Raw genomic sequence first — 72,089 nt, 5'->3', positions numbered from 1 at the left:
CCACCATATGAGAACACAGCAAGAAGGCAATGTATGTAAGTCAAGAAGAAAATCCTAAAAGAACCTGTTCACATTGACTCCTAGATCTTAAACTTCCCATCCTTCAAAAACTATGAGAAGCAGTTTCTGTTTAAACCACCCAGTGTATGTTCTATTTTTTTATTAAATAATAAGAAAACTGAGACATTTTACATATTATAGTTTTAATTCTGCTATGGAATTTACAATCTTTTTTAGAAATTAAGTAAACATTCATCACTTTTTTATAACACTTTTTTATGCCTGCTTAGAAAGAACTAAAAAGGAAACACCTCAAATTCTTGTTTTCAAGAAATATAGAACTTAGAGAAAAATTGTGTGTGAATGTGAATAGCTAAGGAACATAAGTAATTTAATAGGCATACAAAGGGTATATGTGTGTTTTTGCATGTGTATATACATTTATATATGTATATCTTGTGGTATGCATGCATGCATACAAATACTAAGTAATGGAAGTAATAGCATCAGTTGGGGACAATCCAGCTTCCTGGAAGACATTTGGCTAAAGGCTGTATATCTCTAAGGAGATGATTTAACCTTTTTGGACCTCACTGACCACATCTGTGAATGAGGAGTTTAGTTTACATTTCTGCCTGTTTTCAGTTACCGTGGGTTATGAAGTCATTATTTTTAGTGCAACTATGCTAAAGAAAAACTCATGGATTGGCAAGGAATAAGGATATCTCTTTACTGGAACACTAACACAATATTCACAAGTTAGATATTTACTCCACAGTTTACAAGACAGGTCACAGTGGAGAAACAGGGAAATAGGCAAAAGGGCCTGTAAGTATGCATTTGTGAACTGGACAGATTGATAAAAATGAGCCATCTAATTTAGGGTTTTCATATTTACACAATTATGTGAATATAAACTGACACTTATAGGCTTCTATCACATGCCAAACATTCTTATATATTCTGTCACTGAACTTTCATTAAAATTGCCAAGACTAGGTACAACTATTATCATTTTATAGAAGAAGGTGAGGTTGAAAGAATTTAACATGATTAAAAGAGCCTAACTGGCATTTAAGGACAAACAGTACTAGTTCTGATGCATGTTATTTTCTACTAGTAATAACACAGAGCTCGACACTTCAGAGAGCTTACTAGAGCCCTTTTCTAAGGATCTTCTTGCAGGTATTCATTTAGTTCTTCAACAATGCTATGAAATAGGCACACTTTTTATCTTTGTATAATAAATGAGCAGTCAGAAGAACAGAAAAATTAAGTGACATCTAAATAATTACACAGATACAAACTGTTTAAACTGTTTAACAGTTTAAACTGTTATGGATGCTCCTTTACATAATGCTACATAATTAACAAGTAGAATTGCATGCATAGAATAGCCAATGCTATCACATCTGGCACTTCTTTTACTATTAGTTAAGGCAGTGAGACAGAGTGAAATGAGACTACATCACTGAAGCTTTCTTCAATAATGGTGATCAAGCTCAAAACTGGATGGCACACAGCAAAGCAGCACACTAAGTGAGCTATTTCACAAGCCTGCTTTTGGTATTCTTTGAACAATAAACTAGATAAAAATAAAAGATGCATAGAAATTACTTTCATCACATTGCAGATATATTGCTTGTCTACATACAGTCAAGGCAATTAATTAATTATAAAAGACATGAAATATATATTTAACCAGGCTGATGTAATTAGCAATAAAAATAGCCAAAATTTTATTTGAAATTACTGTACAGCTCAAGATTATACCTGATTTAAAAAATTCACCTGCAATGAGCTTGTAATATAAAGTAGGCATTTCTGAAAAAAAAAAAGAACACTTTATAGGCATTATTGCTTAATTTGATATATGTCAAAGAAAATTCTATATTTTACAAAAATGGAAAGAAAGTCCTTGAAATATTCTTAGATAAAAAAAAACGATTCTAGTTCTGTTTATAGAAATAGTATTCACTAACAGTGGAAATATGGGATTTCTATCTTAATAAAATAAGCAAAAAGCAATATATGTGTAACTCCATCCCTAGAGACATTTTCTCTTCATTCAAACTCATAAAGTAGAAAAATTATTTACTTTCCACATCTTAGACCATGTCTGAATAAGCATATTCTCTGTGTCATTCATTAAAGACATTACTGTATTTTACTATTATGTCATGGTGACTAATATTTATAAACTTACTCAGGAATGTAATAAATTACCCAGATGTAATAACTTCTATTAATTATTGAGTTACTAATAAATTCCTTGAAAATATTTTTATTCAAATTTTGCAATTTGGAAATGTGTCTATTGCTATGTTTATATCCCAATGTTTTCTGATATTTTTCCATTGAAGGAAATGATATGTATTTGTGTCATGTTATGTGATAACCACAGTTACATGTCAATATTGAGCACTAGAGATCCAACTAGTGAAAGTGAAGATAATTAAATTTTAGTTATTTTAGGTAAAAAGTATCAAATGCAACTACTGGAAAGATCTTGGACTGCCTAGCAACTTTCTTATTTTGTTTAAAAATATATATATTTCATATGAGATAATGTAAAACAAAAGTGCTCCTTGTGAGAATGGAGGTGTGTGTATGAGGGGAGTGAGTCAGAAGGCCTCTGTACATGTTGTATCAGGAATCAAACCAAGAACCTTAAAAATACAAATACTCGGGAGTCGGGCTGTAGCGCAGCGGGTTAAGTGCAGGTGGCGCAAAGCACAAGGACCGGCATAAGGATCCCGGTTCAAACCCCGGCTCCCCACCTGCAGGGGAGTTGCTTCACAGGCGGTGAAGCAGGTCTGCAGGTGTCTATCTTTCTCTCCTCCTCTCTGTCTTCCCCTCCTCTCTCCATTTCACTCTGTCCTATCCAACGACGACAACAACAATAATAACTACAACAATAAAACAACAAGGGCAACAAAAGGGAATAAATAAATAAAATAAAATAAAAAAAAATACAAATACTCCCCAATAAAGTCCCCAAACCTAGATATAGTCCAGGTCCCCTGAGATAGAGCATAGGTTCACCTGTGCCTATAAACTAGGGGGAAAATATATACCTGAAAGCAGAAGTACACAAGAGCATGCAGGGAATATCCCTCAACACTTCATCTGTACTATTCCAGTCTCTAGGTCCATGATTGTTCAACAATTTGTTTGGCTTTGTATGTTAACTCTCTTTTCAGCCACCTGGTTCCGGATGCCAGCAAGATGCTGACCAGACTTCCCTGGAGAGATGACCCCATCAATGTGTACTGGAGCTCCGCTTCCTCAGAGCCCCACCCTACTAAGGAAAGAGAGAGGCAGACTGGGAGTATGGATCGACCAGTCAATGCCCATGTTCAGTGGGGAAGCAATTACAGAAGCCAGACCTTCCACCCTCTGCAACCACAATGACCCTGGATCCATACTCCCAGAGAGATAGAGAATGGGAAGGCTATCAGGGGAGGGGATGGGATATGGAGGTCGGGTTATGGGAATTGTGCGGAATTGTACCCCTCTTATTCTGTGGTTTTGTTAATGTCTCCTTTCTTAAATAAAAAAAAAATGCAAATACTGTGCTCTTCCAGTTGAGCTAATTCTCAAGCCAAGTTTTCTTTATTTTACTTTATTTTTGTTTGCAACTCATTTTATGATGTTGGAAGGTAATAGTTTACAATACAGTTGCTTACAACCTCACTTCTAACTTAGGCCTTTTTAAATTATCGTGCACCCGAGCTCTAGTTCCCTCTCCACCACCCCCACCCACCTTCATAGGTGTCTTTGTTTTGGTGCACTACACCACAGCCCAATTGTGTTTTCCTTGATGGTCCCTATTTCTCAAGTCCCACCTCTAAGTGACATCATCTGATAATAAAACTCTCTTTGGTTTATTTCACTTAACACAATTCTTTTAAAATCTATCAAAGATAAAGGAGAAGATGGCATCATTTTAATAGCTGATAGATACGCATATACAATTTGTGATATATAAAACATATATATATATATATATATATATATATATAACATATAATAAAATAGTATCTAATTAGACTTAGATACCCTCCTCACCTACTTCCTATTACAGTTCTCTTACTCACTCCAAAGCTAACCTTATCAAAGCAAGGACTGCAAACGCTGAATAACGGCAAGAGACTGGCATACTTTAATGATGACTCTTTAGTCACTATCAGGCCACCCCATCAGCTGGGGCCCTATTCAGAGAGTCCTGAGATTCCCAAACAGACATGATGGGCCTAGAACTCAAATAAATTCCTCTTTCCATTGTTACCAGTAATCTCTATCAGGAACAACACAATAGACCCCTTTGTGGGCCCCTAATAGGTCCTTGACCTCAAGTTGGATCAACAACGGTAGAGAAAGGGAGAATGGACAACATACTCTATACTACACCTGAGGAAGATGGGTTGATATTGGGGCAGCTTGGAATGTTTCTACTCATGATCTACAGGGATGCAGAGGTCACATAGGCTCCTAAACTGAATATGGGCCCTAGACCAAATCAAATAGATGAGGTTTACAGTCAACAATATTTATACCCCTTTCCCATATTAGCAAGCTACTCTCTTCCCTGATCCAGCTTTCTGGTCCTTTTTCCTTCCATGACATCATCTTCCCAGACAATAACTTGGATCCATCTGCATATCAGACTTCAGGCTTGGGGCTGGGGGGGGGGTGGCAAACAAACAAACAAAACCAACTAGTATAGTCACAGGCCCTTTGGAATATCACTAAAATAGGCCTACTAGCTATCTACAAAATGGAGATGCCCCTCCAACTCTTCATCTGCACTAGCCTTTAGGTTCATGATTAGTCAACAATTTGTTTGGCCTTATATGTTAACTCTCTTTTCAGTCACCAGGTTGCAGATGCTAGCAAGATGTAGACCAGACTTTTCTGGACAGACAACCCCACCAATGTGTCCTGGAGCTCCACTTCCCCAGAGCCTCTCCCCACTAGGGAAAGAGAGAAAGACAGGCTGATGGATCAGCCTGTCAATGTCCATGTTAAGCAGGGAAGCAATTACAGAAGCCAAACCTTCCACCTTCTGCATCCCACAATGACCTTGGGTCCATACTCCCAGATGGTTAAAGAATAGAAAAGCGATCAGGGGAGGGGATAGGATACAGAGATCTGGTGGTGGAAATTGTGTGGAGTTGTACCCCTCTTATCCTATGGATTTGTCAATGCTTCTTTTTTATAAATAAATTTAAAAACATATATCTGTATATATACATATATACATATAAGTATATATATATATATATATATATATATATATATATATATAATTTCATCACTTTCTTAGTCACTTATTTGCTTTTGTACAACTGAGTTGTTACCACATTTTGGTTGTCCTTCAACCTATTACCTAGTCCAGACTTCTGCCTCAGAGTGTGTGAGTTTGTTAAAAAAAAAAAAAAAAAAAAGATAATCTGGGGTCTTGAAGTAAGCAGGTCTTGTGGTTTTAATTAAAGGTAATGTACCTAGTACCAAAACAATAAGCATATATGGCCTTAAAAGTCATTAGACATTGGTAAAAATCTGTAGAATTTCATATAGAAAATATCAGAAAGTCTGAGACCAGGAAATTGCAACACAAAACCTTGTCAAATTTGTTTACATTTTCAATGAACTAGCTCTTAGCTTCATTGATCAACCTTTTATTTTAATTTTTTAGTTTGTTTTTGATGCTATTTCCAGTATCATTTTATTTTACTCCTTCTACTTGCCTTGGGAATCTTTTGTAATTCCTTTTTCAAAACTTCTCTGTGTTCTATCAAGTTTCTTATTTGAATTATTTGTTTCCATATAGCTATAAAATTCCCTTTCTACTACTCTAGCTGAGTCCCAAATATTCTATTAGCTTGTGTCTTCATTTTATAAAACTTTTTTATTTATGATTAATAATGAATTATAAAGTTGTAGGATTACAGGAATAGTTCCACACTGCACTAAAGATCTGTGTCCCCAAGCTTCCACCTCCCAACTCTTAACAGATAATCATAATATTTCTAATAAAATCTGGTGTTTTTTTGTTGTTGTTGTTGTTTTTTCCTCTTTTTCTTCCTTTGTAAGTTCATGTATTTTAGTTCTCCAGGTGGCCTATGTAAGTGAAGCCATCTGGTCCTTGTATTTTATTTCCTGTTGGTATGCTTCTAGTTCTGCTCTGGGATCCCTTCTGTTACATTGTTTGACGTTGTAGTCTATTTACATGGTCATTCTGTTACATTGGTTTGGTCTCACTCCCCCTGCCTCTGGGAGATTTTGGTTTAGTCCTTGCCTTTTCAGTTTCTTGCTTCTCCCAGCCCCCTATCCTACATACTTCCTTGGTTCCTGACTCTTTGGCTGAGGGAGAGAGAAGCAAAACAGAATTGGGTTGTGATTATATTAGATTAGGTTTTTGAACTGTTCACTCATGAATAAAGAAATACTGCTTCTCCACTCAGCCATGTGTCCCTGATTGTCTGTCTCCTGCCACGAAGCTAGCCCGGCATAATGGCTCCCTGAACTTTGATGACAATTTCTTGACTTATTTTGTTAAGCAAAATAAGTCACCTCCAGTTCCATCCATTTTGTTCCAAAAGACACAATATCATCTTTTTGATCACAGAGTAATATTCCAGAATGCCATACGCCATCCCCTCCATTGAAAGCTTTCCTATTCTTTATCCCTGTGGGATTATAGACCAAAGATCACTATGGGACTCAGAAAGTGGGAGGTCTGGCTTCTGTAATTGCTTCTCTGCTGGACATGTGGACATTCAAAGGTTGATCCATACCCCCACCCTGTCTTTACCTATCCTTAGTGGATTAAGGCTCTAGGAAGTGGGATTCCAGGACATATTGGTGATGCTGACTGCCCAGGGAAGGGAGGTGTGGCTACCATTTTTTTCCCCTTTATTTTGTTCCATTTTTATTTGTTAGGACAGAAAGAAATTGAGAGGGAAGAGAGAAAGATAAACACTTGCAGACCTGCTTCACCACTTGTAAATGATCCCCTGCAGGTGAGAAGCGAGGGGGCCCTTGAACTCAGATCTTTGCACATCGTACTATGTGTGTGACCGCTTGGCCCACATGAGCTGTACCAGTTCTTTATGAATCAGATCCATCGCTTATCAGATGTGTGATGTGCAAAGATCCTCTGATTATCCTTGTGTAGTTTTCTTTCAATGTGTAGAAGCTTTTTCATTTGATATAGTACATTTATTTACTCTTGTTTTTATTTCCCATGCCAATTTTTAGAAGATGGATAAACATACAAACCATACTTTTAAAAAATTTTTATTTATTCATTTTCCCTTTTGTTTCCCTTGTTGTCTTACAAACCATTCTTGAAGGAATAAATCTCTAATGTAAGGGGTCTAGTCCAGTTAAAATACAATTCTAGACAACAAAAATTCTGTAATAGACTCTGAATAAAAGAAAATAATAAAAATTTAATCCAAAATCATAACAGGGATTTGGAATATGATTTCCCTCATCCAATAGAAAAATCCTAAAAGAATATGAGCAAAAACACCATGAATACTATATAATTATAAGATATATGTAAATTCTATGTGAAACCTATGTAATTATTTATATATTTTATTTGAAATATTAAATTAGTAATATATGTATAGTGCTAGAATAAATTTCTTGGCTTGCATATGCATAGAAAATAGTAATTTATTAAAATGCTAAATTTCTAGGGCTTTAATAAATATGAAATAGATATTACTTTAATCAAGTTTAATAAACAGCTCTATGCAAACACATCTATTTTTAACTTCAAAACATCTACCACTGACTTATAAGTAAAGATATGGCTCATTGTAGTATCATATATTTTTACTATGAAAGTCAGAATGCAATTCAGCTGTTGACTCTCAAGTGATTTAATGTGGATTATGGAATGAATGAACAGCTTTGTGGAGTAAGTTTATGAAATAATTTTAACTGCCTCATAATAGAAATTCTGACAGCTGGTACTTATGTAGCATCTTTAAGAATGGTTTCATAAATGAAAATATATATGAATTTAAATATTTTACTGGAGCCACATATTCAGATATTAATACATTATGAAAACTGAGTATTAGCTGACTTCATCAATAAAAAAGATAAAAGATGTTAAAATTGTTTAAACAGGCTTAATCACTAACAAAAAGTTCATATATTAGAAAAGGATTAAAAATGAAATTTCAAACTTCTTTTTTGTAAATTTTGCCTCCAGGGTTATTGCTGGGGCTCAGTGCCTGAACTATGAATCCACTGCTCCTAGAGGCTATTTTTTTTCCCTTTTGTTGCCCTTATTATGGTTGTTGTTTTTATTACTGTTGTTGTTATTGCTGTTGTTGGATAGGACAGAGAGAAATAGAGAGAGTAGGGGAAGACAGAGAGTGGGAGAAAAAGACAGACACCTGCAGATCTGCTTTAAGCCAACCCCCTGCTGGTGGGGAGCCAGGGTCTCAAAACGGGATCCTTATGCCCATCTTTGTGCTTTGAGCCATGTGTGGTTAACCTGCTGCACCACTGCCCAGCTCCTGAAATTTCAAACTTCTATCAAGTATTACAGCATTGTAAAGTTTTACATTTCAGTATTTTTTGTTTCATGAAGCAATTTATCTCGAAATATACTCAGTTTTCTTTACTTTTATTAATAGATCACCTTTTAGGAATAATATTCATTTACCATATTGTTATCACAAGTGTACAATTTTGCACCGTCTCATGATAAATCCATCAGTTTATTTTTCCATTTTTATATACTGTATCCTCAAACTCCTTTTTAGTCCCTTCTCACCATTCTCCTTTAGGAGTCTTGCATCAGAAATAGATCATCTTTAAGTTTTACCCTATATATTCTGTTTTGTTTCTTAAATCTCACCTGTAAGTGAATATGAATATACATTTCTGTATAGAATATTTAAAAATAACAATATGTTAGGGACTAGAATATATCTCACCAGGCACAGCAAGTGCTTTACTAAGCATTAAAGTAACTTTTAAAACATCTACACCCAACACAACATCAGAAGAAACTACACAGACGGTAGCATATTGCTATGGTGTCTCTCCCTGATCCCATCTTTATCTGAAATAGAAAAAAACGGAAGAGTAAGTATAGGAAAACTGAAATAATTTATGTACAAAATCCCATCAGAGCATGTGTGTGTGTGTGTGTGTGTGTGTGTGTGTGTACGCACACACACACATGCACAGGCACACGTGCATGTACTAATATGCTGAAGACATCTAATTTCTATATTCAGTTTCATTCATTCATTTAGCCATTACACAAGTATTTGCTGACTGTATAGTAAGCTAAAATTATAATTCAAATAATTTGGAAAGGTTCAAATGACATCTGTTGAAAAGTTGGTGGAGTGGCTTGGTGGTGGAGGACTTGGTTGAGCACACTTTACAGTGAGCAAGGATAGAAGGATCGGGATTCAAGTCCTTACTCCATACCTTCAGGGAGTGAAGCAGGTGGTGAAACAGAGCTGCAGGTGTCTCTCTGTCTCTCTCCCTCTCTATCACCCTATACCCTCTTGATTCCTGTCTCTATGCTATAAATAAATAGACATTTAATAAAAATAAGTTGCTAACAATAAAAATTCATATTTGACATACTTAGTAGGAAATTCATTTGTTTCGTTTTTTTGGGAGATTTATATTATCTTCCAATTCAAATTTTACTGCCATTAATTAAAAGGCAACTTAAGAGCAGCTTAAATTATTTTTTAATTAAAAAAAGAAGTGATAGGATGAAGATAAGAGGACTCTGCACTCCAGCTCCAACAATACCCAGAGAGAGAGTAGGAAAAGGAGAGAGACATATGGAGGTAGTTATGATGCTATGAGTGGCTTATAGGGACAGATGGAGATAGTTGTGATGTTATGATTGGCTTAGAGAGAAAGAGAGGATTGAATCAAAAAAGAGGGGGCAACTATGTATAAATGTGGACAGACAGTTGTAGAGAAGATGGTTGGCCCATGTCTACATATAGAGGAACTGTGGTGGATTGCAGTGGGAAAAGTGAAGACTCAGAACTATGGTGGTGAGAATGGTCTGGATTCAAACCCCTGTTGACATGCAATTCTGTAATATAAAAATATTTTTAAAATAAATAAATAAAGGAAAAAATAAAATTCTGTCAATGCATGTTCAAGATTCAAAAATTTAAAGAGAATGTATTTGAAAAATAAAACATTTATTTAAAATCTCTAAGTTATTTGCAAAGTAAATAAGCAAAATTTTTCCAAAGTTTCAAGGCTTACATGTATTTTATATTATATTTAATTTTTCAAAATAGAAAATTTGTTTTCCCTTTCACTCACATTGCTCCAAATTCTACATTTACTTCAAAATATAGTTAATGAGATATCTACTTAAAATTATGACTATTCAACCCATATCAATCTCTGTTTTCCAGAATTCTTAGATCAGTTATATTGCCATATATATGATTTCCAATATCTTTAACTGGCAATGTAATCTTGATTTTCTTATAAAATATATTCTCATTAACGTTAGCTTGCTGTTTGAACTTTTATGCATTCCTTGTATAGATAATTGGTGCCTAATTTACTGTGCTGAAATTAACTTTATTAGCTAATATCCCAAGTGAGATTGAATATGATATAATTGAAAAAAATCTATGTAGAATAAAAAGTGGTTTATGACAAATATTAAAATCACTGCCTTTTCATGCCTATGTAGTATATATAATCTTTGTAAAAAACATACAAATAAATAAATATTTATACAATAATGCCCTAATTACATGTACTACATTCTGGTATATTGATTCTCTTGTATTCATTAACAATGTATTTTAATCAATATACGTTAAGTCAACCTCATGACTCACTAATGAATTTATCAGAATCAAAATCTTCAACACTGTAAGAAATAAGATTACAGTTACTTCTTTAATTGTTTAAGCATATAATTTGGAACTATTTTTCATTTTTTTCAAAGAATATTCTATGAAGCAGCTGAGAATATGACTTAGTGGTAGTGTGCAGGAATTGCATACAGCCTCAAGTTCAATTCCTGGCACCACATATGCCAAAATGATGTTCTGGTTTTTCTTTGTCTCACCCAATATATATATATATATATATAGTTTTATAGGACCTTGGGAAGAACTTACCAGATACAATGTATGCCTCATCATCATACTCAAGGTGCAGGGGTGAAACTCTGGTATCACATGGAAGCACAAGTAGTCCACTGAGGTAACTCCAGGAATTGTGGTATAGTGCTATGGTATTTAATCTCAGTTTTTTCTTTCTTTCCTTCTTCTTCTTGTTCTTTTTTCTCTCCCTTCACTCTTTGTTTAAATGAAAAAAAATGGGTTCAGGATGTCTCAGTGACATTACACACAACACAATATAAAAAAAAGATTTTATATAACTCCAACTAAGATGCATGTGTGATAAGAATAAATCATTTCAAAAATGAAACAAATTATCCTCATAGGGGCACACCCAGTTGAGTACACCCATTACTATGCACAAGGACCCAGGTTTGAGTCCCTGCTTTCCACCCACAGGAAAAAGACTTCATGAGCAGTGAAGCAGGCCTTCAGCTTTCTATCTTTCTTTTTCCCTTCTCTATGTACCACTCCCTTCTCAGTTTCTCACTGCTCTACTAACGAAAATAGAAAGAAAAGAAAAAAGGAAAGAGAGAGAGATAGACACCTGAAGACCTGATAGACCTGAAAACAGGTTTCACCACCTGTGAATGGACTCTCCTGCAGTTGAGGAGCTGGGGGCTGGAACAGGGATCCTTAAGCTGGTCCTTGTCCTTTGTGCCACATGTGCTTAACCCGCTGTGCTAATGCCTGACTTCCCTGTTTGATTTTATTGCCACTAGATTTATTGTTGAACACTCAGAAGGCACTGCTTCTGGCAAGCTTTCTTTCTCTCTTTCTTTTCCTTTCTTTCTGTTCTTTTATTTTATTTTCCCTTTTATTGCCCTTGTTGTCTTTATTGTAGTAGTAGTTATTATTGTTGTTGTTATTGATGTTGTCGTTGTTAGGACAGAGAGCAATGCTTCACCACCTGTGAAGAGACTCATCTGTGGGTGTGGAGCCAGGGGCTCAAAGAGGGATCCTTATGCTGGTCCCTGTGCTTCACTGCCACGTGCGCTTAACCCACTGTGCTACCACCCAACTCCCTTTTCTGTTCTTTCTTACTTTTCTTTCTTTCTTTCCTGTCTCCTTTCCTTTCTCCTTTCTTTCCTTCCTTCCTTCCTTCCTTCCTTCCTTCCTCCCTCCCTCCCTCCCTCCCTCCCTCCCTTCTTTCTTTCTTTCTTTCTTTCTTTCTTTCTTTCTTTCTTTCTTTCTTCATAACTTCCTTCCTTTCTTTTTCTTCATTTCTACATTTCTATTTAATTAGAAAGTACAGAGAGAAATTGAGGAGGGAGGGGGAGGTAGAGAGTAGAAGAGGAAAATTGATACCTACCTACAGACCTGCTTCACTGCTCTTGAAACTTCTCCCCTGTAAGCAGGAGAGGGGTGCTCAAATCTGGGTCCTTACACATGTTAACTAGGCCACCACCTGCTTCCCCCTACCCTGGAAAATTATTAAAAAAAAATATTCACTGAAGGAAACATTCACAGAGAGACACAAATATATTTGAAAACATGGCGATGATTGGGAAAATAGCTTATGTGGATAGTGTATCTGCTTTGCCATGAGCTCAACCCCACTTCACTGGAGGGAGATTTATGGTTGTGGTGCATTTCCTTCCCTGTCTTTCTTTTTTTCTATTTGAAATAGTAGCCTAGAACTATGAAGTGTTGGTAACAAGACAAAGCAAAACAAAAATCAACAAACCAAAAATGGGGAGACTTAATTAGAGAATAAGACAAACTCAAGATATTGGCATTGTCAATAATGGTAGAGAAAAGATTTAAGGGTTTCGAGAAACTGGAAAAGCAAGACAAAAGATTTGGATGTTATATTCCAGGTTAAAAAAAATCTAAGTAATATACTAATGAGATTTAGAATAGGGTTGCATTACTGGTTCACCAGCCTAGAGTGAAGATAAAGAAAGGCCAGAGATAATGAAGAGGGTAAGATGCTGTAATTTGAAGGTTTACACTGATAGCTAATATCAGCCATAATAATAAAAGCAACTGAAATTAACTGGGAAAATAAATATGTATAATCTGCTGAAGTCACAGAGATAAAAGTAAATAGTGTGAGGTTGAATGGTGACGATGAAAATTGGAGGAAGGGTATCGATACAAACTGTATGGCAGTCAAATGAAAATATAAGGGAAGGGGGTGGGGCAGTAGTGCAGTGGATTAAAATTACATGGCATAAAGTGCAAGGACCAGGAAAAAGATTCAGGTTCGAGCCCCCAGCTCCCTACCAGCAGGGAGGTTCGCTTTGCAAGTGAAGCAGGTCTGCAGGTGTTTATCTTTCTCTCCCTCTCCCTGTCTTCCCCTCCTCTCTTGATTTCTCTCTGTCCTGTCCAGCAACAAAGGCAGCAATAATAACAACAACAATTAACAGCAAAAACGACAAAAGGAAAAGATGACCTCCAGGAGCAGTGGATTTGTAGTGCAGGCTCTCAGTCCCAGTGATAACCCAGGAAGCAAAAAAAAAAAAAAAAAAAAGAACAGAAAATATAACGGAAGCTTGAGACTGATTCAGATTCAGAAGTTATGCTGAGAAAAAAAGGTCACATTGTCTTATTTCCTGCTTTCAGATGAGTAGAGGAAAACTAATTCTGTCAAATCCTACTAGTGCATAATGAGCAATCACCAAGCACACACATATAATGAGGATTCTTTACATCTATGAGTTTGTGTGTGGTGTATGAAAATTATAAATCATGAGCTTTATATCTGTTTTGTCTCAGCAGAAAAATTAATTTCCCTTATATTTTAGATAAACTCACTAATGTACAAGTTACAAACACATATGTAGTTCAGTTGGAGAGAGAAAATAATTATGCATTCAGAATTTTAATTAATGCATTCAAAGGAAAAACGTTAGAAAAATTCTACCAAATTGGGGCCAGGTGGCTGCGCATTCAATAGAGCACACAAATTACCAATTTCAAGAAGTACCTTGGTTTAAAAAGTCCCCACTTGGGGTGGGGAGGGGTCGTGCGATAGTGCAGCGGGTTAAATGCACCTGGAACAAAACGCAAGGATCTGAGTTGGACCCCCTGGCTCCCCACCTGCAGGGCCCCTGGTAGTTTCACAAGCGGTGAAGCAGGTCTTCAGGTGTTTATCTCTCTCTCTCTCCCTTTCTGTCTTCCCCTCCTCTCTCAATTTCTCTCTGTCCTATCCAACAACGACGACAACAATAATAATAACTGTGCAATAACAAAAAAAAGTCCCCACTCCCCACCTGCCATGGGACCCTTAAGGAGTGGTGAAGCAAGGCTTCTGGTGTCTCTCTCTCACCCTCTTTTTTTTTTTTCTTTTTTAATTTTTTTATTTAAGAAAGGATTAATTAACAAAACCATAGGGTAGGAGGAGTACAACTCCACACAATTCCCACCGCCCAATCTCCATATCCCACCCCCTCCCCCGATAGCTTTCCCATTCTCTATCCCTCTGGGAGCATGGACCCAGGGTCATTGTGGGTTGCAGAAGGTAGAAGGTCTGGCTTCTGTAATTGCTTCCCCGCTGAACATGGGCGTTGACTGGTCGGTCCATACTCCCAGTCTGCCTCTCTCTTTCCCTAGTAGGGTGGGTCTCTGGGGAAGCTGAGCTCTCTCACCCTCTTTAAGTTACCCTCTCCTCTCAATTTCTCTCTGTCCTATCATATAATAAAATAGAAAAAATAAAATAAAAAGGGAAATGGCTGCCAGGATGAGTGGATTATAATGTTGGCACTAAGCCCTGATAATCCTGGTAGTGATTAAAAAAAATACCAGATATTGATACAGACTATATTATGGTGTGGGAATACAGGATAAGGTTGTCTTTAATATTTTAGTGTATTTAGAGGCCTGCGTGGTGGTGCACCTGTTTAAGCACACATGTTACTAAGCGCAAGGACCCTGCCAGTATCCTGGTTTGAGTCCCCCCTCCACTCCACTTCCTACCTGCAGCTGGGACTCTTCACAAGTGACAAAACAGGTCTGCAGGTGTCTATCTTTCTCTCTCCCTCTCTTATCTCCCCCTTCTCTCTCAGTTTTTCTTTATCCTAGCCAATAATATAATGGGAAAAATAAAAAGGAAAAAAAAATGGCTACCAGGAACAATGGATTCTTAGTGCAAGCACTGGTTTCAGTGATAATGCTGGGATGGGTAGTGTATATGAACCTAACTCTAATCAAGATATTATTACTTTCATAATAAGAAATGAGTATCAAACAAATTAGAATTGAAATGTGGATTAAAATTAGGATTGCATAATTAATTTTATATTTTCAAGTTTTTAACCTCAAAGACATTCTCTTACACAGATTCAAATTCATCCTTAGCATAGAACTATTGATAATAAAACTATTTCTGGGTTAGGTGAGGGGCTGGGTGGTGGTACCTGGTTGAGGTTACTGGTTAGAATGCACAAAGACCCATTTTCAAGCCCCCAAGCCTGCAAAGGTGAAGCTTCATAAAATGCTGCAGGTATCTCTCTTTTTCTCTTTCCCTATCCTCTATTACCTTTCAATTTCTATCTGCCTTATCAAATAAATAAATGCAATTTTAAAATAAATAAATAGAGAAAACTGTATTCAAAAAAATTTCTAGTTTAACACAATTACTTCAAAAACAGACAGGGGTCCAGGCTTTGGTGCACTTGATTAATCACATTCATTGCAGTGCACAAGAGCCCCAGTGATGATAACCCTGGAGGCAAAAAAAAAAAAAAAGGAAAAGAAAATATGAGAAGCTTGAGACTTGAGATTGATTCAGATTCAGAAGTCATGCTGAGAAAGGAAGGGACTTGAAACTGGCTCCTTGTGCACTGTGACATTTGTGCTTAGCCAGGTTTCTCTCTCTCCCTCTCTATTTCCCCCTCCCCTCTTAATTTCTCTCTGTCTCTATACAGTGACAAATTTGAAAACAATGATAAGGTAATGAAATAAGGTAAAATAAAAGCAGGCAGAGCTTCACACTTTAGATTACTGTGACCAGTGTTCAACTTATTAGAAATGAGGAGTGAGTTTCTGTTCAGTTCCAGATGCAGCAATGTCAGGTTTTGATTATTAGTCAGCAAGCAGGATGGTTGGTTTGAGGGTGGATAAAAAATCTACTAAAAGGAGGTATAAGCATTCTTGCTCTTAAAAACCACTTAGCATGATTCATGATGAAGACAAGCCAGCATGATCTGATACTGAGGTTGGGAGTTCTCTTTTAAACTTGCTTAGCAGAGCCCATACTACAACTAGGATACATAGGCTTGGATATGGCCCAACAATGAGGTCCAGACTAAATAATGATTCAGAGAAATCTGACTAAAGTTGATTCAAACAGAGTTTTTGTATATTGTAGCTGTGATGCTAGTTTACAAAACAACTTAACTTACAAATATTTGCACACTGTATGGCTGGCAACAACTTTAATGGTAATAAATGAGCTTGTATTATTCTTAACCTAGTTTGATGTTTAGTAATGTCTTTTATTGCTTACATCATTTTATCACTACTTTACGACTTAATGTAGGACATAATATAAAAAGTCTTTGTATTGTATTTTGCTGTTAACAAGTTGCTAAACATGTCTCCCATACTATACTTCTATGCTCAGTGTTTGTTGGGAAAATCATAGTAATTTGCTCTTAACAAGTTATAAAATTTATGTTCTTCACGGTCAATTTGAGGTAAGAATGTTAAATAATGTAAGCCTTATCTAAAAACCTAATTAGAATTAACACTTCAAATTATTTCTTGTTTTTGTTAAAAGTACTAAGTCATTTTCTAGAAATGTTTTTTTACTGACACCTAATGATTTATTTGGTACAACAGCACAACTGTAGCGTAATAGCTACAGGTAGTAAATCATTTAGGAAATTACACGAAACTATTTTCAAGTGGCTGCTTTTCTAGGTGTCGTAAAAATACAAAACAAGAAAAATTCCACAAGTAAACCTTAGACTAAACTTCCTAAATTTACATCATCTTAATGGGGATATACATCATAGTTATACTGAAAGACTTAATAGCAAAAATGAAATAAACCAGAAACAATTCAGGAGCTTATTCCAATGATGTGGTATGGTATGTGTTTACATTGCTTTTCATGTTAAAAGATGATATAGGAGGGAAAGGCACAATACAAGGTGAAACTTGGACTAGAGATGGTCAGTTGCAGCAAGGGTAAGAATGTTTGAGTGGGAACTGGGAACCAAATATATGATGATGGGAGACAACCTAAATGGGTGGTGGGACTGTTGTACAGTCACTTATCACAGAAGAATAAGAAATTGTACCAGGTGACAGAGATCATCTCGTGAATCATTATTTCTTTATTAAAATAAAGGCAAAACAATAAAAGATTATTACTGAATGACTTGGGTTTGAGCCTGACCTCAATCACACAGAGGAATCTTCCAGGCTGTGGTATTTTCCCACTCTCCATGTGAGTGTGTGTGTGCATGCAGGCATACATGTGTGTGTTTTATGAGAGCACTGTTTAACACTTAGTTATGATGGTATGGAGGATTAAACCTGAGTCTTTGAAGCTTCTGGCATGAAAGTCTTTTTGCATAGCCACTATATTACCTATCTTGGCCCACTGTCCCTCTCCCCCTTTATTTCTTTCCATATGAAAAAAGTTGTCTCTGATCCGTGAAGTCACAAGGACAAAACAAACAAAGGCAGAGCTTATTACTTTGTAAGACAATGTTAAGATTTTTTTGTCCTATTCTTCAGTATAGCTACAATCTTACTTTAATTTAAAATGTTACATTACGTAATTACAGGTCTTATCAAAAATGAAAATAGTAGATATTAGCACAGCATAACCAACACTGATTGTAGTGTACTTGTGAATTACTAAAGCACTCAGAAATCACCTAATTTTCAGTTTAATGATTTATTTCATTTTGCTCAAGAGCCTCCCATAAAAGCAAAAACCTAATGTGTAGTTATATCTTTAGTGTCCATTCAAGTTGTGAAATTTTCTTCTTTTTTTAATGTTTTATTTTTATTTATTTTATTTTATTTTTGAGAGAGATGCAAAGAGAGACACAGAGAGAAACACCAAAGCACTCCACAGCTCTGGTTTATGGTGGTGATGGTGGTGGGGGGACTGAACCTAGGACTTCGGAGCCTCAGGCTTGAGAGACTATCTGCATAACCATTATGCTATCTACTCCCCTTCTTTTTTATTTATTTTTTTATTTAAGAAATGATAAATTAATAAAACCATAGGATAGGAGGGGCACAACTCCACACAATTCCCACCACCCAATCTCCATAACCCATCCCCTCCCCTGATAGCTTTCCCATTCTCTATCCCTCTGGGAGTATGGATCCAGGGTCATTGTGGGGTGCAGTAAGTGGAAGGTCTGGCTTCTGTAATTGCTTCACTGCTGAAAATGGGCATTGACTGGTTGATCCATACAAAGCCAAACAAATTGTTGAGCAATCAAGGACCCAAAGGTTAGAATAGTGGAGAGGAAGTGTTGTGAGGGGTATTACTGCAAACTGTAGTGTACTTCTGCTTTCAGGTATATATTTTGCACTAGCTATGGATACATATGAACATATGCTCTCTCTCACAGAACCTGGTTTTTATCTAGCTTTTGGGACTTTGTTAGAAAGTGAACCACCGGGGATGGAATTAGAGAATGCTATGAAAGAAAAGGTCTCACCCAAGTAGTGAAGCTAAAGGGTTGTCATTCCACACCCGAAGTCTCTGAACACAGTCTGAGCTGAAGCATGTTGAGGTGGCAATCGTTGCGTTGATTAGGTTGTGATCTGCAGATGCAATATTATTTGATATGGATTGGGAGAGGCATGCGGGAAAGTGGGTCCTATCCTAAGGTTCCAGGACTGGGAGAAATATAGGCTCTATAGTGGAGATGTGAGGTTCCTGCTGTCTTAGGGTTCCAAAAGACAATCGATAGTTAATATTATCATCACATTATTTGGTAATTGGGTTAACTTTGAAAAGTCCTTTTGTTAGGGTTTGCTGTATAGTACCCAGTATCTTGTATATAGCTGTGCCACTGGTTGCTTCTGATCTACTTGGTCTAGGCTTTTGAGAGAGTCCTCATATCAAATATACAGCCTATATATTAAAAAGAGTCAGCCTGTGTTTTAAAAACTTCGAGACATAAAATTAATTTCCCCCCTCTCATATTAATTAACTACTGATTTATATGTCTACATTTTGCTAGGAGCGTACATAAAAACTATTCCCACCACCAAAAGACTGTGTACCATCCCACGCACCTACCCCCACAGCCCACCTGCCCAGGAAGCCACATGTCTACCCCTCACCACAGGGTTTTTACTTTGGTGCCCTACTTTCAATTTAGTCATATCCTGCTTTTAGTTTCCCTTTGAGATCTTCTTACTCAACTTCTGTTGACGAGTGGGATCATTCCATACTCATCTTTATCTTTCTGACTTAGCTCACTTAACATAATTCCCTCTAGCTCTGTCCAAGATGGGTCAGAGAAGGTGGGTTCATTGTTCTTGATAGCTGCATAGTATTTCATTGTGTATATACCACAGCTTTCTCAGCCACTCCTCGTTGTTGGGCACCTGGATTGCTTCCAGGTTTTAGCTATTGTGAATTGTGCTGCTATGACCATAGGAGTACACACCTCTTTTTGGTTGGGTGTTATGGAGTCCTTGGGGTATAACCCCAGGAGAGGAATTACTGGATAATAAGGAATTACTGGATAATATGGAATTATTGAGGTGATATCTCAATGTTGTCTTAACTTGCATTTCTCTGACAATCAGTGACCTGGAGCAATTTTTCATATGTTTGTTATCCTTTTGGATATCCTCTGTAGTGAATGTTTTGTTCATATCCTCTGCCCATTTGTGGATGGGGTCATTTGATTTTTTGGTGCTAAGTTTGCTGAGCTCTTTGTATATTTTGGTTAGTAGTCCCTTGTGTGATATGTGGCATGTGAAGGTCTTCTCCCATTCTGTGAGGGGTCTCTTTGTTTAATGGTTTCTTTGGATGTGCAAAAGCTTTTTAATTTGATGTAGTCCACTGGTTTGTTTTTGCTTTAGTCTTCCTTGCAATTGGGTTTATTTCATCAAAGATGTCCTTGAGGTATAGGTGGGAAAGTGTTTTACCAATGTTTTCCTCTAAGTCTTTGATTGTTTCTGGTCTAACATCTAGGACTTTGATCCATTTGGAGTTGATTTTTGTTTCTGGTGAGATAAAGTGGTTCAATTTCATTCTTCTGCATGTTTCAACCCAGTTTTCCCAGCACCATTTATTGAAGAGAGTCTCCTTCTTCCATTTAATGCTTTGGCCCCCTTATCAAAGATTACATGTTCATAGGTGTGGGGATTTATTTCTGGGCTTTCAATTCTGTTCCACTGGTCTGTGTGCCTATATTTGTTCCAGTACCATGCTGTTTTGATGATGATGACTTTATATTATTGTTTGAGATCTGGGAGTGTGATGCCTCCATTTCTGTTTCTTTTCTTCAAAATGGTTTAGGCAATTCTAGGTGTTTTCTGGTTTCAGATAAATGAATGTGATTTTTGTTCTATTCTCTTAAAGAAGCTTTGTGTAACGTTGATGGGTATTACATTAAATTTGTTTATGGCTCTGGGGAGAATATTTATTTTGATGATATTTGTTCTTCCAACCTGTGAGCATGGGATGTCTTTCCCTTTCTTGGTATCAGTTTTTATTTCCTTGAGTAGCAACTCATAGTTTTCAGTATACAATTCTTTCACTTCTTTGGTCAACTTTATTCCTAGGTATTTGATTGATTTTGCTGAAACAGTGAATGGGAGTGATTTCTGGATGTCTTCCTCTTCAGATTGAGTGTTTGCATAAAGAAATGCCACTGATTTTTGTACGTTGATTTTGTAGCCTGACTCCTTGCTGTACTGCCTATTAACTTCCAGTAGTTTTCTGCTGGATTCTTTAGGTTTTTCTATGTATACTATCATATCATCTGCAAACAGTGAGAGCTTAACTTCTTCCCTTCATTTGATTTTATTTCTCTTGTCTTATAGCTATGGCAAGAACTTCCAATACTATGTTGAATAGTAATGGTGACAGTGGACAGCCCTGTCTAGTCCCTGATCTGAGGTGGAATGCTTTCAGCTTTTGTCCATTGAGTATGATGTTGGCTGTAGGTTTGCTATATATAGACTCCACTATCTTGAGGAATTTCCCATCTATTCCCATTTTTTGTAGAGTATTGAGCATGAATGGGTGTTGGATTTTGTCATAGGCTTTCTCTGCATCTATTGAGATAATCATGTGGTTTTTGGTTTTGATTTTATTGATGTGGTGAATGACATTGATTGACTTACGGATGTTGAAACAGCCTTGCATTCCTGAGATGAATCCCACTTGGTCGTGATGAACAGTTTTTTTGATGTGCTGCTGTATCCGGTTGGCCAAGATCTTGTTTAATATTTTGGCATCTATGCTCATCAGCGATATTGGTCTGTAGTTTTCCTTTTTTGTTATGTCCCTATCAGCTTTTGGTATCAGGGTGATGTTGGCTTCATAGAAGGTGGAAGGGGGCATTCCTGTTTCTTCAATCTTATGGAAAATCTTAATAAGTATGGGTACTAACTGTTTCCTGAAAGTTTTGTAGAATTCGTTTGTGAAGCCATCAGGTCCAGGACTTTTGTTGTTGGGGAGATTCTTAATAATGGTTTCAATTTCTTTGTCTGTGATTGGTGCACTTAAGTTTTGTAGTTCTTCTTGGTTCAGTTCTTCTTGGTTCAGTTTTTAGGAATTTTTCCTTTTCTTCCAGATTTTCTAGTTTCATGGTGTATAGTTTTCATAGAAATTTTTCATGATTTCTGGATTTTTGTGGTGTCAGTTGTAATATCTCCTCCATCGTTTACAATTCTATTAATTTGAGTCTTCTCTCTCTTTTTTTTTTTTTTTTTTTTGGTGAGTCTGGTTAGGGGGTTGTCAATTTTGTTTGATCTTTCAAAGAACCAACATTTGGCTTCATTGATCTTTTGTATGGTTCTCTTATTTTCTATCTTGTTTATTTTTGCTCTAATTTTAGTGATTTCTGTCCTTCTGGTTGCTTTAGTGTTCCTTTGTTCCTCTTCCTCTAAGTCCTTGAGGTGTGCAGTAAGGTCGTTCATTTGAGCTTTTTCTTGGTGTTTAATAGGTGATTGAATGGCTATGAGTTTCCCTCTCAATACTGTTTTAGCTATGTCCCAAATATTTTGATAGGTTTTGTCTTCATTTTCATTTGTTTCCAGGAACATTTGAATTTCTTGCTTGAGTGACTCTCTGACCCAGTGATTCTTAAGGAGTGTTGTTTTGTTTCCAAATTATGTGTCTTTTAATAATTTTATGTTTGTTGTTAAATGTTAGCTTTGCTCCACTCTGGTCTGAGAAGATACTTGGGATGATTTCAATGTTCTTGAATTTATGGATGCTGTCTTTGTGGCCTAACTTGTGGTCTATTCTTGAGTATGTGTTATGTGGATTTGAAAAGAAGGTGTATTCAAATTTTTGGGGTGAAGGACTCTGAAAATGTCCAAGAGGTATAGTCTGTCCATCTCTGCAATTAATTCTATTGTATCTTTGTTGATTCTCTGCTTTGTCGATCTGTCTAAGTGTGAGAGTGGGGTGTTAAAGTCTCCCACTATTATTGTTTGCTGTTGATGTATTTTTGAAGTTCATTCAGTAGGTGCTTGATGTATTTAGATGGCCTCTCATTGGGTGCATAGATGTTAATAATTGTTAAGTCTACTTGGCTGATTGATCCTCTAATCATTATGTAATATCCTTGCCTATCTTTTATTACTTTATTTAATTTAAAATTTATTGTGTCTGAGATGAGAATGGCTGTTCCTGCCCTTTTTTGTGGTCTGTATGATAGTTTTCCATCCTTTCACTTTAAGTCTATGTTTATATTGTTGTATCAGATGGGATTCTTGCAAGCAGCCTATGATTGGGTTATGTTTTCTGATCCATCCCCCCACTCTGTACCTTTTGATGGGTGAGTTTAAACCTTGACATTTATTGATATTATGGATTTAATGTATTGTAGTGCCATTGGTCAACAAGTTTTATTTGCTCTGATATATTGCTAGTATTATAGTGATGTTCTTGTTTAGAAGAGGTCTTTTAGAACCTCTTTCAGGGCCAGCTTGGTGATGGTTGCTTCCTTTAACTGTTGTTTGTCTAAGAAGGTTTTGATCCCTCCATCTAGTTTGAATGAAAGCCTAGCCGGATATATTATCCTTGGCTGAAACCCTTTTTCATTCAGGGCTTGATAGATATCTTGCCATTGTGTTCTGGCTTTTAGAGTTTGAGTGGAGAAGTCTACTGATAGTCTTATGGGTTTTCCCCTGTATGTGACTTTTTGTTTTTCTCTTCCAACCTTTAGGATCCTTTCTTTATCCTTACTTCTTCTCATTGCCACTATGATGCAGAGAGAGACAGAGAGAAACAACAAAACACTGCACAGCTCTGGCTTATGGTGTGCGGGGGTGGGATGGGGGGTGGGGGGGAGGATTGAACCTGGGACTTCAGAGCCTCAGGCATGGGAGTCTCTTTGCATAATCATTATGCTATTTACTCCCCTTCTTTTGTTTTGTTTTGTTTTGTTTTGCTATTATTTAGCATTTAGGTGTTAATAGTCAATTATTAAGCAATTTAGTATACCCTTTCTCATTTTCTGAAACCAAGGGTCTAAGAATGAGGATTACATTTAAAACAGGCTAAATTTAAGCTTACACAGCAAGTGTTTCTTATACTTATTTTATCTCACTTCTACCTCTATAACAAAGGAACAAAAAACAAGTGAGTTCTTCTCACTTTTTTTGTTACAATGGATCAAAAACCAATAATTTGTGCTCATATTTAACTTATCCTTTGGGAATTTAAAGAGAATGTTGAAGCAGTAAGAACATAAAAAGGCTGTTTTAACAAGTGACTTTTTAATGTAACAACATATTTATTTATATGTAAATTAGTATCAGGAAGTTAAATAAATAAAATAATCTGAAGAGATGTGTGGAATGACAACCCATGTGATCTAATAATTTAAAAATAGAATTGTGCTCAGCTTCATTACTCAGGTGAGACCTTTCCTTTTATAGTACACTCTAATTTCATCTCAGGTGGTTCACTTTCTAACAAAGTCCCATAACCTAGATATACACCAGTTTCTGTGAGAGAGAGCTTATGTTCACATGTATCCATAAACTACTGCAAAATATATACCTGAAAGCAGAAGTACACTAGAGTTTGCAGTGAGTATCTCCCTAACACTTCCTCTCCACTATTCCAAGCTTTGGATCCATGATTGCTCAACAATTTGTTTGGCTTAGTTTGTTAACTCTCTTTTCAATCACCAGGTTCCAGATGCCACCAGGATGCTGGCCAGGCTTCCCTGGATTGAAGACCCCACCAATGTGTCCTGGAGCTCAGCTTCCCCAGAGACCCACCCTACTAGGGAAAGAGAGAGGCAGACTGGGAGTATGGACCGACCAGTCAACGCCCATGTTCAGCGGGGAAGCAATTACAGAAGCCAGACCTTCTACCTTCTGCAACCCTCAACGACCCTGGGTCCATACTCCCAGAGGGATAGAAAATGGGAAAGCTATCAGGGGAGGGAGTGTTATATGGAGATTGGGTGGTGGGAATTGTGTGGAGTTGTACCCCTTCTGCCTTATTTTTGTTCATTAATCCTTTCTTAAATAAAAAATTAAAAAAAAAATTTACAAATAAAAAAAAATGCTGCTGTAAAAATCAAAATACGCATAGCTTTTCAAATGTTTTCATACCCTTTTACCTAAGGATTTTATGTCCATTTTTACTTGTGAGTAATCTCCATACTGCCTTTTCATAATGCTAAAGCAATTTACCTTCCCAAAAATAATATAGAAAAAATTACTTTTTGCTCTTCCATGCCAATACTTTTTATTTTATTTTATATAATTATAAATAATTTAATAAAAATTTACAGGATTGTAAGATTGCAGGCTATAGGTCTAAACCATACCCATGAGCTAAGTTCTGGCCCCATCCCTTCCTAATGATAACGGTAGATCTCACAAAAATTGTTGAAAAATGTACAGTTATAATTTGTGTTAAAGTTATCAGTGTTAGGGGAATGTTACAGATAAGACCAGTGGGGCTTGTCATGAAACGTTAAAATCCAATGAGGCACCTAGATCTTTGATTCACTCCAAGGACTGCAAAATAAAATTTTAATTCTAGTGAGATATTGCTTCATTTAGTTTTATCACATTAAGATTTCTGAAATAGCATGATAGTTACAACTGGTGAATTGTTATCTTACCTTCAAATCTAGTTCAATTTTATTTGGCTCATAGGTTTTTCTTTTTTTTTGAAATTTTGAAATACACTATCTTATCTGCCTAGTTCTAATTCAATTACACTCATCAGTTAATCATCTTTATCCAAAACAGGAATGCAATACATTCATAAATTTTTGAATTGCTTTGTGTTTTACTTTGACTATAATCTAAACAATTAATACTTGTCCAAAAATACTACATGTGGAGTCCAATCAATACTTTATTCTGAAAATGTGTCATCATGCAGGCATTTAACTGATTGTACATATATTACTTAATGCTACAAACTTTCTATCTCCCTCCTTCTTCATGGTCTATTAGGCAATGTCTAGACAAGTAGGTAATTTTGTCAGTTACCTCTGGATACTTGAACTGTAAAATAATAATCTTCACAGGAGGATAAAAAGTTTTATTTCTAAAGGAAAATTTTCCAGTGAAGCTAAACTAATCCTGTGTGGTGGTTGGTTCTTAGCAGTAATTTCCTGAATTTGATGTTTCTCTTCACATGAACGGACTTTACTCTGTGCATGTTTTAGTGAACTTCACATAGTCAAAGGCTGTACTTAATGGCTAGTCATCAAGCAGAACCATAAATCTTTGTGTGTGTGTGTGTGTGTGTGTATCTGTTAGAGGTAGAGTAGAGGAAATAGAACAGGGTAGGCTTGTGTGGCAGGAAACAGACTAGTATAAATATACATTGCCATGTGGTTAACAGAGTTTATAAGAATGAGAACAAAATAACTTTAGTATTTGCCTCTAAGACCTATAAAATCGCAGGGATCTCGAGCATACAGAATAGAGAAACATATGGTCCAACAGGCACTCAAAAGTCACAAGCTTCTGTTTCTTCCATAATTTTAAAATACCTTGATCTAATAATTTAAAAATAGAATTGTGCTCAGCTTCACTTTCAATATTATTTAAATGAATTTTTCCTGATTTTTATGGACTATTCTACTTCAAATCCATTCTCATCATATTCTTTTTTGTTACCTTAAAAATCATTTTGTTGGGTGAAATAATGATTTACATGACAGGTGTTGATACATTGGTGGGCTCATATCTCCCAGTGATAGTTATCTGCACACCTTTCCCATCAGGAGCCCATGTTCCTCTTTATCATATTCACTAGACACCTGATGTCATCTCTCTATTCCCCTATGCCTAGAGCTCATTACTTTGCAGCAGTATATCCTACCCAGTTTCACCCTTGTTTTCCCTTTCTTCATATATATAATTTTAATTTATGAAAAAGAAACACTGACAAAAACCACAGGATAAGAGAGGTACAACTCCACACAATTCCCACCACCAGAACTCCATATCCCATCCCCTTCCCTTATAGCTTTCCTATTCTTTATCCTTCTGGGAGTATGGACCAAAGGACATTATGGGGTGCAGAAGATGGAAGGTCTGGCCTCTGTAATTGCTTCCCCGCTGAACATGGGTGTTGACAGGTCAATCCATACTCCCAGCCTGTCTCCCTCTTTCCCTGGTGGAGCAAAGATCTGAGAAAGTGGGGCTCCAGGACACATTGGTGGGGTCCTCTGCCCAGGGAAGTCCAGTTGGCATCATGGTAGCATCCGGAACCTGGTGGCTGAAAGAAAAGTTAACATGTAAAGCCAAAAAAATTGTTGACTAACCATGAACCCAAAGGCTGGAATAGTGCAGATGAAGAGTTGGGGGTCTCCATTTTGTAGAAAGTTAGTAGGCCTATTTTATTTACATTCTAAAGGGCTCATGGCTATATTAGTGTTTTTTTTTTGTTGTTGTTTGTTTTTTTCTGAGCCTGACATCTGATATGCAGGAGGATCCAAGTTATTGTCTGGGGAGATGATGTCATGGCTGCATAAAGGACCAGAAAACTGTATCAGGGAAGAGAGTAACTCCCAAATATGGGAAAGGTGTATAAATGTTGTTGACTATAAACTGCAATGATTTGATATGATCTGGGGCCCATATTCAGCTTAGGACCCTATGTGACCTCTGCATCCCTGTAAATCTGAGCTCACATTCTGTGATCATGAGTAGGAATGTTCCAAGCTGCCCCAGTAACAGGACCCATCTTCCTCTGGTGTAGTATAGAGTATGTTGTCCATTCTTCCTTTGGAGGATAGAACCTTCTCTACCATTGTTGATCCAAGTTGAGGGCAAGGTACTATGGGGGCCAGGAAGTGATCTATTGTGTTTTTCCTGATAGAGATGACAAATAACAATGGAGAGAAAGATTATTTGAGGCCTAGGCCCATCATGTCTGTTTGGGAATCTTAAGACTCCCTGACTAGGGCCCCAGCTGATGGGGTGGCCTGATAGTGACTAAAGAGTCATCGTTAAAGTATGCTAGTCTCTTGCTATTATTTAGCTTTTGTAGTCCTTGCATTCAGAAGGTTAACTTTAGAGTGAGTGAGGGAAGTATAATAGGAAGTAGGTGAGGTGGGTATCTAAGTCTAAGTAGATACTATTTCATTATGAATTTTATGGTATCTTTTTAGGTCTTTCTACTTGCTTGCTGCATATACTTACTCACTGTAGACTACTGTGCACTTTTGCTTTCAGGTATATATTCTGCCCTAATTTATGGATACATGTGAACATATGTCCTATCTCATGGGAACGGGTCTAACTCTAGGTTTTGGGACTTTGTTAGGAAGTGAATCACCTGAAATAGAAAGTCAGGCATGGAATGTCAACCCTTCAGCCTCATTACTTAGGTGAGACCTTTCCTTTCATAGGATTTTCTTTTGCTTCTTAAGTATCAATTTTAAATGAGATAATCCAGTATCCATCCATTTCACTCTGGGTTATCTGTTATCTTTTTTTCCTGATAATATGATTATATAAACACTCTGCTGAAAACATCATTTGCCTACTCCAAAGCAGATAGGTCAACCTCTTGACTTCTTTTGCACACCACTAGACCTAGTGATTTAACAACTATAAATAAATACAGTTTATGCAGTATTTTAGTAGTGAAGATTGTTTGCTACTAGAGAGTCACTTCAATAAATGTTATGCATTATTTATGTTGATAATTACTCCTTTTGCTGTCATTGTATAAGTTTCACCTCAATTAACTATATAATATTTGATTTTACATTTAAAATAATTCCAACTCTAGCTGTGGAGAAGGCATAACGTTTTATGCAACAGACTCTCATGCCTGATGCTCTGAGGTCCTGGGTTCAATCCCTGGCACCAGAATTGGTTAAAAAAAGACAAGAAAAAAACAAGTATTTAAGTTTTTACTTCTCTATAATTGATTGAAATTGTTGGTGGTCTCCAAAATATTACTTCAAGTACATCTCTATGAATTTATTTTTATCAGTTTCTCACAGAAGTATATCCTAATTGCCTATATTTTGGGGAAGATTAATAAAGAATGAGGAAAATAATAAGATACCCATATATAGGGACACAATTTTAAATCTCATATCCTATGAAAAAGAAGTCCTTTCTTTATAGAAACAATAGGTTGAAGATGATGAGTTACTACAGTGAATGTTGACATTTATTTCATGATAACCATCGCAATTTATTTCCGTCCTAGAAATTGTACCCTAAGAAGCATCTTAAATATAAAGAAAGTGTAATATGTCTTACTGATTTTTTCTTTTTACTGATAACACTCAATCTCATGCAAATCTTTATCTAAACAACAAAAAAAAGACAATATCTTACTTTTGTGTGTGTGTGTTCTTTCCTGTACAACAGTCCTTTTCAAGTAGATGCTTAATTCATGTTGTCACATAGCATTCTTATACATTCCTTCTAATCCTCTTCAATATCCTCTTTTTCTGGTTTGGCTCTCTTATCATCTAAATAAATGAACTTTCCAGATCTAAACTGTAAGGTCCTGGGGCCATAGCTTCCAAATTACTTGTCACATCCTGTCACACATAGTTTGCATACTTGCCAACAATACATACCTCTATGCAATGTGTTTATATTACTAATTAAACTATCCCTGCTTGGGGCATAGTGACTATATACTAATTATGAAAGTAATGTATTCTCTATATTAAACAGGCATAGCACAAATTCACTTATTGTTTGATATTTCATCAATTAGATATGTCATGTTTGACTACGAAAATGGGGGGGGGTTAAGATAAAATTCCCCAAATCATTGAGACAAAAACAATACCAAATTGAATGATATGGATTTATATATTTACTCTACCATTTGTGCTATAAAACACTGGATTAATGAATTATTTAAATAAGAAATGGGAAATTTAAATAATTCTAACAAGGAGATGTAAAATTTTGAGGCATGGAAGATGTGAAAATAGTAGGAATTAAATGGAATAATTTAAAAAGTTAACTGAAGGAAAAATTAGAGAAGACAAAGTAGGAAATTAAGGAGGAGCATAAAAATATTATATAACAGAGACATTATAAAATCAGAAATCTGAGGGTGGAATTCTATATCAGAAAGTGTGGAGAAAGGAGCCCTGTACAGTATCAGTGAGAATGTAAATTGTTATAGTCACTGTGAAACTCTGTATGGATTTTCCACAAAAGATAAAAATAGGGAGTCGGGCTGTAGCACAGCGGGTTAAGCGCAGGTGACACAAAGCACAAGGACCGACATAAGGATCCCGGTTCAAACCCCGGCTCCCCACCTGCAGGGGAGTCGCTTCACAGGCGGTGAAGCAGGTCTGCAGGTGTCTATCTTTCTCTCCTCCTCTCTGTCTTCCCCTCCTCTCCTCTCTCCATTTCTCTCTGTCCTATCCAACAACAACAACAACAACAATAATAACTACAACAATAAAACAACAAGGGCAACAAAAGGGAATAAATATAAAAATAAATAAATAAAAATAAAAAAATTAATAAAAAAAAACCAAAAAAAAAAAGATAAAAATATAGTAATATGACCCACCAATTTGATTTAAGTTTATATATTTACTGGAAACAAGATTACTATCTTGACAAAATATCTGCATCCTCATGTTCACTGTAGCATTATTTATAAAAGCCAAAAAATCCTGGAAACAACTTAAGTTCCTATAAATATGAATGAATAAAAAATGTGGTCATACACAAATGTTGGTGTGCTTCTAGTTCTGCTTCTGGGATCTAGTTCTGCTTCTGTTACATTGCTTGACATTGTGGTCTTTTTACATGATCTTTCTGTTACATTGGTTTGGTCTCACTTCCCCCCACCTCCGGGAGATTTGGTTTAGGCCTTGCTAGTTTTGCTTCTCCCTTCTCCCCGCCCCCTATCTTATGAACTTCCTGATTCCTGCCGCTGCCGCCAGAGGAGGAGGATGCAGGACAGAATTTGTGGTAATTAGATTACATTAGTTTTTGAATCATTGCTCCTGAATAAAGAAATACTGCTTCTCTGCTCAACCGTGTGTCTGCAAGTCTCTGTCTACCACTGCGAAGCTAGCCCGGCCTACTGGCACCCGAACTCTAATAACACACAAATACAATACAGTTAATAATCTGAAAAATCTGTACATGTTTTAAAATTATAAATTAGGAGGAAACCTATATACTTTGTAAATAAATTTATATTATCTTTATATCTGAACAAAGTGTCTTTATTCAATTCTTTCCTATGGAAGTTACAAAAGCAATAAATATAGCCATGGAAGTCTCATAAACTTATATAACACTCTCCAAAGAATTATCCAATTAGAAAAGATTTATTGTGTCATAAATTAGTTATGGTTATCTGATGTAAAGATTCTCCCAATTTTATATGACTTGATTCTCTTTTGAACAAAGTTAAAGAGTTAACACCAACATAGTTGCTCTCTATATCAAAGGACTTCTTCCAAATATTACCACCTGATACAACTGCATAAGTAGTACTTATGTTTTAACTCAGCCTTGATATTAGCTTACCTAGGCATTTGGGTATTCTCTTAATGTAAATCTCTGGTTGGCCTTTTATAAATCTTTGTTTGTAAAATGTGTATAATGTGAGTTAGATAAATCCCCAGAGAAGAGTCAGGGGTCATGATTTATATTCTAAACAAAATGAAGTAAATACTTGTTATTCATAAGCCTTGGGTACAGTTGTAAAAATAGTAGCTGCTCTTAAGGAATATGTTAGATGGGAAAAATAAGGCTGAGCATCTTGTATTTAGGTTTGTCAGTAAACATGTGACAGGTTTTTATTAATTTAAGTCATTTGCCCAAGTGTACCACATTGTTTGTTACTAACTTTGACTTCCATGAGGAAATAATATTCAATAATGCAAGCCATTTTAATTAAATGAAATGTAAATTGTGTTAGTACACTAAACATCATATACATGTATATACAATTAGAAGACAGTATTTATGCAGTAACTCAAGAATTCCTCTGAGATACAAGCTTAGGAACAATTATTTGGTTGGAAAAGGAATGAAGTTGGAATATTCACAAAAATAACAAATATTTTACATTTTATGTTGTTTGATGTGTCTGGTAGTAACTTTCATAATCTCCTTCAATAGTAACTAATTATTAAAGTCCAAACTTAAAAGAGTGGAAGGAGGAAAAAAGTAAGAAGACAGGTTCTTGTTAGGGCAGAGAGTCCCAAACCTCTGAACTGAGATTGAGTGAAGTGCTGTGGTCTTAATAGGCACCATTTGGGTCAGGCTTGGGTGGAGGTTCAGCCCTACACATAATGCAATTATGAACTGTGAACTCTTCCTTTGAAGAAATTTGTGAATGGCTTAAATGTACCTAATCCAAATCCAGTCAGACTAGAAGTTTTAGGTGAACTTACTATTTTAATACCTCAGGGAATGAAGCATAAGATTAAAGATAATAGTAAGTACAGAAGTCTGAAAACAAGAGAAGGGGAAGTCTACCACCAGGGCATAAGGACATAACATATGTCCTGCTGAAAATTATTCACCATTGTGGAGGAATTCTTTGTTGTTATGAGTCTACTTAACTCACTCTGTACCAGTGGATTAAACATTTTGGGATCAACTTGTTCACTTACTACTGGGCCAATAATGAGGTGCAAAGACTCTAGATGGTGCATGTGAGCAATCTGATAGAAGACTACCTACATCCAGGAACCAAGGGGTTTGAGCTAACCGCTTAGACTGATTTTGACGTGCCAAATGCAGTTTATAGATATCAAAGTTGAAGACAAGCTTTGAAGAGAAGATCCCAGTTTTCTTTGTGGATTATTTGGAAATATCTTTGCCATTGTAGGAATGATTGTGGTATGTTTTTCTTGTGCATGATAGAAAGGAAAGGCAAGAAAGTTTCATACTGGTAGTAGTTTTTAAAAGACTCTTAGATGAAGAATTCTGGATGTGTGGCTATGGAGTGATAGCAGACTTACTTCACTCTTCCCAACCAACTAGGAAATGCAACAAAAATTACCTGAAAACTCAACAAAGTACAACCAGGATTTCTTCAGAAACTAGTGAGGTCTGGCATTAAATTGGGAGTTACCTAGTAAAGCAAATGCTGGTGGCAGGAAAATAGATCTGGATGCTTAGCCTATGAACTGAGCAACGACAGTGTACTGAACTGCCCACTAGTGTTTAAGGAAAAAAGTCTGGTTGCAAGTAAAGCCTTCTAAGAGTCTCACTCTCCCACATCTAGCTAGAAATATAAATAAAAGCCAACTTCCACAGGCATGGCTAGAATTAATAGCTGAAGCAAGGTATTCCTAGGGACTGAGTTAAAGAACAATAAGTTTTTTAAAAATCAACTAAAAACTCACCAATTTACAGCTTCTTAAGTAACTCACTTAACCATAAGAGTCTGACTAGACTGAGCAAGAATTTCTCAAAACTTAAGAACCTGTGCTCAGTGGCAGCAAGCACTATTTTGATAAATACAAAACAGAGTAAATAGTCAGAAGAAGGAAGGTAAGGAATTTCTGAGACCAGAATCTTGCTTTTCTTTTTTTAAAAGTTAGGGAGAAAGGAATTTTCCAAGGTTGCTATCTCCCACAGAAACTAGATCAATAGCAAGGAAATCTATCTTTGTTTTGATCTATCTTTTGGTAGTTCAAAGACAGGAAATCAACCTGGTAACACAAGTTAAATCCTCCCCCACCACACACAACCACCACCACCAGCACCACCACCACCACCACTACCACCAAAATATATAAAAAGAGAAATACAAACCTAAGCCACACATAATATGAGTTTCCCAAATTCTATTATTTTTTCTAGATTTTTACTTATCTCATCATTTGGGGTTTCTGCCATTGATATCTATGAATTTCTCAGATTCCATATTGTGTTCAAAAAACTAAATTTAACATTCCTGAACTCTAATAATTTTACTAGAGAATTACAAAGTACAGGGGAAAAGCTCCACCAGAACTGCAGGGCATAAAGGGCACTTTGAATGTAATTCAGGCTGAGGTAAGATGACCTGGAAGTACAATAAATCAGGTGGAGGAGAGAATATCAATACTAGAAGACACAATCACCATACTCTGTGAATTTAAAGCTCTTAGAGAGGAAAGGTTTAGGAAAAATGAAGCACTTCTCTATAAAATGACAGACTCCATTAGGAAGATAAACAACAGGGAGTTGGGCAGTAGCACAACAGTTAAGCTCAGGTGGTGTAAAGCACAAGGACTGGAGTAAGGATCTTGATTCAACCCCCTGGCTTCCCACCTGCAGGGGAGTTGCTTCACAGGCAATGAAGCAGGTCTGCAGATGTCTACCTTTCTCTCCCTCTCTCTGTCTTCCCCTCCTCTCTCCATTTCTCTCTGTCCTATCTGACAACAATGACATCAAGGACAACAAAAAGGGAAAATGAATGAATGAATGAATGAATAAGAAAGATAAACAACAGAGTTACTGGAATCCCTGAGGAAGAAGAGAGGGAGAGATGAGTAGAGAACACATTTAAAGAAATTATAGCAGAAAATTTAGAATATATAAATAAAGAAGGTAAATGCACAACTAAATTCCTTGAATCCAAAATTGCACACACCAAAACACATCATTCAAAAACTGTCCAAAATCAAGGACAAGGAAAAAATGTTGAAGGCTACAAGGGAAAGGAAGAAATTCACATACAAAGGCGAAACCAGGGAGTCGGGAGGTAGAGCAGTGGATTAAGTATCAGTGATACAAAGAGCAAGGACAGGCATAAGGATCCCAGTTCAAGTCCCTGGCTTCCCATCTACAGGGGAGTTGCTTCAAAAAGGTGAAGCAGATCTGCAGGCGTTTAGCTTTCTCTCTCCCTTTCTGTCCTACTTTCCTGTCTTCATTTCTCTCTGTCCTATACAACAATGACAACAATAATAACTACAACAATAAAACAACAAAGACAACAAAAGAGGATAAATTTTTTTTTAATCTTAAAATAAAAAGGCAAAACCATCAGACTTTCATCATATTTCTCATCACAAACCCTATCAGGAAGAAGGAAGGGGGTGGGATGGCATATTCAAAGTATGAAGAGATAAGAATTGCCAACAAAATGTATCATATCCTGCAAAATTATTTTTCCAATATGGAGAAGTAAAGATCTTTTCAAATATTCAGAAACTGAAAGAATTCACCAGTACTAATCCTGCCTTCCAAGTATTACTGAGAACATTTCTATACAAAAAGAAGCAAAGGAATTATAACTTTTAAGGAAAGGACAGTATTAAAACCAGGAACACAACAAAAAATGGGGGAAAAAGACACATGGAAGGGGAGAGGAAAATAGTGGGAGCAGCATAGTCCAATGTTGGTGAACCAAGCCAAACATAAAAATATCTGTTGTTGGGAGATGGGTAGTGGTGCAGGGGGTTAAGCAAAAAGGGCACAAAGCATAAGGACTGGCATAAGGATCCCAGTCTGAGCACCCATATCCCCACCTGCAGGGGATTCCTTCACAGGCTGTGAAGCAGGTTTGCAGGTATCTATCTTTCTCTCCCCTCTCTGTCTTTCCCTACTCTCTGTCCTATCCAACAACAATGGCAGCAATAATAATAACAACAAAGATAACAAGGACAACAAAAGGGGAGAAATAAAAAATAAAGTTTCTAAAAATATATGTTGTTGATATAGTTGTTACACCTTACATTTATCAATAATCATGATAAATGTAAATGGCTTAAATTCATCAGTCAAAAGACTCAAGTGATGGAATGGACTAAAAAGCAAGACCCATCTATTCTGTGTCTCCAGGAAACATGGATCTAAAATAAAACAAACAGAAGGTCTGGGTGATAACCTGGCAGAAGATACTCCAATCCAATAAATCAAAAAGTGAAGAGTAAATACTTAATGATATAACATAAAGGGGTAGCTTAATAAATAAGGACAGAAAGGTGGAAAAAATAGAAATTAAGACTTGCTGTAGAGAATTGCACCAATCAAAGGACTCTGGGAAAGGAGAAGGAGACATGGAGTGGAGGAAAAGTTGAAATCCTGTTGCTTGGTGCATGAGGAGATAATTAATTGTACCCAAGTGTCTACAACTATACTGTAAACCATTTCCTCCTCAATGTAATAATATGAAAAATTATCACATATATAAATATATAATTAAAAATTAAGCCACTAAGAAATTCAAGTTTGTAAATTAAAATGTTTGAGTCAAATAATCAGCCCATTTGTAAAAATCTTAGGGTTTAAGAAGGCAATAAATAGTTATTGCTATAATTGCATTATTTGGCAATTGGGTTAACTTTGAAACATCCCTTTGTTAGGATTCTTAACCCTCTAAAACAGCAGGAACCTCCCACTTCCTCTATAGAGCCTATATTTCCCCGAGTCCTGGAATCTCTAGGGTGGGGCTCACTTACCTGCATGCTTCTCTCAATTCATACCAAATGATATTGCATCTGCTGATCCCAACCTAGTCAATGCAATGAGTACCACCTCAGCATGCTTCACTTCAGACTGTTTCCAGAGACTTTCAGGAGTGGCATGTCAACACTTCACTGTCATTATTCCATGAGACCTTTCCTTTCACAGTATTCTCTAATTCCATTCCCAATGGTTCACTTACTAACAAAGTCCCAAAACCTGGATATAGACCAGGTCCCGTAAGATAGAGCATATGTTCATATATACCTGAAAGCAAAAGTACACAATAGTCTGCAGTGAGTCAGTATAAAGTGCATCATGAAATAGTGTCTACTTAGACTTAGATACCTGCCTCACCTACTTCCTATTATACTTCCCTCACTCACTCCAAAACTAACCTTATCAAAACAAAGACTGCATAAGCTGAATAACGGCAAGAGACTGGCATACTTTAATGATGTCTCTTTAGTCACTATCAGGCCATCCCATCAGCTGGGGCCCTAGTTGGGGAGTCTTGAGATTCCCAAACAGACCTCAAATAAATCCCTCTCCCTATTGTTACTGGTCATCTCTATCAGGAACAAAAAAGTAGACCCCTTTGTGGGCCCCTCATAGAACCTTGCCCTCAACTTGGATCAAGAATGGTAAAGAATGTTCCATCCTCTGAAGGGAGGCTGGACAACATACTCTATGCTACACCTGAAGAAGATAGGTCCTGATATTGGGGCAGCTTGGAACATTCCTACTCGTGATCACAGAATGTGAGCTCAGAGCTACAGGGATGCAGAGGTCACATAGGCTACTAAGCTGAATATGGGCCCCAGATCACATCAAATCGATGGAGTTTATAGTCAACAACATTTATACACCTTTCCCATATTTGGGAGCTACTCTTCTGCTGGGGAATTATGCAGATGCAGTCACATCTGCCAAGCTGTCCCCTCAGGCTTTGCCACTTCCCGTGATATTCTCGCAGTGCCTTTTTCAACCAATCCTTTCCCTACACATCACTCCTGGTTGTTGCCCTATAAAGCCCTTCTCCTTCCATCCCTCACTCTTTTGCCGGCCTTTCACTTAGGTGATTAGACACAAGGGAGGGTGGTCCGGGAGGCGGCCATTTTTGCTACCTCCTCGTGGCCCAAACCACTGCGCTCTCACTCAACTCTGAAGTGCCCGTGTGAATAAAGATTTGTGTTCCCTCTTCGCTCCGTATCTCCTCTCTTTCTTCTCTGCAGCACAGCCTGAACCTCTTCCCTGATCCAGCTTTCTGGTCCTTTTTCCTGCCATGACATCATCTTCCCAGACTATAACTTGGATCTGTCTGCATATCAGATTTCAGGCTCAGGAGAAACAAAGAAAAAAAAAAAGAAAACTAAAAAAGAAAGGAAAAGAAAAACTAGTATAGCCACAGGCCCTTTGGAATAAATTAAAATATGCCTAGTAGCTAGCTACAAAACAGAGGACCCCCCCAACTCTTCATCTGCACTATTCCAGCCTTTAGATTCATGATTAGTCACAATTTGCTTGGCTTTATATGTTAATTCTCTTTTGAGCCACCAGAGTCCAGACTATAGCATGATGCAGCCCAGACTTCCCTGGACAGACAATCCCACCAATGTGTCCTAGAGCTTTGCTTCCTCAGAACTCTGCCCCATTAGGAAAAGAGGGGCAGGCTGGGAGTGTGAATCAACCAGTCAATGCCCATGTTCATCGGGGAAACAATTACAGAAGCCAGACCTTCCACCTTCTGCATCCCACAATGACCTTGGGTTCATAATCCCAGAGGTTTAAAGAATAGGAAGGCTATCAGGGGAGAGGATAAAAAATAAATGAGTAAAAATACAAATAAGCATATACATGTGATCATTGTATGGATGATATGATGCATATAATGAAAAATTAATTTTCCATAAGTTTTCTTCATAAATGGATCATCATATTTTATATTTATATTTTCCATTACAGACATGTCTGTGATGCAGTTCTCATCCATCAAAACTGAGAAATGTTATGCATGTACAAACTGTTGTATTTGCTGGCGACTGTAAATCATTAATTCTCCAATAAAAGGAGATGAAAAATAAGAAAGAAAACTTTTCCACCCTTGAAATTTGTTCTAAGAAAGTTTTACTCTATTGGTAAGAGTTCATAAAATTTTGGTTACTGGATGTTTTTATATTACCTTCATATTATAGGAAGGAATGTTGCATATTAAGTCAACTTTATTTTATTAAAGTGGCAAATATTAAGTAAATTGTTTTAAAAATAACAAACACATCTATTTACTTAAAAATCCTGATTTGAAATGAAAATGAAGACACAACCTATCAAAATATTTGGGACACAGCTAAAGCAGTATTGAGAGGGAAACTGATAGCCATACAATCACATATTAAACAACAAGAAGAAGCTCAAATGAACGACCTTACTGCACACCTCAAGGACTTAGAGGAAGAGGAACAAAGGAACCCTAAAGCAACCAGAAGGACAGAAAACACTAAAGTTAGAGCAGAAATAAAGAACATCGAAAATGAAAGAACCATACAAAAGATCAATGAAGCCAAATGTTGGTTCTTTGAAAGATTAAACAAAATTGACAAACCCCTATCCAGACTCACCAAACAAAAAAGAGACAAGACTCAAATTAATAGAATTGTAAACGATGCAGGAGATTTCACAACTGACACCACAGAAATCCAGAGAATTCTGCGAAACTTCTATGAAGAACTATACGCCACCAAGCTACAGAATCTAGAAGAAATGGAACAATTCCTAGAAGCATATGCCCTTCCAAAACTGAACCAAGAAGAACTACAAAATCTAAATGCACCAATCACAGACAAAGAAATTGAAACCATTATTAAGAATCTCCCCAAAAACAAAAGTGCTGGACCAGATTGCTTCACAAATGAATTCTACAAAACGTTCAGGAAACAGTTAGTACCCATACTTCTTAAGCTTTTCCATAAGATTGAAGAAACAGGAATACTCCCTTCCACCCTCTATGAAGCCATTATCACCCTGACACCAAAAGCTGATAGGGACAGAACAAAAAAGGAAAACTACAGACCAATATCTCTGATGAACATAGATGCCAAAATATTAAACAAGATCTTGGCCAACCTGATACAGCAACATATCAAAAAGATTGTTCATCACGACCAAGTGGGATTCATCCCAGGAATGCAAGGCTGGTTCAACATCCGTAAGTCAATCAATGTCATTCACCACATCAATAAAATCAAAACCAAAAACCACATGATTATCTCAATAGATGCAGAGAAAGCCTTTGACAAAATCCAACACCCATTCATGCTCAAAACTCTATAAAAAATGGGAATAGATGGGAAATTCCTCAAGATAGTGGAGTCTATATATAGCAAACCTACAGCCAACATCATACTCAATGGACAGAAGCTGAAAGCATTCCCCCTCAGATCGGGGACTAGACAGGGCTGTTCACTGTCCCCACTACTCTTCAACATAGTATTGAAAGTTCTTACCATAGCAATCAGGCAAGAGAAAGGAATCAAAGGACTACAGAGTGGAAGGGAAGAAGTCAAGCTCTCACTATTTGCAAATGATCTGATAGTATACATAGAAAAACCTAAGGAATCCAGCAGAAAACTACTGGAAGTAATTAGGCAATATAGCAAGGTATCAGGCTACAAAATCAATGTACAAAAATCAGTGGCATTTCTTTATGCAAACACTAAATCTGAAGAAGAAGACATCCAGAAATCACTCCCCTTTACTGTTTCAGCAAAATCAATAAAATACCTAGGAATAAAGTTGACCAAAGAAGTGAAAGATTTATATACTGAAAACTATGAGTCGCTACTCAACGAAATAAAAACTGATAGCAAGAAATGGAAAGACATCCCATGCTCATGGATTGGAAGAATAAATATCACCAAAATGAATATTCTCCCCAGATCCATATACAAACTTAATGCAATACCCATCAAAGTTCCACCAGGCTTCTTTAAGAGAATAGAACAAACACTACAATCATTTATATGGAACCTAAAAACACCTAGAATTGCCAAAACCATCTTGAGGAAAAGAAACAGAAATGGAAGCATCACACTCCCAGACCTTAAACTATATTATAAAGCCATCATCATCAAAACAGCATGGTACTGGAACAAAAACAGGCACACAGACCAGTGGAACAGAATTGAAAGCCCAGAAGTAAATCCCCACACCTATGTACATCTAATCTTTGATAAGGGGGACCAAAGGATTAAATGGAAGAAGGAGGCTCTCTTCAATAAATGGTGCTGGGAAAACTGGGTTGAAACATGCAGAAGAATGAAATTGAACCACTTTATCTCACCAGAAACAAAAATCAACTCCAAATGGATCAAAGACCTAGGTGTTAGACAAGAAACAATCAAATACATAGAGGAAAACATTGGTAAAACACTTTCCCACCTACACCTCAAGGACATCTTTGATGAATCAAACTCAATTGCAAAGAAGACTAAAGCAGAAACAAACCAATGGGACTACATCAAATTGAAAAGCTTCTGCACATCCAAAGAAACTATTAAACAAACAAAGAGACCCCTCACAGAATGGGAGAAGATCTTCACATGCCATACATCAGACAAGAAACTAGTCACCAAAATATATAAAGAGCTCAGCAAACTTAGCACCAAAAAAGCAAATGACCCCATCCAAAAATGGGCAGAGGATATGAACAAAACATTCACCTCAGAGGAGATCCAAAAGGCTAACAAACATATGAAAAACTGCTCTAGGTCACTGATTGTCAGAGAAATGCAAATTAAGACAACACTAAGATGCCACCTCACTCCTGTAAGAATGGCATACATCAAAAAGGACAGCAGCAACAAATGCTGGAGAGGTTGTGGGGACAGAGGAACCCTTTTACATTGCTGGTGGGAATGTAAATTGGTACAGCCTCTTTGGCGAGCAGTCTGGAAAACTCTCAGAAGGCTAGACATGGACCTTCCATATGATCCAGTAATTCCTCTCCTGGGGTTATACCCCAAGGACTCCATACTACCCAACCAAAAACAGGTGTGTACTCCTATGGTCATAGCAGCACAATTCCTAATAGCAAAAACCTGGAAGCAACCCAGGTGCCCAACAACAGATGAGTGGATGAGAAAGCTGTGGTATATATACACAATGGAATACTATGCCGCTATCAATAACAATGAACCCACCTTCTCTGACCCATCTTGGACAGAGCTAGAAGGAATTATGTTAAGTGAGCTAAGAAAGAAAATTAAAGATGAGTATGGAATGATCCCATACTTCAACAGAACTTGAATAAGAAGATCTGAAAGGGAAACTAAAAGCAGGACCTGACCAAATTGTAAGTAGGGCACCAAAGTAAAAACCCTGTGGTGAGGGGTAGACATGCAGCTTCCTGGAACAGTGGGGGGTGGGAGTGGGTGGGAGGGATGGATCACAGTCTTTTGGTTGTGGGAATGGTGTTTATGTACACTCCTAGTAAAATGTAGTCATATATATCACTAGTTAATTAATATGAGAGGGATAAAATTAATTGTATGTTTCGAAGTTTTTCAAAACACAAACTGAATCTTTTCAATATATAGGCTCTGTAATTGATATGCAGACTCTCTCAAAAGCGTAGACGAAGTAGATCAGAAGCAACCAATAGCTCAGCTAAATATAAGATACTGGGTACTGTACAGCAAACCCTAACAAAAGGACTTTTCAAAGTTAACCCAATTACCAAATAATGTAATGATAACATTAACTATCGATTGTCTTTTTGAACCCTAAGACAGCAGGAATCTCACATCTCCACTATAGAGCCCTATTTCCCCCAGTCGGGAAACCCTTGTATAGGGCTCACTTTCCCATATGCCTCTCCCAATCCATATCAAATAATATTGCATCTGCCGATCACAACCTAACCAACACAACGATTGCCACTTCAACATGCTTCACTTCAGACTGTGTCCAGAGACTTCACGTGTGGAATGACAACCCTTCAGCTTCATTACTCAGGTGAGACCTTTCCTTTCATAGTATACTCTAATTCCGTCCCCGGTGGTTCACTTTCTAACAAAGTCCCAAAACCTAGGTATACACCAGTTTCTGTGAGAGAGAGGTTATCTTCACATGTATCTGTAAACTACTGCAAAATATATACCTGAAAGCAGAAGTACACTAGAGCTTGCAGTGAGTACCCCCCTAACACTTCCTCTCCACTATTCCAAGCTTTGGGTCCATGATTGCTCAACAATTTGTTTGGCTTTGTATGTTAACTCTCTTTTCAGTCACCAGGTTCCAGATGTCATCAGGATGCCGGCCAGGCTTCCCTAGACTGAAGACCCCACCAATGTGTCCTGGAGCTCAGCTTCCCCAGAGACACACCCTACTAGGGAAAGAGAGACTAGCTTCCCCAGAGACACACCCTACTAGGGAAAGAGGCAGACTGGGAGTATGGACCGACCAGTCAACGCCCATGTTCAGCGGGGAAGCAATTACAGAAGCCAGACCTTCTACCTTCTGCAACCCACAATGACCCTGGGTCCATGCTCCCAGAGGGATAGAGAATGGGAAAGCTATCAGGGGAGGGGGTGTTATATGGAGATGGGTGGTGGGGATTGTGTGGAATTGTACCCCTCCTACCCTATGGTTTTGTTAATTAATCCTTTCTTAAATAAAAAAGAAAAAAATTTTTTAAAATCCTGGTTTGAAGAAATTGCCAAATATTTAAATTTGTTCTCATAGAAATTCTGCTATGTAAATAAATTTATGTTCTAGAAAGTTAGGTTTACTATTTATCTTCATAATCAAATACATACATTTTTCTTATATAATTAGAGACTATAAGGTAATGTTTTCAAAAGCAATAAATTACAGATATGCATACATTGTTAATGTCATTTTAATATATTTCAAAATAATCAGAATATATTAAAATCTATTTTTATATTTTATACAAATGAATTACATACATATAAGCATTTTAAGTAAAGCACTGAATAAAAATAATGATGTATATATTGCCTTTAATCTGTTTCCTCTTTAAAACATAATCAGCATTCCATAGATAGCATGAGCTGCACTGACCAAAGAAGTTTCTTTTCTCTAAGCTATTATAAAAATTGATTAATAAGAGTACAGGGTATAATTACTCAACTAAAAGTCTGTGCTCCCATATTTCTAATCACAATTTCCATCATCAAAGATGTTGTTTAACAAACATTGCAACCTCTAACTGTTGGACAGTTAGTATACTGAAGAATTGCATTGGAAACAGGTTTGCAATTCTCTAATAAATGTGCTACAGTTTGTTTCAAAATCCATTGAAATTGAATATTCTTATTTACAAACAGCAGTAATTATAAAGCAGCCAATGGTTTATATAAAATTGAAATTCTACATGTTATTTAAATTTTATAGTAGATTTTATAGTAGATTTTAATTTAATCATAGCTGAAGATCTACAATATAGTATAGCCTGTTTGTTTATTAAATAAATTCAAATAAGAAATATGTCTTTCCATTAGTCATAAGTCACCAAGTTAAGACTGACTAGGACAAACTAGCAAGAAATATGCGTTAGCATCTAATGAAACTATTTTAAACCAGCTATAAAATAAAACATTATCAATTATGCTTAATTTATACAGTTCTGAAAAAATATAAATAGATATCCAACATCTATCTGTAGTTGTACTTAACACACTACTAATTCTAGATTCCCAACACTTATTCTAATAGTGGTACTAGGCCATTCCTGATATTTTGATATAGTGAAGAAATTTTTTCAGATTATTACTATCATTTTTTTCACATAAAAATGGAAGACATACAATATATATTCTTTGCATTTGGCATGATGTATTAATATAAATGAAGGTTAAGAAATTTTGTTTTATCTTTACTTATTTATTGGCTACACACAGTCAGAGATTGAGAGGGAAAGGGTATAGAGAGGTAAAGATACAGAGACACATGCTGCACTATTTTACCACTAGCAAAGCTTTCCCTCTGCAGGTGTGGGGGGTTGGGGCTCAAACCGGGGTCCACCCTGCACCTGAAAATTTTATATCACCATATGATGTCACTATTTATTTATTTGTTTGTTTGTTTTTGCCTCCAGGGTTATCACTGTGGCTTAGTGCAATCATGTATCAACTGCTCCTGGCAGCTCAATTTGCAAAAGGAAAGCTCAGTGAGTAGTGAAGTAATACTGTAGGTACCTTTCTCTATTCTTTCCTTCCTTCCTTCCTTCCTTCCTTCCTTCCTTCCTTCTTTCTTTCTCTCTCTTTCTTTCTCTTCCTTTCTCTCTCTCTCTTTCTTTCTTTCTCTCCTTCTCCCTTTATATCTCCCCTTTCCCTCTAAATTTCTCTTATTCTAGCAAAAGAATAAATAATAAAAATAAAAATATAGACAAATAACAGAGCACTGCTCAGCTCTGGCTTAAAATGTCAGGGGTGGACCCTAGGACCTCAGAACCTGAGGCATGAAAATCTTTTGCATAACAACTTTACTATGTACTTGTTCCCCCCAATTTTTTTTATAAAAGGTTAGTTTCATAAAAATTCTATAAAAGTAGAATGACATTTAGTCATAATAGAGTGACTCGTAGATAAGACCTAATCAATAATGAATGAACACTTAGATCTACATACCTTTTCCTTTTCTTACTGTGCTTTCTTTGATTACACTTCAAACCTTTACTCTGTTTTGTTTGAAGTCTTCCCAATTAAGCTGTTTAAAAGGTGATGTCTAGTAAAAATGTGCAAAATAACTACTGAATGGATTCACTCCTAAGTGGAACCTAGCAAATTACAGCACATGAACTTGCAAAAAAAGAAAGAGAGAGAGAGAGAGAAGGAAAGAAAGAAAGAAAGAAAGAAAGAAAGAAAGAAAGAAAGAAAGAAAGAAAGAAAGAAAGAAAGAAAGAAGGAAAGAAAGAGAGAGAGAGAAAGGAAGGAAGGAAGGAAGGAAGGAAGGAAGGAAGGAAGGAAGGAAGGAAGGAAGGAAGGAAGGAAAGAAGGAAGGAAGAAAACTTGCACTGTTGCTAAGGCTTTTTGAGAACTATGGTGATTATTACTAGAAGGTTTGGGGCACAGAACTTTGGTGGAAGGTGTGGTATGGAACTAAAATAAAGAAATAACTTGGGAAAATAAAGGAGATGTCTAGGGCCACATGGTGAGTTACTCAGAGTTTTTGGATCTTTTTCATGGGAATACACACCAGTAATAAATTTATATTTGCTGTTTCTATTTTCAGTCTCTATATTTTCAGTTTCTATTTTATGCTTGTTTCTTTGTTCAACTTTTGAAGACACAGGTAGAGAATAAGAAGAGAAGGGTGACTGGGAGTATGGACCGACCAGTCAACGCCCATGTTCAGCGGGGAAGCAATTACAGAAGCCAGACCCTCTACCTTCTGCAACCCTCAACGACCCTGGGTCCATGCTCCCAGAGGGCTAGAGAATGGGAAGGCTATCATGGGAGAGGGTGGGTTATGGGGATTGGGTGGTGGGAATTGTGTGGAGTTGTACCCCTCCTACCTTATGCTTTTGTTCACTAATCCTTTCTTAAATTAAAAATTTAAATAAATAAAAAAAAAGATTAAAAAAAAAAAAAAAAAAAAAGAAGAGAAGGGTGTACAAGTTGACTTATTTTATTTATAAAATGGAAATATTGACAAGACCACAGGATAAGAGGGGTACAGTTTCACACAATTCCCAATGCCAGAACTCTGTATCCTATCCCCACCCTTGAAAGTTTTCCTATTCTTTATCTCTCTGCAAGTATGAAACCAGGATCATTATGGGGTTCAGAAGGTGGGTGGTCTGGGTTCTGTAATTTCTTTTCTGCTGAACATGGGTGTTGACAGGTCAATCCATACTTCCAGCCTGTCTCTCTCTTTCCCTAGTGGGGCAGGGGTCTGGAGAGGTGGGGCTCCAGGACATATTGGTGGGGTCCTCTGCCCTGAGAAGTCAGACTGGCATAATGATAGCAATAAAATGACTTCTTTATATGATGCTCAAAGGATGTAAGCATAGGGTCAAGAAAAAGATGAAGACTCCTTTATCAAAAAATAAAATAAAATTCCTATGTGAATATTTGTAATTATTTTATAAAAAGTTTGTGATGGTAAAATGCAACAGCATTATTTAGTCAGGTTAAAAACAAAATTAAATGAACAGTAATGTTAAAAAAAAATCCACTCTGTAATTGTCTAGACGGGAAATAGCAAAGTCAAGAAGTAAAAGATTGACCCTTTACCAAATGATTAAAATATATCTTTAAGACTTTACAAAGAATTAGTGTTAAATTCTTTATTAATTGACCAAGATATCTGCTTAAGAGTCATAGGATGTATGTGCTCATTACAGATCATTACACTGAAAAAGAGAGAGGTATCTTTGAAACAGTGGAATTAGGTAAACTTTACTACAACATATTTTTATATGAAGAAAAAAGACTTAAAGGGAAATAAATATAAATATAGATGTTAATAGAATATAAATAAAAATATATCATATTATGGGTAGTAACCAAATAAATGAAAGAAATTAGATAATTTTTAACTTCATTTTCTCCCATTTGTTCTTTATTGCAGGGTTAATGGATAATGTTGACACATAAGTACAATTTCTAATCTCCCTATGATTGGTGTCTGAAAAATTCACTATTATACAATATATGGGAGAGTTTTTGGGAAATTATTCAAAGAATAATGAGTGTTCATTAGGAGATTTTGTTTCCTTTTTGCATTGCATCTATATGAGTTTATATCATGTAGCTGCTAAATACCATCAGAAAAATAGCATCTTACTAAACTTGTACTTTCTATTTGTCACAAATTAACACCTGTTGCCTTGAAAAAGTCACTCACACTCTGAATTACAATTTAATGTCTTTCAAACTGTTAAGTGATATAGTGTTTATGAGACCTCTTTAGAATGATAGACTTAATCAGTGTGTAAGTTATTGGTTTTCTTTTATATTTCATTAGGATGGGGTTTACAGTTGATCCATATAAAGATTTGATCTCTCCTACTCAAATGTAGTCTGAGGGTTAGTAGCATTAGTTCCTTCTGAAAGTTCCTGGGAAATGTCCAATTCAGTTTACACGCCAGTGTATATATCCAGGTGATTTAAATGCACATTATTATTTGAAAAGCAGAATTTTCACATATTCATAATATTGTTAAAAATTATTTCTTTTACAAGGGACTGGGTGGTGGCGCACCTGGTTGAATGTACATGTTACAGTGTGCAAGGACCCAGGTTCAAGCCCCTGGTCCCCACCTACAGGGGGAAAGCTTTGCAAGTGGTGAAGCAGGGCTGCAGGTGTCTCTCTTTCCCTCTCTATATTCCCTTCCATCTCGATTTCTAGTTCTCTCTATCCAATAAATAAATAAAGATAATTAAACATATATTTATTTTACATTAGCCACTTATCTTCAAGGCAGTATTTCAGCATTCATTGTGAGTCATTGAAACATTTTTACTGCAAATTGCTTTTAAAGATGCCTTATATGTAATTAGTTTATAATATTAGTACTTTCAATATGCCTATTTTGATCACTAATTAAATTATACGAGTTTCAAAGCAGCATCCCCTAGTAAGAGTTACAGATTTTCTAATCAGTAATAAAAAATAAAAAAGCAAAGCAAGGGGCCAGAAGGTGGCATATCTGGTTTAGTACACATGTTATAATGTGCTCCTGGTCCCCTCCTGCTAGGGGAAAGCTTTACAAGTGATGAAGCAGTGCTGCAGGTGTCTCTCTGTGTCTCTCGCTCTTAATCTCCCCTTCCCACTCATTTTCAGGTTTTATCTAGTAAATTAAGATAATAAAAGTTTAAAAAAACAAAGCAAAAAATGCGTAATTCTAAACTATGTTCTTCCTGTTTTCTAATGTGAAGAGTGTGTTGTGCAAACCAACTATTTATTTAACTATGCTACTAAATTTATTTATCTTGTGTTATCAAGTGAGTTTGTTTTAAAGTGAAAAGTCATTTTAGTAACCTAAAAGTGGATACTTTGAACAGCCTTTCTTCTTACTCTTCATCTCACCCTCTTTTTAAAAATTTTTTTGTTTGTTTTCTTTTTCATGCTTTAATTTCTTATGCTTTATAATGAGATTCTGTGCTTTGTTTAACATCTTAATATTTTATTTATGATTTATTATATAGAGACATTAATGAGTTATTTTGGACAAAAGTAACTCATATTGAATAAATCAGAAAAAGTAATCGGAATACATGAGAGATTTGTGCCTAAAAGACTTTGAGAAATACACTCCTTTGATAAAAATAGGCATATGCTCCTTAAGTAAGTGAGCATTCGAAGCACACAAAACATAATTAGTAAATAAATTATATAGAAAATTAATGTGGTCTGGGAGGTGGCACAGTGGATAGAGCATTGGACTCTCAAGCATGAGGTCCTGAGTTCAATTCCTGGCAGCCCATGTACCAAAGTGATATCTGGTTCTTTCTCTCTCTCCTTCTATCTTTCTCATTAATAAATGAATAAAATCATTAAAAAAAAGAAATTTCTTAGTGTAAGGAGAAAAGGATACCATTAATTTCAATAGGCAGTAAAGTACTTGGCTGTTTTTTACATATTCATATCTACAATCATATTTTGGGTAGTAATCAAAGAAAAGGAAATAAAAGAAATTAAATAAGTTTAACTCCATTTTCTCCTGTTCTTTATTGTGGGGTTAATGGATAATAGTACAATTGTTGACACATAGGTACAATTTCTAATCTCCCTGTGATAGGTGTCGGCAAAATTCACTATTATATAATATATAAGAGAGTTGTTAGGAAAATATTCAAAGAAACACTCATTATGAGATTTTTTTTCTTTTTCATATTACATATATATGAGATTCTAACTAAACTTATTATAATCATTCCACAATATATATAAAGAGAGCCATTACTATAGAAATTATGTTGTACCCAGTGATATACTTCAGTTATGTTTCAGTAAACATGAACCTCCCCCCTAATTTTAGATGCCACTGCCAACTATAATTTCAAAAAGATGAGAAACTTTCTTAGATTGTTGGATGTGTAAAGGTAAAGCTCACACATATTAATAATAAAATATAATCACCAGTTTATGGTTTTGAACTTTGATCTACCTGCCATTGGATTTTGAACAAGGGCATCAATTAAAAGTTTTACTCAAGACACAAATTATAAAATAAATTTCAATGATTTTGTTTTTATAACAATAAAAATACAATACAGATACTGCCAAGCAGTAGAGTATCCAGCTGAGTGCACATGTTACCATGCATAAGGACTTGGGTTCAAGCTTCCACTACCCTCTTCCAGGGGGAAAGTTTCATGAACAGTAAAGCAGGTCTACAAATGTTTGTCTTTCTCTTTCCCTCTCTACCTTCCTCTTCCCTCTCAATTTACTTGTCTTATCCAAGAAAGGGAGAAAGAGAGAAAGAAAGAGAAGTAAAGAGAAACAGGAAAGAGAGAAAGAGAAGGAAAGAAAGAGAGGAAAGAGAGAAAGAAAGAAAGGAAGGAAGAAAGAAAGAAGGAGAGAAAGAAAAACAGAGAGAAAGAAAGAAAAAGAGAAAGAAAGGAAGAAAGAAAGGAAGGAAATGGCTACTTGGAGCACAGGATTCATAGTATTTGCACCAAGCCCCAGTCATAACCCTAGTGGCAATTATATGTATATATATATATATATATATATATATATATATATATATATATATCAGAGTTTTATATATTGTCTAAGAGAGGGAAAAGATAAACCAAGTATTCAAAGTTTAAACAAACTCTACTAGAACTATTTTAGATTTCAAATTTACTAAAAAAAAAAAAAAAAACCTTTTTAAAAGAAATAAAACGCCACCATATACCTAAATATAAATGTAGCAATCACTTCTCAGTGAAACCCACTATTCACTATGTATATAAATTGAGAATGTACATGATTTAAAATTACTGAGTTGGTAGGTTAAAGTAAAATGTCAGTTATCCTAACTGAACTTTTTTTTTTTTTGGAAATTGACTTTTGCATAGTTTTTTCAATAAATATTTGCTGTAGAATTGATAAATGAATTAAGGAATGAATGAATAAAGCAAATCTAACAAAAATATTTGAGAATACTTGCTTATCATAAAGAAAATTACATTATATGAATAAGTCACTTTTGTGCAATCTCTTTGGTAATTAAAAGTAAATCACAATTAAATGTAGTGAGATAATCAGGAATTGAAAATATGTACAGTAAATTCTAAATATAGAACTAAGCTTTATAAAATAAGTGGAAAAAGACAAGCCTTTACTTTGAAAATGCTACCTTTATATTTTAAATAAAATTTTCTCTGGAAAATTTAAGTGAATTAGTCAGTGTACTAGAAAGGCTATATCTTAATCTTAACAATGAAAGACACTAGAAATTGAGTAGGCCTTTGGACTTTTAAAGTTTTTGTTATGTTTTGGATTTTGATCTTAAGAATAGCTTGTAATATATTTGTGACTGTAAGATCTTATTTGGTTCATAATTTTTGTACCATTTGCCTTTATCCCTATCAACCAGTCCATGTCTTTACTCTTATCAAGTTGACAAATAGCAATCATTAGCTGCTGTCTGAATATTATTCTTTCCAAGTTATTTTCTACATGTCTACAACTGAAATCAAATACAGAGAATAAATAGAAGAATGAGTCTAAATCTTTTAGAAATTTTTCATGAGAATAATTTCCTGGTTTTAATAGAATGTTTTGATGAGCTAAAACATTATTCATATACAAATCTTGACAATTCTTGCTATATTTAATCAACACACCCGAGTACTTATATTTTGGGAGGTTAGAATGTTTCAGCATCAGTTTTGCCAAATAAGATATTGTAATTTATATTAAATTTTCTTATAACTTTTAATAAATTATGTATGTATAGAAAGAGGTGATATTTAATGAAGAAAGTAGGCTAATATTATTATTATTTATTTATTCCCTTTTGTTTCTCTTGTTTTATTGTTGTAGTTATTGTTGTTTTTACTGATGTCATTGCTGTTGGATAGGACAGAGAGAAATGGAGAGAGGAGGAGAAGATAGAGAAGAGGAGAGAAAGATAGACACCTGCAGACTTACTTCACATACTGTGAAGCGACTCCCCTTCTTCTTCTAGCGTTTGCCCTTCTTCCGTAGTCAGTCAACAGAGTCAGGTTGAGCCTGATGTAAAGTTTCGAGACCTCCTTTGAATCTGGAGAGGTGGCAGTCGTTGACTATGTGGGTCATAGTCTGTCTGGAGCCACAGGGACAGTTCGGGTCGTCTCTGGCTCCCCAGCGATGGAACATAGCGGCGCACCGGCCATGGACATTGCTAAAATAAGGAAATGGATTACTCTAAAAAGGAAAAATACGGGGTTTGCAAAATAGCTCATTTGGATATAGCAGCCCACCTTTGCTGCAGTTTTGATGAGATGTTTGTGAAATGACAGAGTGCTATCGAGAGTATCGCCAAGATAGACTGGCTGGGCTTCATGCCGGATTCTCGTATCGCCAAGCTGCACATTAAGCTCACGTGAGGCCGAGGCATGGTGTAGATGGAAAACAGATGATACCGTTTTTGCAGTGCTAGGGATTAGTCGCCATTTTTTACAGTAATCAGATATCAGAGACATGTCTTTCGTGTTTCGTGAGTGTTTCCCCTTCTTCTTCTTCTAGCATTTGCTCTTCTTCCGTAGCCAGTCAACAGCGTCAGGTTGAGCCTGATGTAAAGTTTCCCCTGAGGTGGGGATCCGGGGGCTCCAATGGGGATCATTCTGCCAGTCCTTGCTCTTTGCGCCACATGCACTTAATCCGCTGAAGAAAATAGTTTTATGAAGTATTTTTGAAGAAAACAACTAACTATACAGAGAAAGCATGTACACAAACTCACACACACATGTCAAATGTAGAAAGAGACAACTCCCTCGGGATCACCATATGAAACCCAACTTAAATTTAGACCACTTATAACCGGGAATTAGTAGCTGCATTCTCAAATATTTGTTAATCAATTGGAAAAATAGAAGAACGCATCCAACATTTAAAGGTTCTGGCACATAAAACTTTCTAAACAACCCTCATGTTTATACATATGATACTCAAAGGTTTTAATAATTTTAAATAATCTTCTTAAAATGTATTCTACTATATGTACAACTTGTATTTCAAGTTTTAAATGGAAAGCAAAATCCATTAAATCACTCATATTTGAGTATACTATATAATATATTCATAATTATAATAATTTATCTCTAAAGCTCTGAATGAAAAGGAATTGTGTTAATCAGTTTTGTTTTCATTATATTAAAATATGCATTGAGACAGTAGTAAGGAAAGGTCTTGTGGTTACAAAAGGGGGGACTTCTTAATCACTCTGAAGTTATTATTTTAACTATAACTTACTTTCCCTTCTCACCTTTTTAGCAAACATTAGCATTAGCAGATGACAGGGCAGCAAATAAAGTTATTACATATTTGTCTCAACAAAAACAAAAAAAAAGAAAAGAAAAATCAAAGAATATTTTTTCCTGCAAATAAAATTGCAAATAATTTGACCCACCAAATTAGTTCATTAGAAAAAGAGAAATGTTAATTGTGACTAAGTGAAGGGTGAATGTTTATTAAATAATAGAATATAAGCAGCACCTTGACAGTTATTGAGACTTAAACATTGCTTATGTCCAGAATTTCCCCTCAGGATAAAAGGCTACTTGTGGTGCAAATTTCAGTCTAGGTGTTTATGATACTAGAGATGTGATACTTGCCAAAAAACTTCAGTCTCCATTCCCACCACCCCTTGCTATCCACAGAGTTTAAATGAGGAATATAAGTAATAATACAAGTAACTAAGGAATATAAGTAAATGAGGAATATAAGTTTAAAAAAAAAGTTGGTGATTGAATCTAATTAGATTACATTTTTTTTCAACCCGTTTTGATTAGGAAAAAAAAAAAATCTTGCCAAACACACACACACACCTTAGATTTATGAAGAGAAATTTATCTTTTTTTATTCAAATTCCCATTAAGATGATATTAATTTCTAAATCCCATTATTATGATTACTTAGTCTTCAAAGCAACAATAAAGGCTGTGTATATTCCTAATGATTGAAAAAATAAAAATTAAATTTTTGAATTGTTGAATAAGCTGATGAAGGTTAATATTTGATAGAGTTGGAGTTGAATGTTTTAGTTAGGTGCAATAAGTAAACATAGATAAACTGAAATAAAAGTGGTCTTGGAGAAACAGAATTTGATATGCTTGAAGATTGCATAACCAAAGGTTATAATAGAAGACAACTAATATATTAATATAATAAAATAGATCAATTGAGATATATATTCCAAATAAAATTTATGTTGGTTTTCCTGAAAGGTATAAAGCTTACGTACAGGTTATCATTTTACTAGATATGTTCCTTGTATGTATTAAAACTCATTTTAATTACATTTTATCATTAATTAAAACTAAAAACTGAAGCTATAGCTATATAAGTATTTTATATATAATAGTATTATTATAATAAATTTATTTTTTATTTTTTAATTAAAATTTTTATTAAATTTTATTTATTTTAAGGCCATTTTTCCCATTTTTGTTGCCCACGTTGTTATTTTTATTGTTGCCATTGCTGTTGTTGTTTCTGTATAGGAGAGAGAAATCTAGAGAGGAGAGGAAGGCAGAGGGGGTAGAGAAAGACACCTGCAGACCTCCTTCACCGCTTGTGAAGTGACCCCTGCCATTGGGGAGCAGGGAGCTCAAACCCGGATTCGTCCTTGCACTTGGTGTCATGTGTGCTTAACCCGCGCTACCTCCCACCCCCTATTACGTTTTATTTATTGGATAGAAATAGCCAGAGATCGAGAGGGGGAAATAGGGAGAGAGATAGAGAGACACCTGCAGACCTGTTTCACCACTCGTGAAACCCTGCCCCTGCAGGTGGAGACTAGGGGTTCCACTCTGGGTCCTTGTGCACTGTAATGTGTGCGCTTATCCAGGTGCGCCACTAACTGGCCCCTCATAATAAATTTATAATACAGATGCTATCATATGATTTTAAAATCAGACAACTGGGGCTCAGAAAGAGTACCATGAAGGCAGCAGGGGAGAATACTTATTAAGTGAAAGAACAAGCTGTCTAATCCTAATATTATTATTAATCAGAAGTCTTTTAATAAGTCCAGTGTTTTAGTTAATATTTGTTAAACTAGTGTAATCTATCAAGAAAGTATAAAATATAGAAAATCTAGGTAGGTAAAAAATAAAGACGTATCAAATTTTGGCATTCTAAACCAGTCATTCTAAAGAAGGACAGCCTTAATAAAAAACAAACTGGTGGAAACAGTACACCATGTCTAACTACTAAAGGTATTTCATCAACTTCCTATGAAGTGAAACTTGTTTAAATTTACCTTTGATACCCAAAAATAGAACACAGACTTGGCTGTCTAATTAATAAGTAAAAAACCACAAGTCTATAATGCGCATTTGTCCTTTGGCCCAAACTTTATTCAAATGGTGCTGCTAACAATACATGGAGAAATAAAACTATTTCATTGTAATTCGGCTGGAAAACAAAGTGTCATACACTTATGTTGACTTAGGTACTCTCAAATCTCCTAATTGTTCAATCAGACTTTTTTAAAAGCAGAATAGCCAAAGCGTAAAGAAAGTAAAATAAAAAAGGAAATGCGAGTGGGAGCTGTGGATTTGTAGTGCTGGCACCAAGCCCCAGCAAAAAAAAAAAAAAAAAAGACTTTCATTACTGAGACCTGAAAGTTCCAGTTTCTATCCCCTACACCACCATATGCCAGACCTGAGCAGTGCTCTGGTCTCATCTTTGTGTACCTTTCTCTCTGTATCTTTCACTCCTTAAAAATAATAAATAGGAAGTCGGGCGCTGTCGCAATGGGTTAAGCATATGTGGTATGAAGCACAGGACAGGGTAAGGATCCCGTTTCGAGCCCCGACTCCCCACCTGCAATGGAGTAACTTCACAAGAGGTGAAATATGTCTGCAGGTGTCTATCTTTCCCTCCCCCTCTCTATCTTCCCTTCCTCTCTCCATTTCTCTCTGTCACATCTGACAATGACGACATCAATAAAAACAATAATAACTACAACAATAAAACAATAAGGACGACAAAAGGGAAAATAAATAAATATAAAAAATTTTTAAAAATAATAAACTAAAACTTTTCCAAAAGCTAAGGGACAAAATAGTTCTTTTCCCTTTTTGTCTTTAAAATAATGCTTTATTTTACTTACAGCGTAAAACTAGATACTATTACTGTTTTATTAGGCTATACAGTATTAGCATTTTTATATTAAAACATCATTTTTCCATTATGAAAATGGAAAACAAGGTGCTGAGCAACTAAAAATTTCACTATTATATAGTAATTAGCTGTAGAGTCACAAAAATCATTGGATAGTTTTACCTTCTCAAATACTTCTATCATTTCTTAAACCTATAATCTAGAAGAAAGTGAATAATGTATTATTATTATATAGGAAATTTGTATCATAGTCAAAAGAAATAGTGTTCTATGTCACAGACATGAACTAGTACACACAGAATTCTACCATAAAAATTTTTGATAATAGCATAAACAGTCTCTTAGTGAATTTATCTATACTTATTTTTACAGGCAGTGTCTACAATATAGTTTTAATTATTTAAATATGCTATATTTACACTTGATTTTTTTTATAAATTCAAACAGTTATAATATTTTATTATATATATCAGTCATAAATACAAAATACCATCTGCTTAAATGACTTAATACCAGTTACAGAATCTGCAATGAGCTTGACCTCTCGCATTTTGACCTCTCACATTTGTAAACCTAACAAAGTTTGGATTGAAATTTTAGCAGCACAGTGCTTCTTTGATTTGAATTCTGACGTACTATTAATTTAATAAAGTCTAGAAATTTGCCTTCATGGGTGTACATTTTCATGGACAAAGATCTTCTGTATTCTCAGATATTACCTTATGCAAAAAAATCTCCTAAAAGGACCAGTTATATTGTTTAGAACATGTGATAAATATTAAAAAATCAGATCACTGAAATCTTTGTGACTTGAAAATATAAACTCATTCCAAAAAAATCTAATTTAATATAGAGACTTTTTGTTTAACTAAGGGGAGAGTGAAATACAGCTGCTGCTACTCTAAAGCCCGCCTCCGGAAGTCAACTCAGCTGTTTAAAATGATGAAGTTTTCTCCTTTGCGTCATTTTGGATGGAACTGGGAGTCATTATGTTAAATGAGATAAGCCAAAAAGAGAAGAACGAATACCAGATGATCTCATGTTTAAGCTGGATGTAATAATTAGGGACAAGGGGGAAGAATACAAAATGAAATGTAGACTGAACCTGGTGTATTACCTCAAAGCGAAGATCTTAAATTTGGAGCGGCAGGATCCAAATTTTAGGTTACTCGTCTATAGTTTGTTAATATTTTTTCTACTCCCATGAGGCCTTGAAAACTGAAATAAATTATGGAGTAAGAGATGCACCTCTTACTGTCAAGGTGCTTACAGTTAAGTTAGCAAACATACATACGCACACACATATGCAATCATGAGAGCCAGTAAGATCACACAGGAAGATAATGTTCAGTGAGCTTTATAGTCTAGAAAAGTTCTAATTCATATCAAAGAGAGTTTGGAAAAATAATTAGAAAAAAATAACTTTCCAGGACTTTCCCCGAGTATGTTAAAAAGTTTAAAGAGGTGCCTGTGATATATAGTAAATTTTAATGATTTGCCCACTATTTGCCTGTCTGTTGTAGATAAGAATACATCCATTTATTTTCTTTGAAAATTTAGAGCGATGTCTTCTTACTATTATTATTATTACTATTATTTTATTTCAATGAAACATATCATTTTTAAATTTTTCTTTATTGGATTAATGGTGTACAGTTGACAGTAAAATACAGTAGTTTGTACATGCATAACATTTCCACATAACAATACAACCCCACTAGGTCCTCCTCTGTCAAAAAGAGCAAAGAAAGAAAATAAATCTAAGACTTCTTTGTGCAGACCCTAAGCCCAGGGGTAACCCTGGTGTCAATTAAACTAATAAAAAAAGAAGTGTGGGTCAAGCAGTAGCACGGCTGGTTAAGTGCACATGGCGTGAAGCTCAAGGACCCGCTCAAGGATCCTGGTTCGAACCCCTGGCTCCCCACCTGCAAGGGGTTCATTTCACAAGCTATGAAGCAGGTCTGCAGGTGTCTATTTCTTCTCCCCCTCTCTGTCTTCCCCTCCTCTCTCCATTTCTCTGTCTTATCCAACAACAATGGCATCAATAACAACAATAATAATAACCACAACAACGATAAAAAACAAGGGCAACAAAAAGGGGGAAAAAAGTCTCCAGGATCAGTGGATTTGTGGTGCAGGCACCAAGCCCCAGCAATAACCCTGGAGGCAAATAAATAAATAAATGAATAATTAAATAAATAAAAGAAGTATAAATACTAAAGGAATTCTGTTTTGACTGCTTTGCAAATAAATCTATATCATTTATATACTTTAGAATAGTGTGGAAACACACCCCACAAAATATCCTGGAACTCTGTAGGTGTATATTTTCACTTTACAATGAAATAGCAAAAATTTTGACAAGGCTACTGGCTATCATGAAAAATATAAACAATCTAAAAAGATTTTTTTAAATCCCATTTTCTTCACACATTTTAAGTTTTCAGAAATTTATCTAGGTAAAACAAACTATCTATACTTGTTCAGCTAAACTGACACTGCAAGTAAATATATATATACTCAATTTCAGTGCATACCAATTTTACCAGGAAAGGAAACAGAACAAATTGAAGAAAATTTGAAAATTTTCATTTTGTTATTATATATTTGGGTAGGGGTTTCCTTTTCATTTTGGAAAGTTCTACTGGTATTTATGGTATTTGAGTTGGCAGTACAACATATAATTATCAGTAAATGTTTATAATTGTCACATTCAAAGTGATTTTACCTGTGGTAAAAGTATCTGACTGTCTAATTATGTCTTCTAGTTAATAGTTACTGAGTATTCAAACATTTAAATACATGCTATACTATGACAAGTTACTTTCTTTTGAGTTTTCTTTTATAAAATAGTTATGGTATAATTCAGATTTTTTTTTATTCTATGAGAATATGTGTACCATTTTATATATTTTAATTGTGGGGTATTAAAGTATATGTGCTGTTTTTTAATTGTTTACAGTTTGCCAAATAATTTTCTGTAATTAATATTCATATATTTAAAAGAGTTTGAGGAAATATGCTGTACCATTTTTTTGGATTAGTTATTGATTTGATTACCCCATGAACTTTGAATGTCTTTAAGTCCACCCCTATTATGGCTGAAGTTCTGTTAGTGTTTTTCTTTCTGGTCTTAATAGCTTTCAGTTGACCAAGTGGTCTCTCTAACCACTCTCTGTTAGGATGAATCTCATAGACGGTATTGTCTTGAGTATTATCACATATGCTTATTAGTTTCTTCTAGTACTGAAATATTCAAGGAATTATGGAAGTACATTAACTTTTTTAAAAAAATGTCAAGAATAAGACAAACCAGTTCAAGTTGACTTTTAAAGATCATTTAAAGTTATTTTATGGATTAAATGATTTAGTCTCTGTTATATTTCAACAAAGTATTTGTGTTAAGAGCTTTGACCAACATGAAGGAGGTGTGTTCTTAGTTTGCACGCCAGAGAAAACAACAGTCAGTTGCTTTCAAAATCCATCAACACATGCAGTTATGCTTTTTCTGGGTAGCTACAGTCTCTAGCCAATAATGATGGAAGAACCAGGGTCTGATCATCTGTGTAAAGTGGAACTCACATAGGCAATCTTCATGTCAGAACTCCTCTTTGGAATGGTCAGATGGACTCATATTTGTAATACACACAATAATCATTTCTTCTTCTTCTTTCTTTCTCTTTCTTTCTTTCTTCTTCTTCTTCTTCTTCTTCTCCTTCTCCTTCTCCTTCTCCTTCTCCTTCTCCTTCTCCTTCTCCTTCTCCTTCTTCTTCTTCTTCTTCTTCTTCTTCTTCTTCTTCTTCTTCTACTCCTTCTCTTTCTCCTTCTCCTTCTCCTTCTTCTCCTTCTTCTTCTCCTTCTCCTTCTTCTTCTCCTTCTATTTCTCCTCTTTCTCCTTCTCCTCCTCCTCTTTCTTCCAGAGGTCAGACCTGCATTATAGAATAACTGTTTTCTCCAATTTTCTTGTCAATTTCTCTTTCACAACATTACTCCCAATAATCATTTCTATTTCCAGCTATATCTTGCCATCTGCTTTCAGAAAAACCTATTTAACACAATCGTAATGATTAATAGTCTCTCAGTCATAACAGCATCTACATCATCCCAGAAGCTTAAAAGTAAACGATTTGTAAGAAGCCTCTCAAATTTTAATTTGCTTGAAACTGAGAGTTTAGGGGAAAGCAGAAGTCTGCTGAGAGGACATTGGGTGGTAGGAGACCTTTACTAAAACTTATCCAGAGAGATAAAATTTTGTGCTCATCTGATGATAGCTGTCTTAGTATACTGCTATTTTCTTTTAAAAAATTTTTATTATCTTTATTTTATTTGATAGAGACAGCCAGAAATCAAGAGAGAAGGGGGTGATAGAGAGGGAGAGACAGAGAGACACCTGCAACACTGCTTCACCACTTGCAAAGCTTTCCCCCTGCAGTGGGGACCACGGTCTCGAACATGGGTCCTTGTTCACTGTGATGTGTGTGCTCAACCAGGTGCACCACCACCTGCCCCCATATTGCTATTTTCTTATTGAACATTATAAAATGAAACAAGAAGAGTGGAGGGGAAAACTAATGGTTCTGCAAAAAGTCTAATGCCTGAGACTCCAAGGTTTAATCCCCAGCACCACCACAAGCCACAGCTGACTAGTGCTCTCATTAAAACAAACAAGACATAAATAAATAAATAAATAAATAAATAAATAAATACAGAAAGAAAACAAAATAACCCAGAAAGAGCAATCGTTAGTTTGTAAAGTAGAAGGAACCAGTAATGTGTGAATCTGAAGTATACCCTGCAAATTAGTTGTTGACAAGGTAAAATTAATATGTTGAGTGCAACTAGTTCAGGGAGGAGAAAGGCATTGTGGCACAAAAAGAGACATAATTAGTTCATGATCCCAGATGTACAACTTACAAATTAGTTTCTTATGTTGCCCACACAATTTGGATCTACAGGAGTAAGTGAACTAAGTGGGGAAATGTTCATTAGCATTACTAAAATATTAATATCAAATTCTAAAAGAAGAGATCTATCCAAAGGATGCACATTTACTATTAAGAGAACTGTTATTTTTATTTTTACAGTTAGTAGAAAATTAAAGTGTCTAGAGATATCTTGTGTTCAGTTCCAGACCACTGCAATAAACTAAATATTAGAATAAAGGAAGGCACATGAATTTTTGTCTCCTCAGTGCAGATAAAAGTTATATTAACATTAAACCAAGGTTTACTTAATGTGTAGCAGCATATATCTCAAAATGAGCACACATTTATTAAATGTAAACATAGGGGCAAAATTAATATATTCTGTTGACAAACTGTTGCCAATAGACTTTATGGATCCAGGACTATCACAGATTTTGGTTTGTAAAATATGCAATATGTGTGACTCACAGAATCAAAATAAAGCAAAATAAAACAAGGTATGCCTATATAGCAATATAGTCACTCTGGGAGAACCAAATCATTTGTTTTTATTTTACTTATGAAAAGGAAACACTAACAAAACCATAGGATAAGAGGAGTACAACTCCACACAGTTCCCACCACCAGAACTCCGCATCTCATCCCATTCCTTGTTAGCCTTCCTATTCTTTAACCCTCTGGGAGTATGGGATTGGGTCATTACTGGGTGCAGAAGGTAGAAGGTCTGGCTTCTATAATTGCTGCTCCGCTGAAAATGGGTGTCAACAGGTCGATCTATACTCCCAGCCTGCCTCTTCATTTCCCTAGTGGGGCAGGGTTCTGGGGAAGCAGGACTCCAATACACATTGGTGGGATTGTCTGTCCAGGGAAGTCTGGTCAGCATCATGCTGGCATCTGGAACCTAGTGGCTGAAAAGAGAGTTAACATATAAAGCCAAACAAATTGTTGACTAATCATGAGCCTAAAGACTGGAATAGTGCAGATGAAGAGTTGGAGGGGCATCTCCATTCTGTAGATAGCTAGTAGGCATATTTTAGCTATATTCCAAAGGGCCTGTGGCTATACTAGGTTTTTTTTTTCTTTTCTTTTTGTCCCCTGAGCCTGAAATCTGATATGCAGATGGTTCCAAGTTGTTTTCTGTGGAGATGATTCCATGGCTGCATAAAGGACCAGAAAGCTGGATCAGGGAAGAGAGTAGCTCCCAAATATGGGAAAGGTATATAAATGTTGTTGACAGCCCCATCAATTTGATGTGATCTGGGGCCCATATAGCTTTGAAGCCTATGTGACCCTATAGATCTGAACTCACATTCTATGGTCATGAGTAGGCACATTCCAAGCTGCCCCAGTATCAGGTGTATCAGTATCATCTTCCTCAGGTGTATCATAGAGTATGCTGTCCAGCCTCCCTTCAGAGGATGAAACATTCTCTACTGTTGTTGCACCAAGTTGAGGGTAGGGACCTATGGGGGTCCACAAAGGGGTCTATTGTGTTGTTCCTGACAGAGATGACCAGTAAGAACAGAGAGAAGATTTATTTGAGGTCTAGGCCCATCATGTCTGTTTGAGAATCTCAGGACTCCCTGAATAGGGCCCAGCTGATGGGGTGGCGTGATTGTGACTAAAGAGTCATCATTAAAGTATGTGACTAAAGAGTCATCATAAAAAACTGCAGCAAAGGTGGGTGCGAGGAATAACATCTTTGCAAGACTGGCCAGCTCCTCATGGGGCGCGAGCGCTTCCACACCACGATCATCATCTCTGGCATTATGCTATTCCACTGCAGAATACTGTGCCCCAGTATGGTTCCGTATCCCCCATGTCCACTTGGTCGATTCCAAATTATATTCCTCCATGAGGATAATTTCTGGAACCATCGTTCCACCCTGGTTCCATGGCTACCAGTTCTTAGCAACATCGCCCCGACAGATATTCGTCGGGATGCGGCATCATCTAAGTTCATTTCCCACGTCTACACTCGACCGGACCTGCCAATATACGCGGATATCTTCGCCCACCCTGTCCAACGCTTGACGTCTCGTCACCCAATCTGGTCCCCTACGCCTACACTAAACTTCTCTGTTCCAGTCTCTTGGAAACAGAGCTGGCAGTCAGCTGAGGTAAAGAACAAACACCTCATCACAGACCCCTGCAAGTGTCAACCCGGCTTTGACCTAGCACGTTATGATTGGGCCCTCCTCAATCGCTATCGAACAGGCCATGGCCGGTGCGCCACTATGTTCCATCGCTGGGAAGCCAGAGATGACCCGAACTGCCCCTGCAGCTACAGACAGACTATGACCCACATAGTCAACGACTGCCACCTCTCCAGATTCAAAGGAGGTCTCGAAACTACATCAGGCTCAACCTGATGCTGTTGACTGACTACGGAAGAAGGGCAAATGCTAGAAGAAGAAGAATTAAAGTATGCCAGTCTCTTGCTTTTATTCAGCTTTTACAGTCCTTGCTTTGATAAGGTTAGCTTTGGAGTGACTGAGGGAAGTATAATAAGAAGTATGTGAGGAGAGTATCTAAGTCTAAGTAGACACTATTTCATGATGCACTTTATACTGACTCACTGCAGAGTATTGTGTACTTTTGCTTTCAGGTATATATTTTGCCCTAATGTATGGATGCATGTGAACATATGCCTGATCTCCTGGGACCTAGCATATATAGATATCTAGCTTTTGGGACTTTGTTAGGAAGTGAAACACCTGGAATGGAATTAAAGAATACTATGAAAAGAAAGTTCTCAACGGAGTAATGAGGCTGAAGGGTTGATATTCCATGCCTGATGTTTCTGGACACAGTCTGAAGTGAAACATGCTGAGGTGCTACTTGTTGCATTGATTTTGGGATCTGCAGATGCAATATTATTTGATATAAATTGAGAGAAGCACATAGGAAAGTGATCCCCACTCTAGAGTTTCCAGGACTAGGGGAAATATAGGCTCTATAGAGGAAGCAGGAGGTTCCTGCTGTTTTAGGGTTTAAGAAGACAATAGTTATTGTTATAATCACATTATTTGGTAATTGGGTTAACTTTGAAAAATCCCTTTGTTAGGATTTGCTGTATAATATACAACAACACCATAATTTATGTCATTTGATATTATTTGTATATAGCTGTGCCGCAGGTTGCTTCTGTTCTCCCTGGACTAATCTTTTAAGAGATTCAACATATCAAAGACTCAGCCTATGGTCTGTGCATTAAAAAGCTTGAGACATTCAATCAATTTTCCTCCTCTCATATTAATTAAGTAGTGATTTATGTGACTACAAATTAATAGGTGTGTACATAAGCACCATTCCCACCACCAAAATATTGTGTCCCATCCCACGCCCCCCACCCTACCCCACCCCACCGATGACCCACTAAACTGAATATCCACCCTCTCCCTCAACCCAGGATTTTTACTTTGGTGCCCTACTCCAAATTCAGTCAAATTCTGCTTTGAGTTCCCTTTCTGTTCTTCTTTTTCAACTTCTGTTTAACCACATTATTTTTTTATGTGGGGCATTCTAAGTAATCCAGTATAATAATTTGTGAGATCCAGTAAAAAATGAAAATGTTAACTATTGTAAAAATGTATTAAAGTTTAAATAAGGTTGCAAAATATTAATTAAATAAGATAAGTGCAATCTAAGCACATTGCTATGTGTGAAAGTATCAGTCCCATTCCCATGAAGCTATATGTGCTCCTTTTTGACAAATGATTTCCACACTCTCTAGGACAGTGGTTTCCAATCCACCTTAACCCAGCATCTCTTCCATATGACTATTTATAAATGAAATCACAGATAAAAATGACTTCAGGTATCTCTCCAGCTAAGTGATTTCATTTTTTATATAATTAATTACTTGGGTGGGATGGGACACAGTCTTTTGGTGGTGGGAATGGTGTTTATGTACACTCCTAGTAAAGTGTAGTCATATAAATCACTAGTTAATTAATATGAAAGGGGAAAAATTAATTGTGTGTCTCAACGTTTTTAAAACACAGACTGAGTCTTTTTAATATATAGGCTGTGTATTTAATATGCAGACTCTCTCAAAAGCCTAGACCAAGTAGATCAGAAGCAACCAGTGGCACAGCTATATAAGATACGAGGTACTATACAGTAAACCCTAACAAAAGGGCTTTTCAAAGTTAACCCAATTACCAAATAATGTGATGATAACATTAACTATCCATTGTCTTTTTGAACCCTAAGACAGCAGGAACCTCACATCTCCACTATAGAGCCTATATTTCTCCCAGTCCTGGAACCTTAGGATAGGACCCACTTTCCTGCATGCCTCTCCCAATCCATATCAAATAATATTGCATCCGCCGATCACAACCTAATCAACGCAATGATTGCCACCTCAACATGCTTCAGCTCAGACTATGTCCAGGGACTTCAGGTGTGGAATGACAACCCTTCAGCTTCACTACTCGGGTGAAACCTTTCCTTTCATAGCATTCTCTAATTCCATCCCAGGTGGTTCACTTTCTAACAAAGTCCCAAAACCTAGATATAGACCAGGTTCTGTGAGAGACAGCATATGTTCACATGTATCCATAAACTAGTGCAAAATATATACCTGAAAGCAGAAGTACACTAGAGTTTTCAGTCAGTACCCCCCACTATTCCAACTTTGGGTCCATGATTGCTCAACAATTTGTTTGGCTTTGTATGTTAACTCTCTTTTCAGGCACCAGGTTCCAGATGCCATCAGGATGCCAGCCAGGCTTCCCTGGACTGAAGACCCCACCAATGTGTCTTGAAGCTCTGCTTCCCCAGAGACCCACCCTACTAGGGAAAGAGAGAGGCAGACTGGGAGTATGGACTGACCAGTCAACGCCCATGTTCAGCGGGGAAACAATTACAGAAGCCAGACCTTCCACCTTCTACAACCCACAATGACCCTGGGTCCATGCTCCCAGAGGGATAGAGAATGGGAAAGCTATCAGGGGAGGGGGTGGGTTATGGAGATTGGGTGGTGGGAATTGTGTGGAGTTGTACCCCTCCTACCCTATGGTTTTGTTAATTTATCCTTTCTTAAATAAAAAGTAAATTAAAAAATAATTAATTACTTTTAGAGAGAGAGAAATTGAGAAGGAAGGGGAACATGGAGGAGAGAAAGAGAGAGAGAGGTAGAGAGAGACAGAGAGAGAGAGAGAGAGAGAGAGAGAAATGAAATATACAATGCTACTTCATCATTCATGAAGCTTGGACTCTGTTGATGGGGACCAGGGTTTGAACTCAAACCCTTGAATATTGTAGCATGTTATATCTACTGCCACCCAGCTCTATAACTTCACTGTTTACAAAGGACATTAGTGTAGCTGTACTTTGTCTTGCTACGCTTCCTGCACTTTACAGATTTATGTTTTTTAAAAATTCTTCAGCAATTTTTTCCAACTGCAGGTACGCATGTCATATCTCTGTGTCAAATGTGACTAAGATATATACATTTTTTGGAAGGCTAAATGCTATTTCACATTAGTTGGTTACAAAATAGCATAAACATAACTTTTATATGCACTGGGAAACCATAGAAGTAAATCATGACTTATTTTATTTCCATAGTCTAGAACTTACTCTTCAGTATTCCCTATTTCTGTTAACTAAAGAAATGTAAATGTTTTTTAATTTAATTAAAAAGTCAAAAATAAAAAATAATGTTTTGTAGAAGTCATTTTAGAGGAGAGGCTGCATTCACTCAGAGAAGCAAGAATGGTACTTGTAAGGTCTCTCCCAAGAAACTATATAAGCTCTACGTTTATAATTTCTTTTCTGTTTTTACTACAAGCTAGTGATATTTTAAGATTCATGTGTAATTTGGTAGGGCTATTTTTTTGGAGTTTGACAATATATATTTTTTCATATAAACAAAACATTGTTTCTTGCCCTACTCACACTTTTCCTCCTTTAATCTGTTCCTCTCACTTTTCCTTTCTCCTTCTTCTTCTCTTCCTCCTATTCTTCCTCTTCCTTCTTCTGCTCCTCCTACTGTTCCTCCTCCTTCTATCTTCTTCCTTCTCCTCACACTCCTCTTCTTCTTTGTTTTTCATCTTCTTTTTGACACAAGGTTATCACTGGGAGGGGTTGGTGTCTGTATGGTTTTATCATTTCTCATGGCTGTTTGATTGTCTTTGATAAGGGCTAAAAAAGATGAATATAGAAAGGGAGAGAAACAGAGATAAGAGACACCTATGATCCACTGCTAGTAAAGCTTTCCCACTGCAGGTGGGGACCAACATGTTGAACCCAGATCCGTGTGTATGGTAGCATATGTTCTCTACTGGGTGAACTCCAACATAGCCCCTAAAATTTTATTCTTTAAAACATTTTGACTTACAAAATTATTCATACAAACTCTCTACTTTGAGGTAGTAGAAGAAACCTGCATCTACTCTACTGCATAATTCCAAAACAATTTCCATAATACTTCAACTGAAATATAAAAAAAATAAGAAAGAAGTGAACTTAGAATAAACATATATATTTAAATGATACATGCTTGCTTACAGATAAACCAGCTTATACAATGAAGTAATGTGACATTTGCACTCATTTATGTATGTAAATAGGTTTATAATAATGGGAAAGAAAGTTATGCTGTAGCAAAGATTTAGATAATCAAGAAAGCTGTTTTTTGAGTGGAGGAATTTTTAAATAAACACAAATGATGGGACAAGGCATTGGAATCAGATTAAGTGCACATATTACAGTGCACAAGGACCCAGGTTTAAGCCCCTGTTCCCTACCTGCAGGGAGAAAGCTTCACAAGTGATGAAGCAGGGCTGCAGGTATCTCGCTGTCTCTTTCCCTCTTTATTTCCCCTTCCCCTCTAAATTTCTCTCTGTCTCTACTCAATAATAAATAAATTAAAAACAAGTGACAAATTAAAACAATATAATTATGCTCAGAAGATAAAACAGTTATGATAGTTGAAATAGTAATATCACATCATTGCAAATTGTTAAAACTAGAGAAACAGTACAATAGAAGGTATTCTCAAGAACAAGAAATAAATTGCCCATAAAATAATTTATAATATGACTTTGGTCAAGTGGATTATCATATTAATATTCTTATATATGCCTTTTCTCAGAGCATACATTTTATCACTAGTGCCTAAAAGTAAATATTCTTAGTCCCTTACATTTTATAGATTGAATTAAAAAAATAAATGGATTGTAAACATTATGAAAATATAGTATATATATGGCACGCTTCCACAAGTAATTTCACAGTATTAGGGAGAAACTGCAGATAACACAAACATAAATTTGATTTAAATATAGACTATTTTCAACATAGATTTATTACCATGTAGTTCAAACAATATTATACATTGATAATAAACATTTGTAAAATGACCTTTATTAAAATTAGTGAGATCACTGAATTCAGTTTTCATTTAATTTAATAACAATAACTCTCTTAAGTCTGAAAAAAACAATTCTTCCAATCTCCTGGGACATTCATTTGCAATAGGTTTTTCTACTTTTACAATGGCAATCTTACTATATTGCATTATTTCTTTTACTCAGAGAGAACATTATGCTTTGGATTTGTGCCTTAAATGAAGGTAACTTACAAGATAAAGAACTACTGATAACAGATAACTGAACTGCCATCAAGATAAGATTCTTTATATCCATTTTAAATATTGTAAGTTTATACAACTTAAATTGGAAAGTCACAGAAATTATAATCTGAGGGCCGGGCAGTAGCCCAGCAAGTTAAGTGGACATAGTGCAAATTGCAAGGACCGGTGCAAGGATCCTGGTTTGAGCCCCTAGCTCCCCACCTGCGGGGGAGGAGGTTGCTTCACAAGCAGTGAAGCAGTTCTGCAGATGTCTTTCTCTCTCCATCTCTGTCTTCCCCTCCTCTCTCGATTTCTTTCTGTCCTATACAACAACAATAACAAGGGCAAAAAAATGGAAAGTAATGATCTCCAGGAGCAGCAGATTCATAGTGCAGGCACCAAATCCAAGCAATGGCCCTGGAGGTAAAAGAAATTATAATCTTATAATGTCAACATGTCCGTTCATAAAAATCAGTATGCTTCTTTCTGCTTCATGATCACATGAGTGGGAGAGAAACAAATTTCAGGCAATAATTAGTTTATGAGGAGGAGTTGAAAATATGCCCAACAACTAATGGGCCCTCGATGAGTTCTACTAGTACATGAACTAAAAACAAAACAAACAACAACAACAAAGTAATTGTCTCCAGATACTTGTTTAAAAATTAGATTAGTACAATCATAAAAAGACATAAAGAAAAAGGTCATCAATTTTTCAGAGAGAATTGAATTAAAAATAGCAGTTAATAGTTTAGTTGGTAGAATTAGAATCAAAACATACAAAGTAACAATAGTAAAACTAGCACAGTTATATACAGTGCATGTAAATCTATATTCTGAAGTTAAGACAGATGAGTATAATATTACCACTCAAAACCAAAAGAATTGATAATTCTGAGATGACATCTGGATCTTATGAGAAAAAAAAGAGTGATAATTAAATGAATTGTCAATGTCTGCCATAGGGGTTGATAGGGATCAATAATAGTAGCATGATATATTTCTGTTATTCCTAATTTTAAAAATACAGGATATGTAAAACTTGGTTGAACAGTAAATAACATATGCAGAACTCATAAACTAAAAATACAGTCAAAAACACAAACAACCACAGGGCCAGAATGATTTTATTTAAGCACATGGCAATGAAATTTAACAATTTGACTCACAAATAAAAACCTTTCCTTTTCTTAAAAAATATAATTCCACAGTACATTTCAATTATTTTATTGTTGGCAGAAAAATAGTGGCAGGGAAATATTATTACAGTTTAACTATTTTAGTTCATACTTTGGATTTGAACAAAATAATAAAATGTCTGTAAAAACATCCTTTGCAAAATAGTGGTTTGTTGGTATGTGTATACTGGAAAACTGAAGACTATTTAGTGACCTTCAAATATTGTAGGGTATAGGATTACAATAATTTCTATAGTTATGGTGAAAGTTAAGCGATACAGGTAAAAATATGTTAGTATCAATATGGGAATATTTGACACATTGACTGGAAAAATTCTATAGGTATTAGTGAATATTTATGAATATAGCAGAATGGTTCTTGGCCAATAACATGAACTTCCTTGGAAGAAGTGAGGTCTGCACCACATTCAACAGATCATGTGACTTCTTTAAGGGAATTATTCTAGATAACTTCCAAGTCTAAAATTTAACCATTTTAAATATCTATAAGAGACTTCTGGTAGGTATGGTCATGTAGTATCAGTGGACACAAAGTTACTCCCCCAAAACAATAGGGATTTACTTAGCCACAAGGATTGAAGAAAATCGTGAAGCCACAGGTGGGTGCACTTCAAGGAAAAGAGGATCTTGGAAACACTGAAAGATAGTTGAAGCCACAAGAAAGACGTTTGGCAGTTGCACAACTTTGAGTCACAGGGCAGAACTCCTGTGTGTGGCCAGAGAAGGAAGAGAAAAGCAGGACACTCTTCTGAATCAAAGGCTGTGATCCCATTTGGGCTGATATGGGATGCTATAATCCAGAATAAAGTCTGAAACAAGGCAATAGAACCCACACCTGTGAAGATTAAATCTTCATGTGCTCCCTTCCCTGAAGAAGATAAGAAGGCTCTGAACTCCAGCTCCATCAGCACCCGGAGAAATAGGAGGAAAAGGAGAGGGACATATGGAGGTAGTAATGGTGTCATGACTGGCTTGGAGAGTGAGAGAGGATTGTATAACTGGAGACAGACAGCTATAGAAATGATGGTTGGCTCCTATCTACAGCCTTGTATGAACTGTAGTATCTTGCAGTAGGGAGACTGAAGGTTCAAAACTGTTGATGGGAATGGTGTGGAATTATATACCCCTGTTGACATGTAATTTTGTAAATCAATATTATATCACTAAAAAATAACACAAAAAAGACAAGATGCCACCTCTGGCTAAACAATAGAGACCACATTTAAGCAGAGCACGGATCACAATGTCAGAGTTGGAGTTATTATAAAGTCAATTCAAGATTCCAACTCTACATATACAGATCTATGATCTCAAAGAACACTTCACCAGAGAACAACAAGATTCACAAAGAAAACTTAGAATGGAAATACATGAAATAAAGGAGAGTTCCAAGGAAGTTAGGACTTACTTTAGAGGCCTTGTAAATAGAAAAATTCAGTTAGAGGACACAATGGTAGGGCAAGGAGATAAATCCATCATACTTTCTGAGTGCAAGGCTATTAGAGAGGAAAGATTCATAAAAAATGAAGCAATTCTGGGTGAAATAGCAGACTCCATCAGAAAAAAAAACTTAAGAAATATTGGAATTCCTGAAGATGAAGAGAAGAGAGGAACAAGATATTCAAATAATGTAGAAAAAAAGGTACAGGAACAGCTGTTTTTTGGTCAAATATAATAGACATTCAGGAAAAGAAAGTAGTCAGAAACAGAGAAGAACACTACAAATTGGTCAAAGGATCAATCCAACAATAATATAAAACCATATTTAATATATATACTCCAAACACAGGTGCACCCAAATATATAAAAAAGTATTTATTGAACTCAAGAAAGACATTAATAGCAATATAATAGTAATAGTAGGAAATACTGATGCACCACTTACAGTAAGAGATCATCCAGACAAAACCTGACAAGGAAATAGCAGTTCTAAATAAAACTCACAGAGATCAACTTAACAGATTTATACAGAATTTTCCATCCCCCAAAACAGAATGTACATTTACCATTTACCAATCCGTAAAGTGTTACCATGAAGTTGCAGCCACAGGGTGAAAAAAAGGGATGTAATTTTCTGTTTTGCATCGAGTTTCCATACAGTCACCAAGATGTTCTATGAACTGCCCCTACGTAGAATCAGTGCCAAAAACAGTTAAACAGAGCATAACATGACATATAAGCCATGCCAGACTGATTTGCTTCTGACTCTGTAACTTGGAATGCATGCAACCAACACCCATTGAATCAGTTAAATGACTCAATATAAGCTGACATCTGACACATTCTTTCTATTTTCTGTCAGGTTCAGGTGTTCAGCGTTATCAAGTAGTCATTATAGACTGATTTGAATCATAAGTTAAGTCGAGTTTTTCTTCGGGCTGCAGAAATCATGATTTTCAGAATAATCTTTCAAGTGTTCTACATGTTTATGTGAGTGAGGGAATCAATAGGCCAGGTATATGGATCTACGACAACCTAAGGTCATACATCAAATCATACCAGCAAATATTTCTTATGGGAAGAGGAAACCAAGGATCTTACTTTGGAAGGTCAATGTACATTTATGTTTATAATAGTTTTATACCCTCTGCAATATAAAATTCTGTGGTTTTGTTTAATGAATAAAATGCTTGTCTTTGAATCCCTATTGCTCATCATCATTGTTCCTCTTGGACTTCTGTTAAGCACTGTTGTGCTGTTAGACATTCTCTGACATTTTTCCCTCTTATTAGACCACAGGGTTAATATAAAGGACCACTGTTGCATTTCCAAGGATGGAACCCTCAGAGGTTCCTCTTGTTTAGGTCCTCTCAAACATCTCTAGGGAAGGAGAACGTCTGTTTTATGTAGTTTCAGCTGAGTTAATGTACAGCCAACTCACTAATCATTAGGG

The 72,089-nt window shown here is 36.1% G+C and overlaps 1 long non-coding RNA gene across 1 annotated transcript; it reads right to left on the bottom strand.

Annotated features, from left to right (window-relative positions):
* Nucleotides 1-26,151: 26,151 nt before the first annotated feature.
* On the bottom strand, nt 26,152-71,322 carry LOC132536471 (uncharacterized). The gene is made up of 3 exons (XR_009548033.1): nt 71,203-71,322; nt 27,175-27,293; nt 26,152-27,045 (listed from the first exon to the last, which is right to left on the bottom strand). It is a non-coding gene; the product is annotated as an uncharacterized LOC132536471 (long non-coding RNA).
* Between the last annotated feature and the right edge of the window lie 767 nt (nt 71,323-72,089).

This window comes from Erinaceus europaeus, unplaced genomic scaffold (assembly GCF_950295315.1).
Source record: "Erinaceus europaeus unplaced genomic scaffold, mEriEur2.1 scaffold_436, whole genome shotgun sequence".
Classification (NCBI taxonomy): domain Eukaryota; kingdom Metazoa; phylum Chordata; class Mammalia; order Eulipotyphla; family Erinaceidae; genus Erinaceus; species Erinaceus europaeus.
The sequence above is the reverse complement of the archived record's forward strand: the minus strand, read 5'-3'. Positions and strand labels throughout refer to the sequence as shown.